The sequence below is a fragment of the Acinonyx jubatus genome, chromosome A1, assembly GCF_027475565.1.
Source record: "Acinonyx jubatus isolate Ajub_Pintada_27869175 chromosome A1, VMU_Ajub_asm_v1.0, whole genome shotgun sequence".
Lineage (NCBI taxonomy): Eukaryota > Metazoa > Chordata > Mammalia > Carnivora > Felidae > Acinonyx > Acinonyx jubatus.
Genome location: NC_069380.1, coordinates 87,613,997 through 87,686,085, shown reverse-complemented (window position 1 = coordinate 87,686,085; position 72,089 = coordinate 87,613,997). Strand labels below are relative to the sequence as shown.

At 39.2% G+C, this 72,089-nt stretch overlaps 1 long non-coding RNA gene across 1 annotated transcript; it reads right to left on the bottom strand.

Annotated features, from left to right (window-relative positions):
* Positions 1-31,389: 31,389 nt before the first annotated feature.
* On the bottom strand, positions 31,390-67,611 carry LOC128314865 (uncharacterized). Its single transcript, XR_008297011.1, has 3 exons — positions 67,468-67,611; positions 42,256-42,976; positions 31,390-32,578 (listed from the first exon to the last, which is right to left on the bottom strand). It is a non-coding gene; the product is annotated as an uncharacterized LOC128314865 (long non-coding RNA).
* Between the last annotated feature and the right edge of the window lie 4,478 nt (positions 67,612-72,089).

Sequence of the window (72,089 nt, the reverse complement as noted above, 5' to 3'; positions counted from 1 at the left end):
AAATGCATGGTATAAAGATGTAAAAATTCATTTATGATCAGTGCAATTGATGTTTATTGTTTCCACTTATACCTTTAAAAACTCCATTAGGATAGTTAGGGTGTCAGTTGAGTGAGGAGAACTTTACCTTAGTCAAGGAATAGCCAAGGTATTAATGCAGTAATAACTTATAATGTACTCACTATGGAATAGAATGTCACTATTGGAAATAAAGGGCCATGCAGGTAAGAAAAAAAGATCAACTTTGGATGCTTAGATAAGCTGGATAAATTAGATGACTCTATTTTAAGAACTTTGGCAGTGTTTGGATACCTTCGAACAAAGGAAGGAAATACAATTTTATCAAGAATATGCTACGTGTCAATCCCTAAGCTATGTTTATACGTCACCTTATTTAATAGTGTCTTATGACCATAAGACAGTGAACATAAGAGGTAGCTGGTTTCGACACTAGAGGTTAAGAAAACAATTAGCTCATATTCATGAGAAGTTTGAAGTCAGAGGAAAGGAATATGGCAGAAATGAGTGATAAATGCCCAGTGCCATGAAACATACTTCAGAACTCTTAGTAACTACATGAGAGATGAAGACACCAGAATTCTTGAATTTTTTAAGGGGCATAATGACACAAATAAAAGCAGAAGGCTAAAAACCGATTCTCGCAAAGTGACAAATGTTAGGCCATTAAACAGTGAAGTATTATGAGAAATTATATGCTTGTCCCAACCCTGAAATACCCTAGGTTCTCTATCAGCATTTCTCAAACTGGCCTTTCACAAAATATAGTTCCATTAAGCTGACTGGGGGTTTGCTCTGAAAAAAGGGTTCAGTTGTCAAGTAACTTTGACTAAGACAGAATTAAACAAGTTAATTAAATTAATTCTTTCCTTCAAAACTTCTCAGAGTCTATAGTGCAACAATGTGTAAGTTGAATATCATGAGGGGATGTGGTACACTTTTTTTTCCCCCAGATGCTGTTGCCTCAGAACTACATTAATATCATTTAAAACCAGTGTTCTGCAGGACAAAGATTGTGAAATGCTTCTCTTGGGTCGCCTGGGTGGCTCAGTTGGTTAAACATCCAACTTGGGAGATTGTCTCAGGTCATGATCTCACGATTCATGAGATCAAGCCCCGTGTCAGGCTGTGTGCTGACAGCGCCAAGCCTGCTTGGGATTCTTTCTCTCCCTCTCTCTCTCTGCTCCTCCCTCACTTGTTCTCTCTTTCTCTCTCTTCTCTCAAAGTAAATACATGTTAAAATAAAAATAAGATTTTAAAAAAGAAGAAATTCTTCTCTCCCCATGTAAAAATCACATGCCGTTCTCAAAAGCCATTCTTCCCTCTGCCTTTGCTCACATTGTCCCTGCCACATGAAACACCCCACATAAGGTCCACATGCCAAAATCCTACCTATCTCTTAAAGTTCAAGATATTAGGAAAGACTTTTATTACTAAAAAGGCAGAGAAAGAAATCCATTGATCTACAGTCCCTAAGAAAAAAGAAAACCTAAAACCATGCCATAGTGACCTTAATTATGTGTGAAGGTATTGTGTTACTTTGTACTGTGAAAGTCAGTGTGCTGCAATATATATGGATATGAGTGTTTGACCTTTGACAGGACCAGATTAATTATTAAACAAGCCATTGTGTTTGGCTTAGCTCTCAACTCCAGGGAATATTAAGGTTGGAACAGTCCCACATGTTAGCCAGGCTATCCACATCATATCCCAGATGAGGAAACTGAGACCATCATAGATTGGATAATTTATATTGACAAAAGGAAATAAGATATTGGCAGATTTATCTTCTAGATTAAGAATTCTGAGAATTCTGAGAATTCCACTGACACTGGAAAAACGTGTTGTTTATTCATCCTTTACTATTGTACCTACTAAGAGAGGTGGTAGTCAGGAGTTATTCCAAGAAAAACAACTCCTTTAGACACTCCCAATTTATATACAAAGGGAAATCCATAATTCATATTATTTAAGTTAATTGAATGCAATTTATCAGCTACATTGGGAAATGGTGAAGCTAGGTTTCTATAGGATTAACATGTCAGTTTGTTCCAAGGGCTCCCCTTCATTCATGTTCAAGTGAGTTGATGGTTACTGAGCACCCAACCCAACTAAAGTTGGACTAAATCTCTATCTGTCGCATCTCTATTCTTTGGTGACCTTGGCCAGAATTATTTCTCTTACATTTTGACAAATACAAATATTTAAAAAGGACTAAGTTTTTGCAAGTTCTTTTGCCTGGATATGGGGGTAAGAAGGATTAGTGGATTAGAGCACTTCTAGATTTAAGCATGGTCAGACTGAAGAAGAAACGTCTTATGCCTGCAGTGAAAGTAAACTAACTAAATTATATTTAAAAAATTACCTCTCAAATGTTCTGAAATGATGATAGGAAAAGATAGGATTCAGTAGGCAAAGAGGGAAAGGTTAGGACCTGAGGTCCCTGTGTGTGGGGAAAAACACATATTTTGGAACAATGCTGGGAGTGTCTGAGGACAGCAAAAGTCCCTCCAGCGTAAGGTTCCTCTTAAGAATGTGATAGACATCACCTATTCTTCCTCAGGTTTCCCTCAGGAATTTGACAAAAGACCTAACTAAAAATAAAACGTATTTTATTATAAGAAGTGATATGGCCACGGGCGCCTGGGTGGCTCAGTCATTTAGGTGTCTGACTTCAACTCAGGTCACGATCTCACGGTTTGTGGGTCCAAGCCCCATTTTGGGCTCTGTGCTGACAGCTCACAGCCTGGAGCCTGCTTCGGATTCCGTGTTTCCCTCTCTCTGCCCCTCCTCTACTCATGCTCTGTCTCTCTCTGTCTCTAGAAAATAAATAAATGTAAAAAATAAAGAAGTGAGAGGGCCATAGGCCACCCTTCATACAATGCAAGTGAGACAATCAGGATGGACAACCCAGCACCTAAAGCTATCAAGCCAATAATGGTAGGACCTGAGAGGGAAACAGTGGAGAGGGGAGGGGAGGGCTGATGAAAACTTTATAAAACAAGGACCCTTGGCTATAGCCCCAGATAGTCACCTTCAAATGCCCCCTCTCTGTAAAGAGAGCCTTCATACTATTCTTCCTTTCTGATCTTCTACTCTAGTCAACTCTTGCCTGCTGCTCATTTTGTGCCCACCTCTTCATTCTTCAAAACAGTGAGACAATGAACTCCTCCTTTTGAGGTAAAGAATCCTGCAACAAAATGATCACAAAGTAAATGGGTATGCCAGAAAGTGTGGAAAACAACTAGAAATATTTTCTAAGAACTTGTGGATAGCAGTGAAAAGGACAAGGAAAGTGGAGACCACAGGAGTACTGAAGATCTTTTTGCTTGGCCATAATAATGGAGTCAGAAAGAGAATAAAACAAGACTGACAGATCCAATGGGAAAGAGAAAGCAAGGATACGAAAACAAAAAGGAAAGTAGAAAAATGAGACAATGTAGGTAGAGGGAAGGAAAGAAGAGGAGAGGGGGGAAGATAGGCTAGATGACACTCAAGAATTAACATGACACACTTTTAAGATCTGCCAACAATGGCCATGGTCATTACCCTCAATTAGTTTGCAGTGTGTGTTTCAAAGACATGTATAAATAGAAATTTTCATTAAAATGAGATAAGTGCCAAGATAAAGGTATTTACAGAACAGTATGGTAGAATAAAGTGGGGCATTCAGATTAAATCTTGCCTATAGAATCAAGAAAGTCTTCACAGAGGAGATCTTCAAAGTAGATGACTCAGGGCAGGGGTTGGGGAAAGAAAAAAATGGTACAATTAAAGATAGGAAGAGAGAGGTAAAGAATAGAGAAAGGAGTTTAAAGAAGAAAAGTGGGAAGCACAGAGAAAATACCACAGGATTGTCCTGAGTTCACTGAATGATTGCGGAACACTCATATTTTGAGCATTGCAAAATTTGTGGTTAAAGACAATAGCTATCTTTCTTATGATATGCCAGTATGTCACATGTATTATTAAATATTTACTATTCTATATTTCAAATAGAAATGTTGAATAACTGCTGGCCAGTGGCAGGGCAAGGATTTGAATGAATCCATTCTGGTATCTAAACCCACACTTTATTTAGCAAGCTCTAGAGAATAAAAAACAAAACAGAACAAAACAAAACAAAACAAAAACCCAAAAATGAAAGAGGCCAACCATTAAAAAAAGAGAGAATAAAGAGAAGAAAAATAAAAAAAATAAAGGTAAGCAGAGTTATACATTTAAAATAGGTTAATTAAGGGGTGGGTGCCTTGATGGCTCAGTCGGTTATGTGTTCGACTCTAGGTTTCAGCTCAGGTCATGATCTCATGGTTTGTGGGTTCAAGCCTCCTGTTGGGCTCTGCGCTGACAGTGCAGAGCTTGCTTGGGATTCTCTCTCTCCTTCTCTCTCTCTGCCTCTCCCCCACTTGGACTGTCTCTGTCTCTCTCAAAATAAATAAACTTAAAAAAAATAAAATAGGTTAATTAATGCTAGCTGGAGATAAGGCATCCACATCAGAGTTCCACCAGCATTGCAAGACTCTCAATCCACATCCTCCCAATGCACAACAAATTCCATCCAAGGCAAATGGTTCTGGAGGACAACTTTCTTGTGGCTCAGCTCTGCTTCCTTCCAAATTTTCTTCCTCTTATCCCAAAGCAGAATTATGGAAAAAATAAGAGTTAATCAGCTGAAAATTGATTTTGTTTGTTATCTAAGGACCCTATCATTCCACAGAGGTGTCAGTTTGCTTGATTATACATTTTTAAGACCATACTAAAGGACCAAGAACAAGATGCTATTTCCATTATTAAATGCTTACGAGAGTCATTGCACTTACACCTCACCTAATTCTTATAGTAGTATTATACACATTGGTACTAACTTCCTGACTTTGCAGATGAGGAAGCTAAGGCTGGGAGAAGTTTCACCACTTACTCAAGGTCACACAGTTGATAAGTGATAGAATAGCTTTAAATATCCAGAACCATATGACATTCGGTAGCCCAACACTTTGGAGTTTCCAGGAGCTGAAAGCCCAGGAAGACATAGTACATAGGACAAGCTTTCAAAGAGCTACAATTCCAAGTTTAAACTACAATTATTTTCAGGTATTTTAAATAAGAGAGGTCAGTAAGATCAAAGAGTTTTGAAATAAATTGAAATAATTGGAAAAATTTTGTAAGAGCTACATCTTGACCTCCAGTTTAGAGAAAACACTAGCAACTGTTTTGCCAAATGAGATAAGTAAAGCTATCTTAGGCAACTTCCAGAAAAAAAAAAAAAAAAAAAACATAAATCAGAGTGTCATCCAGAGTGTTTAGGAACAAAGGTCTTCTCTGGCCATCCATCCAAATTTCTAAGGTCCCTTCCAAATGCGTGCATCTAGGATTCTGAAATTAAAGCTCCGAATCATGACCGAAAATTCCTGTGGCTATTGTCCTTCGCCCTCAGGAACATTCCAGGAGCAATGCATTGTCTTATTATTTACTATATGGAGTCCTGGCCCCTAGGTTTCAGATATTTCATGGATTTTCTAAACATGACATCGTATGCAATGAGAAAAAGAAGCATAATTTGATCCTTTCTGTAACACTGAACCACAAAACCTGAGGCTACTAATGCAGAAACTCAAACACCATAATTGTTCTGCCATTCAGACTCATTCCAAATTATTGCAAATGGATACCTGGAGACTAAAAATATTGTCTTACAGGTTTTTAAATTTGTAGAGCAGGACATATGGTTAATTAAAACCATTTAGTCCAATATTCTTATTTTAGAAAGTGAAAAACTTCTAATGTGAAGGGTGATGGTGCTGGTTGTGTAATTCTCTTGATTCTTAGGCCTCTTTCCCTTAAATGTAAAGGGATTTATCTTACTGCTTAGTCAAGGAACTCTCTGTAGGATATTGGCTTTCGTCTGTGAAGAAGATGATTAGTACCTGGGTTAGTACATGTCAGTGACAATGAGATATCGCCCCAGGACCTGAAAAAGAGAGATAATTAAGAGTGAAACTATGGGACCAAAACATTTTTTAAGATGGAGTCGAGAAAGACAAAGTCACCTAAGTGTGAAAGATTGACTCTCAGGGCTGTACATTTTGCCTGTAATCTGATTAATCAGTGGAGTTATTTTAGTAATATATATGAAAAAAAAGATGTCATTAAAAAATTAAGAATTAGTCCCCTATAAAAAGTAGAAAAAGTAGAGTACCAGAGGTAAAATTTGGCAGTGCACATCAAAGTGCTAGCCAAGTGAGAGTTAAATTAGTGGATTCAAAATTTCTCCTGTCTTTGGCCACATCATTTTGACTATCATAGCATAAAAGATGTGTTGGCAATCCTGAATAATACAGTCTTTGGGAACAATACTAAGTGTAAGATTATTCTGTGATTATCTGGTTTAATAAGGACAATGGATCTAGACCACATCTCTGTAGAACAGACACTTCTGCTATTAACTATCCTGATACGAAATTAATCCTATGATAGAGAATTAAGACTTATGGAATTCAGCCTGAGGTTATGACTGGGGACACCATTTGTTCCCTCTGGAGCTTGGAGTGAATTTGGCTTGAACCTCAAAGACTTTGGAAGGTTCTATTGCGGATCTGGTATGGAGTGGTAAACTGTCCCTTGACAAACATTGATAGGCTGGGATCCAGGCCAATCATTGTCTGATAAGAGGCCCTGGGGTGATCTAAAGTTACGCGATAGTTTGGAATCTCTTCCATTATCCCTGAACTTCAGGAAAGCCACATTCAAATGGATTAATCTGGTCTCAGCTGCACTGAGGTGGAACCAAGGCACGGAGCCAAGCAGGGCAGGGGAGAACCAAGGCACCGAGCCAAGCAGGGCAGGCCTGGTGGCCATGACCTGAAGTTACAACTGTTGTCACTGGAGAGAGCTAGCCAACCCCAGTGGAGAGATCTCGCAAGTTTTTCTCTGACCCGTGGCTGTGGTGTAGTGGCAATGCTAAGCAGCTGGGTGAAAGGAAGTCAGCAGAATTGTTCCTTGGCACATGTAAGGAGGTATTGGAGACTGTCATGGAAAGAAGTGGGGGACATTTGAATGGGCTCATTTCTGTGATTGGGAGGTAGGATGGAGGGGCCATATATTTATAAAAAGGATGTGAAATTCACTTTAAATCACAGACCACACTCTTGCTTACACAAACATATTCCAGCCACACAGAATCTCTTCAGGTTTGCTTCCTGGCCTGGAATGATTATATTTTCCTTTTCACATGGCTTGCTGCTTTACATCCTTTTTGCCCTCACCGGGTGCTATCTCCTCACTGAAAATTTCACTGAGCCCATGAGCACATGCCCAAATGGACACTGCCTTCCATCTTATCACCCAATTTGTTTTGCTTTAATTCTTTCAAAATACATATTTTCATTGTCGATTTTGCTTCTACTTTGTCTTCCTGAAAGATGATGTCCATTTAGGTTCTATAGATTACTCTGGGGCCCAGCACAGAGCCTGTCACCTAATATCTATATGCAAGAAAAATATTCATTGAGTGAATGAATGACTAGGTTACAGTTTATATGAGTGTGATATCATTAAACATCAGATTTACTATTTTATTTTTTTAATTTTTTTGTAATGTTTATTTTTTAGAGAGAGACAGAGCATGAGCAGGTGAGCGGCAGAGAGAGAGGGAGACACAGTATCCAAAGCAGGCTCCAGGCTCTGAGCTGTCAGCACAGAGCCCAACACGGGGCTTGAACCCACCAAACGTGAGATCATGACCTGAGCCAAAGTCAGAGGCTTAACCAACTAAGCCACCCAGGCGCCCCAGATTTGCTATTTTCTGATTTCATGCTCATCTTTTTACTTTGCTTTTGTAAATTTTATTGAGGTATAATATACATACAGAAAATTTCATGAATCCTGATTACTTTTGACATCCAGATCAGCTCAGCCTAAAGGGAAAGGAAGTACAGTTTAAAGAGATACAGAATGTTGTAAATTTTTTTAATGTTTTTTACTTATTTTTGAGAGAGAGCATGTGAGACTCAGGGAGGGACTGATAGAGAGAGGAGAGAGGGAGACAGAGGATCTTAAGTGGGCTCTATGTTGACAGCAGTGAGCCCAATGTGGGGCTCGAACTCATGAACCGTGAGATCATGACCTGAGCCAAAGTCAGACACTCAACTGACTGAGCCACCAGGTGCCTAGAATATTGTAATTTCTTTATTTTTAATTTATCTTTACATTCATAACTTGACATTCTATTTTCATACATTATTCGTGTATGCTAGCTTAATGCGAGTCTTTCTCTGAGAATAGAAGTTGTATTCAACATCCTAAAAAATTCATGTTTCCAAGTCTCAGAACTGAAGGAAAGACCCTGAGGTTTGGTAAATTCATCCTGATGACAGAATACAGCCTCAGATGTGAGAAGGCCTTCTTTTATTCATATGTTTCTACACAACTCATCTTGCACTGATTTCTTATTTTTAACTTCTAAAGAAAAGACCAATTATTTATCACAATTAACATGGGACAATTCTGTAACAAATATATATTTCATCCACATTAAATATATTACATATTCAATTAATAGAAATGTATGATGAATAGGGCTGCAATCTTTATTCCATCTGAAAACTATCTTTAAAAAAGTTTGAGGTGCACCTGAGTGGCTTAGACCGTGAAGCATCCGACTTGGGCTCAGGTCATGATCTTGCAGTTCATGCATTTGAGCCCCATGTTGGACTCTGTGCTGACAGCTCAGAGCCTGGAGCCTGCTTCAGATTCATTCTCTCTCTCTCTCTCTCTCTCTCTCTCTCTTTCCATCTGCCCCTCCCCCACTCGTGCTCTGTCTCTCTCTCTCTCTCTCTCTCTCTCTCTCTCTCTCAAAAATAAATAAACATTAAAAAAAATGGGAGGGAGAGAGAGAATACCAAGCAGGCTCCACACTGTCAGCACAGAACCTGATTTTGACCTGAGCCAAAGTCAAGAGTCTGGAGCTTAACCAACTGAGCCAATGAGGCACCCTTTAACCAACTCCTTATTTTAGGCCAAAGCTATTTTTTTTTAATTCTTATATTAATAAACATGTGTATATATTTATATATCATAATACATATTATTTTTCCCATATTACATAATATTGAAATCAACACCATCATAAATCTTTGTCCACCTCTGATTATTTGCTAAGGTTAATTCCTAGAAGTAGAGTACTAGTTCAAAGGTTATATATATTTTTAATATATTTGATACAAGTTTTTCCTTCAAAAATTCTTTCTCAATTTACATGTTGTCAAGCAGGGAATTAGACTATCTATATTTGCCAACCATTCTAATTATTTTCATCTCAATATGTCATTTTGAAAGGAAAAAATGGTTTATTACTTCTATTATTTTTTAAGTTTTTTTTCTAGAGAGGTTGAACATTTCTTTCATCATTATTGATAGTTTGTACTTTTTCATGTGTGAATTTCCATTCATAACCTATGCCTGTTTTACCATTGAGATATTTTTTATTATTTTGTAAGAGTGCTTTAGATAATTATAATACTAATAATTTTATCCAGTATATGTTATATTATTTACGATATAATCTCCCTTTTTTTAATTTACCATGACTTTGAATGTATGCTCTTTGCTTTTACAGTCTAAAACCATAATGTAAGGAAAATGTTTATATATATATATATATATATAATTTTAAATCATGGCTTTTCTTTAACATTAAGCTCTTAAAACCATTGAAAACTATGAGGAATTGTTCTCTTTTCATTTAATTATCTCCTTTCTAAAAGAAAATGGTGACATCTTTCTCTTCTTTTCCCTGCCCTGGTTTTTTTTTTAAGTTTATTTATTTTGAGAGAAAGAGGCAGAGAATCTCAAGCAAGATCCATTTGGTCAGCTCAGAGCCATACATGGGGATCAATCTCAAACTGTGAGATAATGACCTGAGCTGAAATCAAGAGTCAGACACTCAACCAGCTGAGCCACCCAGGCGCCCCGTACCCCCGCCCTTTTTGGACAATGCAATTTTAGAGATACTGATGGACTCAAGAAAGGCAGGCATCTACATGAGGTGGAAGCACCAGCGGCCCAAGCAGGGAAGTTATCCAAGCCCAAGAAGAATGAGAAGGGCAAATGTGTAAAAGGGCTCTCCAGAGCAGTGTGGCAGAATGTAAGAAGGGTAAGGAAGCTGTTAAGGGCAGCCTGCTATAATCAAGCAGACTGCCACTGGGATGAGGAGGAGAAGAGAAATCATGTAGGTTGCCTGCCATGAGGTGTTGAAACCCAGGCTTGGTAAAGAAGGATCTTGCAGGGTAGCATATCCCTGTGTGGGGCATCAGAGTACAGGTGGGTTGAGAATGGTGCTGACCAGGTGTAGAGAGTTAGAGCGCTAGTGGGATGAAGAGGGATCTCCAGGGGAGGGAATGGCAGCAGCAGTGGGAGATTTGTTCCATACTGGGAGATTAATCACATTAGTAAATTAAGGGTGATGGGGGTCAGTTATCTCATTATTGGAGAAGAGGGCTACAAATACAGAAAGGGAGAAACTAGTATGAATTCTTCAGTGGTGGAATGCTAATAGGTGTCAGTATGTGCTCATTGTTTTCAGATAGATTAGATGATAGATAGATGATAGATAGATATGTAGTAATATCTACATACTAGGTTTGTGAATACAAACCTAAAGATCTCTGCAGCCCTTTCCACAGAAAGAAAGAATCTGGGAACAGCAATAGCCTAACAGTAAGGAGGGCACCTAGCACCCAGGTCTTAATTCTACTAACAGGAATCTGGACACCTTAGTTGAGGTAAGCTGAAAAGTGGCCCCCAAATATATCTGTATTCTGTACTGATCCCACAGCTGGAGGAGAGAAATCACAAGATGGGATCAGAATATACTCTGTCAGAATGTACAAGTGCTAAAAGAATGATAGGGACACATCAAAGGGACACTGGAGCCAGATCAAAGGGGCTCCTACCTCTCAATCTGGGATAATTTGAGCTTTAAAATAAATATAGAGGGGCACCTGGGTGGCTCAGTTGGTTAAGTGTCCAACTTCCGTTCAGGTCATGATCTGATGGTTCATGAGTTCCAGCCCGGCGATAGGCTCTCTGCTGTCAGCACAGAACCTTCTTGGAATTCTCTCTTCCTGCCCCTCCCCCATTTGTGCATGCATGTGTGTGAGCACCCGCCCCCTCAAAATAAATACAAAAAACAAATAAATATAGAAACAAATTATAACCATTGAACAAAATAGAGTACCATGAATCTATACCAATATAAATAAATAAATAAATAAATAAATAAATAAATAGAAAGTTTGATGGAGAACAGAATACTTTTATTGTTCCAAAGTACCTTCCTGATAATATTTATAAATTACAAAGGAAAAGTGATAACTTTATTTTTTTTATTATTTTTTTTGAAATTTATTGTCAAATTGGTTTCCATACAACACCCAGTGCTCATCCCAAAAGATGCCCTCTTCAATACCCATCACCTACCCTCCCCTCCCTCCCACCCCCCACCAACCCTCAGTTTGTTCTCAGTTCTTAAGAGTCTCTTATGCTTTGGCTCTCTCCCACTCTAACCTCTTTTTTTTTTTTCCCTTCCCCTCCCCCATGGGTTTCTGTTAAGTTTCTCAGGATCCACATAAGAGTGAAAACATATGGTATCTTTGTATGGCTTATTTCACTTAGCATCACACTGTCCAGTTCCGTCCACGTTGCTACAAAGGGCCATATTTCATTCTTTCTCATTGTCACGTAGTACTCCATTGTGTATATAAACCACAATTTCTTTATCCATTTATCAGTTGATGGACATTTAGGCTCTTTACATAATTTGGCTATTGTTGAGAGTGCCGCTATAAACATCGGGGTATAAGTGCCCCTGTGCATCAGTACTCCTGTATCCCTTGGGTAAATTCCTAGCAGTGCTACTCCTGGGTCATAGGGTAGATCTATTTTTAATTTTTTGAGGAACTTCCACACTGTTTTCCAGAGTGGCTGCACCGATTTGCATTCCCACCAACAATGCAAGAGGGTTCCCATTTCTCCACATCCTCTCCAGCATCTATAGTCTCCTGATGTGTTCATTTTGGCCACTCTGACTGGCGTGAGGTGATATCTGAGTGTGGTTTTGATTTGTATTTCCCTGACGAGGAGCAATGTTGAGCATCTCTTCATGTGCCTGTTGGCCATCCGGATGTCTTCTTTAGAGAAGTGTCTATTCATGTTTTCTGCCCATTTCTTCACTGGATTATTTGTTTTTCAGGTGTGGAGTTTGGTGAGCTCTTTATAGATTTTGGATACTAGCCCTTTGTCCGATATGTCATTTGCAAATATCTTTTCCCATTCCATTGGTTGCCTTTTAGTTTTGTTGGTTGTTTCAAAAGTGATAACTTGAGAATGGAATAACCCGACCAACACCACTTTAATCAACTTTTTAAAGGTATATATTATTAGTAAGGCAAAGGAAAAATGTGAGTATCTGATATGATGAGATAAAATGAGAACACGTTATTTCTAAAATAGTCTATCCAGAGATGTGAAACTTGACTCTAATATGAGGAAACACCAGACACATCCAAATTAAGAGTTATTCTACAAAATAAGTAATATATAATTTTCAAAAGTGTCAAGATATAAAATACAAATAAAAAATGAGGTACTGGGATGCCTGGGTGGCTCAGCTGGTTGAGCGTCCATCTTTGGCTCAGGTCATGATCTTGTGGTTCATGAGTTCCAACCCCGCATGGGGCTAGTTGCTGTCAGTGTGGAGTCTAAATCAGACCCTCTGTCCCCCTCTCCCCCACTTGCACTCTCTCTATCTCTCTCAAAACAAACAAACAAACAAACAAACAAACATAAAAAAAAAGAATGAGGTACTATTCCAGATTGAAGAAAAATGAAGAGACGTGATAAGTAAATGCAACATGTAACACTGAATTGGAGCCCTTTGCTGACTGAAGAAATTTGACTGGGGTCCAAAGATCAGATCATAATATATTAAAGGTAATTTCCTGATTTAGTTTGTTTTCAACATTATACTCATGTAATCTGAAAATAATAATTTTATATTTTCCTTTTAAAATTTTTCATGTCCTATTCCATTGACTAGAGCTTTTACAAACTTTTCTCTTTAAATATTCATTACAATAATAGGCATTTTTACATTACTTATGACTTTCATGAAATTATCTCTGATGTTTTCAGCTGTGAAAAAATACTGGATGTTGGCATCATACTTAGAATTTCCCTTCCTATTTCTTCCTATTTTTCTATCATAAAAAAGACCAACTGTTTTTCTGTATCTATTGAGATTAATATATTCTTTCTTGTTTTGACTTGTATGATGTGATTGGGTATAATAACATATTTACTTATGATAAATAATTTATATATCCCTGGAGTATATCTTAACTTGCTGAAGCTTATTAATAGTTAAGTATACTGCTGAGTTAGATTTACTAGTGTTTTCTTAGAATTTTTCACCTGTATGCTGGGCTGCCTGGGTGGCTTAGTCAGTTAAACATCTGACTCTTTATTTCACCTCAGGTCATGATCTCACGGTTGTGAGATCCATGCTGGACATGGAGCCTGCTTAAGATTCTCTCTCCCACTCCCTCTATCCCTCCCTTGTTTGCACTATCTCTCTCTCTTTTTTTTTTTTTAATTTTTTTTCAACGTTTATTTATTTTTTTTGGGACAGAGAGAGACAGAGCATGAACGGGGGAGGGGCAGAGAGAGAGGGAGACACAGAATAGGAAACAGGCTCCAGGCTCTGAGCCATCAGCCCAGAGCCTGACGCGGGGCTCGAACTCACGGACCACAAGATCGTGACCTGGCTGAAGTCGGACGCTTAACCGACTGCGCCACCCAGGCGCCCCAATCTCTCTCTCTTAAAAAAAAAAAAAGAGAGAATTTTCCACCCATACGTAAAAAAAATTATCTGTATATATTTTTTAATTTATGTTTATTTATTTTTGAGACAGAGAGAAACAGAGCATGAGTTGGGGAGGGACAGAAAGAGGGGGAGACACAGAATCTGAAGCAGGCTCCAGGCTCCTAGCTGTCAGCACAGAACCTGACACGGGGTTCAAACCCATGAACTGTGAGATCATGACCTGAGCCAAATTTGGATGCTTAACCTACTAAGCCACCCAGGTGCCCCTCTATATTTTTTAAATTATGCTTTTTACCCAATGTTTTTTTTTTTGAGAAAATGCTAACAAAATAAGATTTATAACATTGCTCAGTTTTCTATGTGCTTAAACAACAATTGATATATCTCTCAATTTTATAGTCTTTTCTGCTATGCACATTATTAGTTTTTCATTTTATTTTTAATAATCCCTTTCTCTGCATACTTTAGATTAAGAACCAGCAAACTTTTTCTGTAAAGGGCATATAGTAAACGGCTGTGTGACTTTGCAAGCCAAATGGTCTCTGTCACAGCTACTCAGCTCTGCCCTTGAAGCACAAAAAGAAACATAGACAACTCAGAAATGAATGAGCATGACTATGTTCCAGTAACCAGCTCATTTACCAAAACAGATGGTGGGCTGAAATTGGCCACTAGACTGAAGTTTGCCAATCCCCACTTTATTTTAGATATTCTTTTTGTAACTTCTTAAATGAAATTTATAATTTAAAATGTTTACTCTTTTTCTGTAATCTTTAAAACATACAGAGACATTTATTTTCCTCTGAGTATAGTCTTGGAAATCTCTCATAAATTTTGATATGTAAAGTTCATACTGCTGACATTTTCCTGCATATTATATAATTTACATTTATATTTTCTTGTGGTCTAAGAATTATTTAGAAAAGTTGTCCGTTTAACTTTTAAATGCTACAAAATGAAAAAGGCTTTGAAAATAGGGTCACGCATAAAAATAAATAAGCACAACTAAGTGGCATTTTAGGATGAGCAATGGCACATGTCATTCAGGGCAAATATGACAAGCTCGGGGATTTAACTCATTGTCTTCAGCTGCCGGAGCTAGAGCTATTTGGATACATGTGGTCAAAAAGAATTCTGGTGTAGATGCTATTAACTACCTAAAAAAGTACTGCATGATGCCAGTGGGGTAGCCACAGAGAATGGTTTTAGATTAAGAAATTCTCTGCAAGAATATGCAAAGAAATGCTCTTGGAATTAGAGTCATAACATAATCCTACAAAACTCAGAAGACAGGCTATTGTGTCTTGTTCATTTTATTTTGCTATTATTTTCTTGTATTATGGTCAGAGAATGTATCCACTACAATGGCAGCATTTTGCAAGGTTTTGGACTCTCCAAAACCCTTAGCTTAATACACAACCAGTTCTTGGCAAGTGTTTTATGAGTGTTGTGAAAGAAATGCTAAATCTATGTAGGACACTGATGTATTAATTAATTTATTTATGTGTTACGGATACCTCCAGGATGATACAAAATGTATTTGTCTTCCATTATATTCTCTTCAACTTCTTTTGGATTTCTACCATCTGCACATTTTGACTATTTTACCTGTTTTGATATCGGTTACTTCTATGCAAAGAACACAGCTTTTAAAATTTTCTTTGAATATTGTCCCTTTCATCAATAATACAGTATTGCGGGTGCATTTGTTTGGCATTGAATTTTATCTTGTTTGGCATTAATGTTGCCACCTTTACTTTCTTTTCATTTCAATGAGTGTTGTATATCTTTGCCCATCTTTTAACTTTTGTGAAGATTTTTTAAGTGTATAATCTTACTTTTCTTTTAGATGGTGCAGTTTTATAATCTTTTCTTTCAGTAAAAAAAAAAATGTTGATGTGAGTTTTTCCCTTTAATTAAACTAATTTCCTACTGTTAAACTTATTTGGTCATTTTCATCAAGAATTGAGGAGAGAAATAGACACCAGCACTCATGTGAACATGTTACCTTTAATTTAACTGATAATCTCTTTTTCTACCATAAACTCATGCAGGTTTTATGGACTCAATCTTTTATTTTAACTTCTGATTGGAAATTCTCAGACAAAAATCTCATCATTGGTTTTTGATGAATTACTCACAGCAAGATTTACATACAGAAGCCTAATAATGGCTGGTTGTCAGTGAATCAGGTTTATGCATTGTGTGGTCTTTAACATCTCTGAGTAGGTTATTAATAAGCAGTTATGGGGGTGGAAATAAAAGCACTGGGTATCTTACAATTTTTCCCCAAATCTTGAAAATGCTGGCCTCCATCAAATATACTCCATCAAGTTACATCTTTTTGTACCGAGAGTGTACAATGGGACAAGAGAGCAAACCAGAGGTGTGAAGGAAAGCAATGTTTTCTTTAAAAACATGAAATATCAAGATCCCCAGGAAACACTAGGATAGACAAGAGAAAATAAATCCAGCCTTTTTTTTTCTTCTCATTCAAATCAAACGTAAAGGAAATTGTTGGCTTCTCCCTCCTCCATGGTATATATTTCCACGTAATTATTTTCTATAACAGTGATCCAGACTCAGCCACCCTCTGGGAACTGTCCATCTGCTTGGAAATTCACAAAGCAAGCCCCATGAAGGTTAGTTGTTAAAAGCTTTCTGGATAAGAACTGAGATGGTTTCTGGTTGTAAACTCTATGGCCACATCATCGATTTAGTGGCTCTATTCTCGAATTTTATGCTAGTTGAATTATGGAGACTGAACTTGTTCTGCCTCTGCCAGACCATATTCCTCTAACCTTTCTGAACATGATGATGTCTAGCTCCCACATTATAATCTCAGGAGACTGTGTTTTTTCCTAAGTGTGTACCTAATTCTTATAGGAGCTCAAAAGATTAAAAAAAATGTGAGCAGAAAGAGTAATTCAGAGCTATAGCCACAATTCAAAATAGAGAAAATTTGTAGATTTACTGTGTTCTTTTATGAATTTCTTCTATCAGGCTATTTCCATCATGAAAAGAAAGAAAAGAAAAGAAAAAAAAAGAAAAGAAAAGAAAAGAAGGGAAAGAAAAAAAAGAAAAAAAGAAAAGAAAAGAAAAGAAAAGAAAGCTCCCAGATGCATAAAGTGAATGTCACTAAGGCACACTATCTCAAGATACTATAGTGCGCTGAAGAGCTCTGGAATTCCTGAAGGGGTAGGCATTCCACAAAGGAATTGCCTTAGGGGAGGCAGCAAGCTATAAAACCCTGTTTTCCCTTTTGGAAAGGTCATTATGGCAAACTTTTCCTCCTTTATGATAGGAAGATGCAATCAAAGGGCAGATTCCGAGACACTAACACTGCGATCCTATTGCCATCATTAGCCCTCCCCGTCTGAGGGTCTAGTGGCGGGGGGAGGGGATGATGACCCACAGTCCAATATATGTTGTACATAAACAGTAATGCAATAATAGTATCAAATTTTTTTGTCAGGCAATTAAACTTTATGCCAAACTAATTCAATTTCACTCCTGTTTTAGTAAGTCTTGCTGAAAAAAAAAAAGAAAAGGGATCTGTTCTCTCTGGTAAATCACAAGTTTCACAACACATTTCTTAATACAAGCTCCTTGTTCTGCTATTCTGATATATTAAATATCCAGCAATGAATTTCTGGGGTCATAAATCTACAGTGATAAAATTAATCCTATTGCTGAAGACAAATAAATATTTTATTGCAGTTTTATGAGCTTTTGTTCCCTCTTCACTTGCAAGTAGAAGTTGTTTAGTGATACGAAGACATTTTGCTTTTGTAAAATGTGCTAGAAACAATATAGTAATAATAGAATTCATATCTACAAAACTTGTTGTGCACCCTTAAGACTGAAAGTCAGGCACATTGCTCCCCCTCCAAATTTATAAAGAATAGTTTGCCAATGGAAAATATCCCATCACTATGTTCAACTCGATTTATATTCTGAAATCTTTTCATCTCAAGTGTGGGCACTAATTCTTTTACATGACACTTTTTTATTGTTGTTATTAGCAAAAAAAAATTGAGTTGTAGAAGGGGAGAAAGTGCAACAAACCAAATACTCACCAAGATGTAATTCTAATAATTTTGCAGATGTGCACACCTTGGAGGTTACAACGAAAGTTTTATATGCAGAACTGAGTGAAGCAAAAATTGTAAGGATTAGGAAAGGGGAAAGCTCCAGGATAAACTGGCCCTCTGACATCTGTAGAAACTTTAATAGGGTTACCTACTTTCAGAAAACCTTCCACAAAAACATAGAAACTTAGTATGGAAAAAATCAAGTAGTTTATTCCTTTCCATATACAATCTTTAAAAGGAAACAGGTTTAGAAATGGTAGATTACCTACCCTGAAAATATTTTATGGCAGAACTGGGACCAGACTTCAGTAATCTGCCTGCCAATCCCTTAAATTTAGTAGTTTTTTTTTAAATAATGCATTAATTACTAAACATTTTGTAAGACATTTTGCAAATTTTGATTAGGCAAAAAAATCCACAAGAGTGTTATCCCATGAGTACTCCAATCTAACCTGTTCATCATGCACTTTGGCCTTTCTCAAACGACCTTTGCTGTTTCTTTTCTATTTTTCTTTTTTTTTTCTTTTTTAATATGAAACTTATTGTTAAAATGGTTTCCATGCAACACCCAGTGCTCATCCCAACAGGTGCCCTCCTGAATACCCATCACCTTTGCTGTCTCTATAACACAGTCTTGCTTGAGATATTGCTTACCGCTTCCCTAGGTTCATAATCTTTCACTTCAGATACATTTTCTTCCTTTATATTAAAAATTTTTTAATGTTTTATGTATTTTTGACAGAGGATCAGAGCGTGAGTGGGGGAGGGGCAGGGAGAGGGAGACACAGAATCGAAAGCAGACTTCAGGCTCTGAGCTGTCAGCACAGAGCCCTGACATGGGGCTCGAACCCTCGAACCATGAGATCATGATCTGAGCTGAAGTCAGCCACTTAATAGACTGAGCCACCCAGGTGCCCCCAGATACATCCTCTTCTTGAACCAATCCCCATCTCTCCAGGCTCAAATTGTGCAGGCAGAGAGACATAGTTAGAAGTGACACTATTCAAAAGCACTTTTATCTCTGGCAAGAAGTAATGTGTATATGCCAACTTCACTTTATATTCTAGCAAACTGCAAAGAATACCAAAATAATTTGCAAAGCACCGTATAGATGAAAGAGATGGGATATAATAATAAATAGTGGGGGTGAGGGGAGTGAATAGGGTAGGGAACTTTCACTTCTAGCCAAGACAAAATACCAGAGACCTGATTAACCTTTCCCATCAGAAACACACAAACAATAAAAGGAAATAAAACATATGAAACAAACGGTTTTGAGATCCTGGATATCAGGCAATGAAGGAAAGTGATCCTTTAAAATGAGAAACAAAAAAGGTGAGCCCTAAAATTTCCCCAGCCCACTGACTTGAGAAAGAGTCCAGGTTGTAATGCATGAGGGCAAACCCAGGTTGCACCCAGGAAATTCTTTGAGTTGAAAAGTTGGTGTTGAGGGGCGCCTGGGTGACTCAGTCGGTTGAGCGGCAGACTTCGGCTCAGGTCATGATCTCGCAGTCCGTGAGTTCGAGCCCCACGTCGGGCTCTGTGCTGACAGCTCAGAGCCTGGAGCCTGCTTCGGATTCTGTGTCTCCCTCTCTCTCTGACCCTCCCCCATTCATGCTCTGTCTCTCTCTGTCTCAAAAATAAATAAACGTTAAAAAAAATTAAAAAAAAAAAACTTGGTGTTGAGAGTCTGGAGGAAGATCGCTAGAGGTCCCAGCAAAGAGTAGCAGAAAAAAGAGAGGTGCACAGAAAGAGAACTCTTTAATAAGAACCAGCCAAACACTGCATTCCCTAGTCTCTTTTTTTCAGCTTCTTTGGCCAATGAGATATAAGGAAATGCTATATGTAGAACTTAACAGATAAAGAAGACCTTTTCCTACTGGCTAGAAATTTAGTGTGATAGTTCGTTAGAGCAATCTTCTTGGACAATGAAGCCAATGTGCAAAACCACAAACATCTAAACCTTTGTGTCTTTAATCCATAGTGATAATCTGCAGAGACATCCACCATCCTATTTGGGGTTGGGCTGTTTGTCCACACAGGTTCCCAAGGTCACATAAGTCAATTTCACATACATCATCTGTTCATATCTGAGAGCTCTCTTTCCTGCTACTCACCTTCCTTACCTGCACATTGGGCACATTGGAGAGAGAGTATTCTGTTGCTTCTACAACATAACGTTAAGGTATGGGAAACCCAGTGGAAAGGTAGAAGACCTTTATACAACAGAACATTTGTATTCTTGTAGCATGCTGTCTCTGTAAGATCTACCTGAGAATTGAGACATAAGCCTACTTGGGGATTTTCTACCCTTCCCTCAACCTTTCTAGTAAACAACCCATGCAGGGTGGCACAGCAATCTTACCTAGGGGACCCTCTACTGTTGATTTCTTTTCTGTCTCTCGTTTTTCTTAGTGGGCAGCAAGAATGTTTTGCTCTTACTAAAGTATTATCCAAAAATACTTTGTCTATGCCTGTAGCCATTTCTATTTCAACAAGGATTTAGGTTTTTGAAAATCAGAAGTCAGGAGGAGACAATCCATTTGACCCTGATTTCTATTGTTAAATCCTTTCCTTGATTCACTGAGCAGAGAAAAAAATGGCTAAGATAAAAAAAAGAAAGTTGGAAATTTCAGGAGAAATGAATCAGGGAAGATATGAAAATATTATCCTCCCACACTAGATTTCATGATCCTCAAGCTTTTCCCCTGGTTTTTGAACTCTTGGGTGCTCTGATCTGGAGAAGGGATGATTAACAATTTTGGCAGCTTTATCATTTTATTTTATCTTCTTAGAAAATTTTCTCTTTTGTTTTCTAATAAATAAAAATAGTTTATAATGAGTGCTTAGCTTCCCGTACAGTGAAATGTTGCCCTTTCTGCTCTGGTGGTGCAGACTTTCAGACATACTAAAAAATGAGGCATGAAACAATCAAGTGGAACTCACTTAGAAAAGCAGGGAATGACAATGCTCAACAAAAGCCCATGCAGACGGGATGAAGAAACCACAGCAGCTACAAATGCACAGAAGATGAACATGGCGTGGCAGAGACATTTAGGGAACTCTGGACCAGTCATCCAGGAATGGAAACTCCGAAAAGAGCTAAGGAAAAACAGGTTGCACAAATCACTACTTTAAAAGAAAATATATGAAAACAAAGTAACTCATTCCTTTATTCTTCTTTCTCTTCTCAATTACATTTGGCTTTTACAGAAAAAAGGAACCAAGCAAGCTTTCACCAGCAGCCACCCTCTCCCCACCCTACCATCCCACAGTCGCCCTCGCCAACAAAAAGATCATGTGATTTGCTGAGCAATTCTAAAGTCATAGCAGGGTAATATTTTGAAATGTTACTTGACATGTCTTTGTCCAAGTTTTGTTGTGCTCATTGACTGCCCTACTGTCAATGGTTGGGCCATTCTGGCAGCTTTCGTTATGCCTTGCCCTTCAGGGTAGGCAGGAATAAGCAGCCACATTCTTTGTTATTGAAAACTTACTGAAAAGGCAAATTATTGAAAATAAAAAACTTTTGTGATTTCTAACATGTGATTTTTGAGAGAGCAAGTCATTGTGGGTTTAAGAGGTTTAAGCAAGGGTTTGTGGATTTAACACAGCTTTTATTTAAAAACAGAACAAAACCAAAACAGAGTATGGAAGATATGGGTTGATGAAATGAGAGCTGTTTTCCCACCATACAGCAAAGAGAGAGATAGAAACATTTCCTGGACTAGAGCAATGATCTTGAAGAGGACTAGAAACTAGGGCTAGAAAAATTAAGCGTCTGGCTTGGGTCTCTATTCTCTGTTTATGCCTATGTTTAGTACCTGCCAACTAACCGTCTCTTGGAAAAGAAGGTCTCCCAACATGAATGATGATCATAATAGATTACAAACGATGACACATGCTCTGTTATGATAAAAGCTTTTTGAACAATAATCAGAGATAGAAAAAGTATTTAAATGTAAGGACGTATAAATAGTGATAACATCTATACAAAATAATACCAGGTCAGAAGCACTTCTAGAATAGTGATGTGAGGAGCTCTGTAGATCCTCTCTCCCCAGTAAACTAAAATAACATGAAAAGCTAAAAACACCTTTTAAATCCTCCAAAGCCATTCAGTAAGTGGAGAAATATTTATTCAACAAAAGCTAAACCTTGGCAGCAATAACAGAAAGTAAATTTGAGCCATGACTTGCTCCCTTTATCTCCCCAGGTCAGAATGATGGAAGCTCTAAGCATGTGAAGCTAAGAGGATGGGTTGCTCTTTCACTACAGCTCCAAGTCTAGTGTTAGGGTATCTCCCCAAGAGGGGCAGGCTACCAGTATTTCTCATCCCTGTCTCTCCCAGCTCCATGTTGCAGAAGCTCTATTCCAGCCAAAAATGGCACAGAAGTTAAGGGTCCTCTTTCTCCCCCAGTCCTTTGTCATAGGAAGTTCTTTACTAGGCATGAGAGGCTGCAAATACTGGGTCCTAATCATTCTTGACCCATTTCATGTGTATAGCAAAGGTTACATGATAAGAGAAGAAAGCCAAGAAGACCAGAGGCTTTCTTTGCCTAGACCTCTGTTCATAAAACATGGATGCCCCTGTAAGTGAAATGGGTTGCTGTCCTCACCCCACCTCTGGAACACTAGCATCCATGTTCTTCCCAGGGGAAGAAGAAGGTCATACGTACAAACTCTCCATAGTTCTCCCTAAAAGACACACTTCATATGGAACAGAGTGTAGAGAAGTTCAAGTTTAAGGGCATGATAGAAAACAATGGAGATTTTGACAGTGAGCAATTAGCAGGGGGCTTGTGACTCTGTAACAGCAGTAAGAGAAAAGACAAAACAGCTAGACAGTTAACAGAAATGACTGAAGAAAGAAGTAGCAAAGAAGGGCTCTCCTGGGACTGAAGGAAGCCTTAAGGTTTAGCCTCAAAGACTCTTCTACAAACAGGAGTCAGACGATTTTTTGTTCAGACAGGATTGGGTCAGACTTCAGAGTCATTTATTTATCAGCGGGTTGCCAAAAACAATAGAGCAATCAGCTAGAAATGAGCGCAGACTAACTGCTGGGTCTGATATCAATATAGGCAGACAGAGCCAGTAGCTTAAGAGGGAACTCACGGAAAGAGACGGTCAAAGTAAAACCATTGTCAAGCCAGTGGAGTAGAAGTTAGGGTACCTGTGTACATGGCCACAGTTGCACTCTCTGAGAAGCAACATCAGAGGTGGCACATTTGGGGAAAAATAGTTTTCACTCAACTAGTTCAGTCATGTACCCCCAAAGTAAACAAGTAAGCAAACGACAATGACAGCCCTGCAGGTGGGGTGACCGTATCAGAGTTTCTACAATATATTACCAAAATATCCAGTTTTGAACAAAAAAAAAAACGGTGAATTATGAGACAAGCAAATAAACAAGAAGGTGTAACCTACACTCAGGATTTAAAAGAGTAAGCAACAGAAACCACCTTTAGTGGAGCCTGAATGTTGTACTTAGCAGACAGTAGCTATTATAAATATGTTCAGAGAACTAAAGGAATCCATGCTTAAAGAATTAGAGGAAGGTATGATGCTAACGTCTCATCTATTAGAGATTAATGAAAAATAAAAGTTATAAAATGAACCAAAAGGAAATTCTGGAGTTCAGAAGTCTAATGACCAAATTACAAAATGAGCTTGAAGGGCTCAAGAGTATACAGGAGTGGAGAGAAGAACAAATCAGTAACCATGAAGCTAGATTAGTAAGGATCATCCAATCTGACAGCAGAAAGAAAAAAAAGAATGAGGAAAAAATAACAAGAGCCCTGGAGAAATGGAGCATCCAATTAAACACACTAACATACAGTTCATCCTCATTATTCATGGATTCTGTATTTGTGAAATTGACTACTCGCTAAAATTTATTTGTAATCCCCCAAATTAACATCCATGGCAATTTTCAGTCATTCACCGACATGTGCCGAGCAATGAAAGATTTGAGGCACCCGATGTACACGTTCTCACACACACTTTTTTTTTGTTTTTAATGTTTATTTAATATTGAGAGGCAGAGAGAGACAGAGCATGAGCAGGGGAGAGGCAGAGAGAGAGGGAGACACAGAACCTGAAGCAGGCTCCAGGCTCTGAGCCATCAGCACAGACCCCAACACAGGGCTCCAACCACAAACCGAGAGATCATGACCTGAGCTGAAGTGGGATGCTTAACTGACTTAGCCACCCAAGCGCCCCTCACACATTTTCTTAAACACATTCCTAGGTCACTGAAGGCAACGTGCTGCCTTATTGTTTAAGTGTTCATACCTTAAACAGTGTCCTTTTTGATGTATATTTAATGCCAAGCCTTTTGCAGTTTTGTGTTTTTGTTGTGATTTTGCCATTTTAAACTCTCTTCAAGTGTAGTTCTAGAGTTCTGTTTAGTATCCCTTAGCACAAGAAGGCTGTGATGTGCCTTATTAGAAAATATGTGTTAGATAGGCTTCATTCAGGCTTGAGTTACAGTGGTGTTTACCATGTGTTCAATGTTAATGATTCAACAATGCATTAGATTCAGGAAAAAGAAGAGGAAATCTGCTATTTTGTACATGGGACTACTCCAGAAAGTGCTAAAGTAATATGTATAGTACATAATGAAGCTATGGAAAAGGTAGAAAAGCAGCTAAATTTGTGGATTCAAGAATTGATGATCAAGAAGAAGATCTTTTAAATTTTTTTAATGTTTATTTTTGAGAGAGAGAGACAGAGAGAGACAGAGAGAGACAGAGAGTGTGTGGGAGAGGGGTAGAGAGACACAGAGGAGACACAGAATCTCAAACAAGCTCCAGGCTCTGAGCTGTCAGCACAGAGCCCAACGCTGGGGCTTGAACCCATGAACTGCGAGATCGTGACCTGAGCTGAAGTCAGACACTCGACACTTAACTGACTGAGCCATCCAGGCCCCCCAAGAAAAAGATCTCTCTTGTGTCTTTAATATTTGAGGAATATCTGCCTTGCATCTAAGAACATTTAAGGAATAAAAGGTTCATAAATGTAGCTAACAACCCCTTGTATGGTTTTGTGGACCATTTGGATGTGGGATTTGATCTATTCTCAAGATTTCATTTGAGGACTCTTTATGGCTGGCCTAGAAGTGGCCTACAGTCCTGATAATAATAATTCAGATTAGTATTTGTGTCACAGCACCCAGATGTGTAATAATCTCCAGAGTCTTAAATGTTGCTTCACAGCCATAGTTCTAGCAAACAATACAATAAAGTATCTTCCAACAAATATAGAAGACAGTCTGAAACTTAAGTTGAAATGATCATTGATAGAAACATTATACACAACCATGACCATAAAAAATATACAGATATATATTTATCCTGTGTTCAGATGATAATGGTTAGCTGTCCTCAGCTAACACTGATGAAAAAAGAAAAGGAAGGGCTGAAACCTGATACCAAAATGATTTTGTGTTCCTGTGTGGTTTTTAAAAAACGTTTATTTATTTTGAAAGAGAGAGAGAGAGAAAGGAAGAGCTGGTGCCCAGGAGTTGGGAGGAGGGCAAAGAGAAAAGGAAAGAGAATCCCAAGCAGGTTCCATGCTGACAACACAGAGCCCCATGTGGCACTTGATCCCATGAATCATGAGATAGTGACCTGAGTCACAATCAAGAGTTGGTCATTTAACCAACTGAACCACCCAGGCATCCCATCTATACCTGTGTTAAACAATACTGGGGCTAGGCATACTTCCTCTGACTCCATTAAATAATATCGAGAATAAGCAAAGTAAACTTAGGTACTTGCTCCAGGAAATACTTGCTCCTGGGAGATAGGACTATAAACAAACAAGAATCGCTTACTTACAGAGACTAACAGCTTACTCATCATACCCACTTCAAGACCCTCACTTCTCTGTGCATGCCAATCGAAAATAGTCATTTCATAAACTCTGCCCAGTCCCAACCAGTTCCCCTCCTGGTAAGACCCAACTTAAAATTCCTCCTTTCATACCCTAAAAGTATACAAATATTACCCACCTCCCAGATTTTCCCCTTCCGAAGTGCCACAAAGACTCTGTCAAAGTTGTAGTTTCCTTTATTGCAGTAGGTCTAATAAACTTAGCTTTGTTGGATTAACAGAATTTTCTCCTGGTCTTTCCGAGAATTGACAGCTGTCATACTGATTTTTATATCCTATTAGACAAAGATAGGCTCTTAAGCTCTATTCTCTCGGTATATGTCAGGAAGTGCCAAAAAATAATTGCCGCGTTTACCAGACAGTCAGAGAAACCTATTGAACTGAAACACTGCCTTCTATTTTTACCAATTAGCTATAGTGCAAAAATAAAAGTGTTATATGCTCATGCTTTTGAGACTACAAATATTTTGTTTCATTGCTTTTTAATTAATGTGGACACTATCTAACATGGAAAAATGAAACAGAGAATCATATCAGCCCAAAGAGAAGAAATAAAAATTGCTAGGTTTTAGGAAGATACAGTTGAAAAAGAAAAAGAGAGACCATGTAGAAGGACTATGAATTAAACCATTCATGATGTGATAAGTAATCTGTTCCTAAGAGGGGCATAAAGATATCTGAAGGCATGGGAATGCATTTATTCGTTCAATAAATATGTTTTAACAGCTACTACAGGCTGAATACAATTTTTGAAATTGTATGGTGGTGTAAGGCGGTGAATAAAACAAACATGTTCCCTAACTACATGGGACTTGTGTTTTAGTGGTGAAAAGGCAATCTTTAAAAAGGAAATATACACATATATATAGAATTACAATTTTTGGTAAGTACTAGGAAGTAAAAGAGACTCAAAATAGACTCAAAGGGTACAGGGAAATTAAGTAAACTTTGTGGAAGGCATGGCATAAGATGAAGTTGGGATGTAGATTTTTTTTTCTTTCTACTTTGACTAGAAGGATTAGGGCTTAATTTCCTAGCAGTTGGAAATGTGTAAGTCTCCCAAAAACTGAGAACGGAAATGAAAGCAAAAGCAGATTTTTCAATTGTCTTACATAATGGGAAGTAACAGATAACAGGAATGAGATCTATTTTATCAGTCTTGAATCCAATGATGCAATAGGTTTGGAGAGAAAGGATTGAGAGTGTGTAAAACTGCCACCACTAGAAATTCTATTCTCATGTACCATTTTCAAACACTTAAGCACAGTTATTGAGAAAGAAGTTGGAACTAGGACCTATTATGAAACCCTAAAGGAAACCAAGTTTACTGGTATAACAATCTAACTTACTGATTTAATTACACATTATCAGTAAATGCATTTCACATTGCTTATCTAAAATGTCCAGGACATAACTTGTTCTGTATTAATGAATTTAGATATCTTACTTCCAAAAGAATGCACAAATAGGATAAAAAGCATTTTAGCATGAAATGACACACAAATACAGACACACATTCACCCACTCACAATTTAATGCTTTTAAAAGCATTTAAATTTTTAAAAATTGGACCTTATATGCATGATAAATGACAGGGGCTTTATAAGATTTTCAGTAAATCCCACAATTCAATAATGCCACTTACAAAGGAGGAAATTATAACTGAAAAATGAAATAAATTCCTAAAGGTCAACAGCTAAATAATTGGGTAAATGAATTTTGATGTCAGGCTTATTCGGATACAAGAGCACATGCTTTCTTTTCTTGGCTACTTGTTCTCACGGAGTAATGCTGAACTTAACATTTGTCAAAAATTCCTAGGTATGATCCACCAGGATATAAAAGTGGGAGAAAGTAAGACACAACCTATGATACCTTTAGGCAGACAAACAGCCTCCCACAACAGAGTTTTCACTGCCACATCAGCAAAACTCAAAAAGTTTGAGAACACACCTTTGATTTGCAAATTGTTGATAGAACTGTGAATTTGTGAAATTCCTAAGGAGGTAAAGTTGGCAGAATCTATTAAAATGACAAATACAGAAACCTTGGAACCAAGGATTGTAAATTTGAGCTTGTCATGTCCCTTGCCTTCTGGGAAACGAATCCTTTTCTGATCCTCTGTCCTGCTCTTTCTTACAAGCCTGTTGTTTTTTCACCAGCTTCTCAGTAACTGGATTGGTTCTCTTCTGAATGCACTTTTCACCTAGAACCATATTCCTAGTAATCTTGACCTTGATTATTTCCTAGAATCTCTGGCCACCCTGCCCAATTCACTTTATAAGACTCCTTAGAGACACTGCCCGAAAAAAGTGTGAACCCATAATAACCTTTTCATGATATGCAGTGGCTGTGGGTTACTGCTCCCCAGTAGCCAGATTTATAACCCTCCCTCCATCTCTGTTCCCTTTGTGAAGAGCGATGGACAGATTGGAACATACTCTGCAACTGGGTTTGCTCAGTAAAAATACTGACCCTACTGCACCTCATCAGGCACAACACTAACTCACTGAAGTCAAAGAAAGGAATATTTTTGAAATATTTTCTATAAGGTTAAGTCCTCTGCTAGCAAACTTCTACATATATTATCTGATTCAATACCCATTGCAGACCTGTAGTGTAGCTATTATTATCTTCATTTTCTGTTGAATAAACCAAGACCTAGAGACAGTACCTTTTTAAGGTCATATGTTAAAGACTGAGCTGGGATTAGAGCCATGATCTTCACTTTCAATCCAGTGCCATTTTTTAATTAAACCTCATGGACTCTAAACCACCTCCCTTTTAATCAGAAAGGGATATTCAATCAAAAGTCAAGTTTCCATTTCAGCAGCTTTAATGAATATAGAAGATGTTTTCTCTATACAACTTCATGACTCCTCAGATACTATATAAATTCATTGTCCAATGGCTTTTAATATCTTTTGTATATTCCTTTGTGTTGTGTTACATTGGCCTTTTGTTTTTGTTTTTTGTTTTCCACCACATCAAATCTAGGTCTAAGTCAAAACATGATTAATTTCTTCATTTATTAAATATTCTAGAGTATTTTTCTCTGCAAATCAGTTATACGCTATGCCTTTTCTAGGTCTGAAACACAGCCAATCTCTGTGCAAAATCTATTTTGGCAGTAGGTGACTTACGAAGCCCTACAAATGGAACTTGCCATCTGTTTGATAGCTAAGGATTTCAGGCTTGATTTGTCAAAAAGATATTTAATCTGTATTGATAAGTATAGGTTTATATAGTCATTTTTAACTTTTATGAGTTTAGAGGATATCTCTGTACATGACTTTGCTCTTCATCTTGGTTTTTTGAATTTAGATTGCTCCTGGCTCTTAATACAAGTCCAGTTGGTGTGGTCTACTCCATCTAGTCTATCTACCTTGTTTGAGACACTTCTATTTGAACTGCTCCATTTCCACTTTAGATTTTCTCATTAGTGTTAAAGTTACCTTTCAGATAACTGAACTTCTTTTATTTTATTCTTCAGTCTTTCATTCAATAGAAATGTGGGCAGAAATGTTCCATTCACAGTGTTAGGGGATTTAGCTTCATCTTATGTATTCCTTTTCACAATGAGATGTTTTAAATATTTTATTCCCATTTTAGATATGCAAACACTAAAGCTTAACCTATTGATGGCATTTTCATGGAATACATGTTGTTGCAAACTTCCTGGACTTTATTCCAATGTTGTATCTTCTGTATTGGACACACAGTGACATGATGTGCTATCAGAAGGCAGAGGATAAATGCCACATTACCTGGGTCATCAATTTAAAATAAAAATTTTTTAACATTTATTCATTTTTGAGAGACAGAATGTGAGTGGTGGAGGGGCAGAGAGAGAGGGAGGTATAGAATCCAAAGCAGATGCCAGACTTTGAGATGTCAACACAGAGCCTGACATGGGGCTCACACTTGAGGACCACAAGATCATGACCTGAGCTGAAGTCAGATGCTTAACTGACTGAGCCACTCAGGCGCCACCCCCCGCCCCCCAGTTCATCAATTTTACTTTAGGCACATTATGGTATAAAAAATAAAATGTTTGAGTTTTTCAAAATAAAATAAGAAACTGAAGAAATTTAAAGTTTGATGTTCATTATGTAAATTGCTCATATATATATATATATTTTTTTTCTTTTTTGCTATAGGGTGTATGTACCAGATAAGAACTTAGGTCAGCCATATTAAAGAGAAATCTGAAATATCAGTGGCTTGTATGAGGTAGAGGTGTTATTTATCAGATAACGAGAAGTCAAGAGTGAGTTAGGGAGTCCAGTGTTGGCACAGGCTGTCGGGAAGCACCTTCTGCCATGGTGCTCAGCCAGCCCACATGGGTCACAAGATGGTTCCTACTCTGTATCATCATTGAATCTATATTCCAGAAATAAAGAAGCGTGGAAAAGATGAAAGGATAACAGACAAGCCAGCCAAGTTTGTCCCATTTTAAATGTGTCATTGGAAGCACCCAACAAAATTTTCTTTCAAATTCGTTGGTCAGAACTGTTTCACATGGGAAATGTTAGCTACAAGGAAGGTTGGGAAAAGTAAGGTTTTTTAGCTGGACAATCGCCACACCCAATAAAATTGGTATTGTGTTAGTAAGGAAGTAAATGAGAAATAGGTATTGAGTAGGTAACAGTTGCCCACCTAAATAATTGAATGTGATGGCTAGAGAAGTTTCCATTATACCTTGGAGACATGTCTGCTGGTCACCACAGAAAGCCCACCCGAAGAATTGGGCCTCCTAGAAATGAAATGAGTTTTAGTTTCAAGTTTTGGGAAGGATTGATTTACAATATATGCCATCTGGGTGGCCCTTTGCCTTGCAAAATCTATTGACTGCTACTTGAACTCGCAAGCAAATGATTGATTTAACTGCCTATAAATTAAGCTTAGACTACTTATGTCTGAAATCGCTAGAGATGTTCAAGGTACGAATTCTCCATTTTCTGCTGACCTTGTGAGTGTTCTGTGTCTGCTTCTTCTTGGAGCATTTACACTAAAATCGTTCTCTTAATTTCTGAGAATTTGAATGAAAGAATTCAACTGTTGAGTGGCTTTACCTGGACCATAAAAACACCAAATGCATTTTAGTTAGAAGAACTCTGCTGTGGACAAATGGACTCAGAAGAGCCCAAACTGGCTCAGTTATGGTGCTTTGAGGTCAGGGCAGCAGTGCCTCAGAAACTATTTTTGTTTCCCTTAGAAAATTAAAATCTCCAAACCAAGAGTCCCCAGGTGCTTTTGAATATTCTTATTATTTAATTGCATTGTGGTTGGTGAACCCAGGCCCTGCTGATGATAGAGAGGACAGCATCTTGTTTTCAAAAATCTATTATGTTTATGTCAGAATAGAAGGAATACTTTTCAGTATACAAGTCCCAAGATTTGGATGTTCAACACCAAACTCTGTGATATGTTTAGACCTGGCGACTTTAGGGGAAAACAAATGTCACTTTTCTTTTTTCTTTTCTTTTTTTTTAATGTTTATTTATTTTTGAGAACGAGAAAGAGAGAGAGAAACAGAGCATGAGCAGGGGAGGGGCAGAGAGAGAGGGAGGCACAGAATCTGAAGCAGCCTCCAGGCTCTAAGCTGTCAGCACAGAACCCAACGTGGGGCTCGAACCCACCAACCATGAGAACATAACCTGAGCTGAAGTTGGACACTTAACCTACTGAGCCACTCAGGCACCCCTGAATGTCTCTCTTCATAGTGGAGGTGGGATTCAGTTACATTTCCCAGATGAAGCCCCCACTATAATCTAATGTTTTCAATTTACCCAAATCCCACCAGAAAACATAGAAATTTGAAGGGCACAGGAAATACGTGGAGTCAAAGTAGTTAGACAAAAACCATTATGAGGCTGAAAACTCCATAATTAACAGTGTAATACTTCATGTCTCACAGAAACACAGATAATTAAAATGGACCAACCACTAACAACTCAAAGGAACAAACAAGGCAAAGATGGCCTCACAATGCCCCCTAGCAAACATCGCAAAATTCTTCTTTGTTGTCATAAATCTGGGATAAGCTATTTTGAAGCCACAGTCCAGACATTTGTTGTTCCTAATCACTAGTGAAACAGTTTGAAAATTATTAAGATATATGCTGATGGGCACTTAATACTAAACAAACATAATATTCTCTGATCGTAATCTGCAACTACATACTTATATGACTGCTGTCTTTCTTCCTTTCATCTGTCCTTTCCATTCTTCCTTCCTTTCTTCAATTTAAAAAAAATTTTTCCTTAGCCTGTAATCTTGAATGTGAAGCACAATAAAAGTAAAAGCAAAGGTAATAAGATTACAAAGCTGTTTTTCTCTCTTCCAGAAATTCACATGTGTTAACTTGGATCATCATTCAATTCTGCTAAACCAACTCTTTTTATATGGGACTAGCTGAATTTTACAGCCTATTCATCTTACACCTTTTAATTAAATGGCCTCTACCCGGTGCCCAGTCCTTAGTCCACTGTCTTACATAATGTATCTGCTTGCATTTTTCCTTCTGATTAAGAAATGGTTATAGGGAATGGAGTAGAAATATGTGAGGATTGCAACAAGGCAAAGCAATTTCATTTTTCACCTGGATGTGTCCTGAGCTTTCATTCAGGTCAGCTGAGCTTCTAAATGCTGTGAGTGATTGCCAATTCCACTTGGTTTTCCCAGCAAAGCTGAAGGTAATGAGAGGAAGAGATTTTGTGACAACCACAAGGTGGATAGAAGCATAAAACAATAGTGTTCAATTTTGAGAAAGTCAACAGAAATGTTAAAAATTAGCTAACTCTTCGGGGTGTTATGGAAAATTGGAGAGTGGAAATAATAGGTAGATGACATGTGATTAAATATTTAATTAAGCTAAATACATACACGCCTCTTAATTCTGAATATGTTCTGTAGAATCATATTCCACCAAAGTGAAGTAGAGAAACATTTTTAAACAACTCTCTCTTCTGATTATATTTAATTGCTGACTTTATCAGGCTATAACACATCATCCAACATTACTCTCAAATCAAGTCATGTTTCATATTCCTTTTCCACTTATCAGACCCAGTTTTGCAGACGGGATGACGCTCAGGGTACGAATTTCCCCTGCTTAGTCACCATATTGACTTATTAACATTTCACCTTCTTGATTAATTTAAATGGCTTTGGAGAGGTTTAACCCTTTGGCACTCAGGGACCAACATAATTGCATCATAGGCCACTCCTGTCAATGCTGATGTTCAAGAAGACAGAAATGCGATGATGCTTTTCTGGACAAGGACAACTCTGGAAGAATGGCGGAACATCCTGGCTTAGGTTTTGAAGCTCAGTGCTTTTTAAAGGAAACTCCTGAGTGGAGATCTAGCACCTTGTCCCATCAAGTTTTACTCCAGAAGATATTCACACAAATGTACCAATACTCCTGTTTCCAGAAGAGTATTCAACATCACTGGAGGAATTCAAAATCACTAGAAAGTGGTTAAAGAGAGATGTATGAGTAGAAAAGGTATTTAAAAATGTTTCAAAATTAAGAAGTGCTTTAAACGTTTGCGTATACATATGTGAGCGCATTAACTCCAGATACAGAAAGTTGCCCCTATGGTCGTCGTGGTGTTTTCTTTCCTACTGGTATGCTTAATTAATCATGTTTATTTCTCCTACTAGACTGTGACTCTTCTAGGACAGGAACTGAGTCGTAAGCAAACTGTATTGCAAGTAGTGTACTTGCACAATGTAATTGGTACACGATTACTGATTGAATTGGATGGAATTGAATTAACTTAATACTGGCAAATGTCACTGTCCAATCAGTCAGCAAGCACTGGAGGCTTGCACCAGGGAAACAGGCTGGCCCTGGGACTAGGTATTCTCTAAAAAGAAGGTTGGTTATATGATTTTGATTAAAGCTAATATTGGATTTTTCTAAGCATAGTAAGGAGTAGTTACCTGATTCTGCATTTCCCCTCAATCCCAAAGGAAACTGGGTACCAATTATGCAATCTTCAACATCTTAGTACCTTCCCTTTTCCATAGCATAAAATAAGCTATCCCTACAGAGATCATTTATGAGTGTACTTTGTTTTAAAAGCACATCTGTCTTGCTAATCAGTATTACAGGTGCTGTATTTTAGAGGGCCATTGACCTCTAAATAGTTCCAGAACACTTGACACTCAGCAACCATTTTCTTCATGCCATAGCATGTGGTGCACTAAAAGAAAAAAAAATCATAATTGCAAGGTTACAGCATAATCAAACAAACAGGAATGCTAACACAATCAAAATAACTAAATAAAGGCATTTAACGAAAGAATTAAGAATAAATCTTGCGAGGCAGATGAAGTGGTCCGTGTTGTGATTAAGAGGTGAGTTCAAAGCTGAACTCTGAATCATGAGAGAGGATTTAAATTAGGCTCTTTGTCTACTGATTTGGGGGGTGGGGGCTCACCCTGTGGCTGCTGCTCTGAGCAACATGCAGAGAAATAACTGGAGGGGAAGTGAGCAAATCATGTACCACTGAGGGTGAGAACAAAGGGAAAGAAACTAGAAACAATGCAGAAATGCTTTCAGTGTAACTGGTAAAACCTCAAAAGACAGAGCCACTGGACCGATTTAATGGCATAAAGAAAGAGTTTCCTCTGATAACACATCACCCAAAAGTAAAGAATGCTGTGGAGTGGAACACAGTTCATCCATAAGCCCTCAGGATCAGAAGCATCAATAGTAATCCTTGGGGTACAGGAAAGTTATGTGATTCTTGTCATCGTGTCTGCCCCTCTTCATTCCTCCAACACACACACACACACACACACACACACACACACGCACACAGAGTTTATCTCAGGGCTGGTTTGATACTATGAATTACAATACATCAATGTTTGGATTTTAATCACCTTAGTTAGGATTATTCACCAATTTAATTAATATCTCTCAAAAATTCATCAAAATCCGAGTAATATGCAACCCCCTGGGCAGATGTCATACATTCAAATCCTGTAAATCCTTTACCCAATTCCTTGTGATAGAACAAACTTCTTCCTTTTTTTTTTTTTTAAGTCATTTACAGGAAATCAAGGTGTAAATCAGGATCATTTTCTTTTTCTTTTTCTTTTTTTAAGTGTTATCTTTTTATTTTTGAGGGAGAGAGAGAGAGAGAGAGAACGCACGCGCGCACGCGCGGGGGCAAGTTGGGGAGGGGCAGAGAGAGAGAGGGACAGAGGATCCAAAGCGGGCTCTGCACTGACAGCAGAAAGCCCAATTCGGGGCTCAAACTCATGAACAGTGAGATCATGACCTGAGCTGAAGTTGAATGCTTAACCAGCTGAGCCACCCAAGTGCCCTGTAGGATCATTTTCTTAAGCCCATGCAGCATATTTTGTCTCACAATCTTGAGTGGTATTGATAGCATAAAAAAAAACAAAACTACATTCATATTAGTAGATTAAAACATTACAACTGGTAGTAGTTTGTTTCTTTTTAAAATTATTTTTATTTTAAAGTAATGAATAAAATGATTTCAAGTCACATATTTTCTTTTTAAAAAATTTTAAAAATGTTTTTATTTATTTTTGAGAGAGAGAGACATAGCACAGTGGCAAAGGGGGAAAGAGGGGGAGACACTGAATCCGAAGCAGGCTCCAGGCTCTGAGCTGCCAGCACAGAGCCCAATGCAGGGCTCGAACCCATGAACCACGAGATCGTGAGCCGAAGTCAAACGCTTAACTGGAGCCATCCAGGCACCCCTCACATCACATATTTTCTAAAAGTTTTTTAATATAAATTGCAGTCCCCTCCACTTTTTCTATGTCCCAACCTTGTCCCCAAAAGGTTTTAATTCTTCTGGCTGTTTCTTCTTCTATTTATCTCAATATTCTAAAATAATTGACTTGCATTACTAGTTCTTCAATCATCAATTTCAGATATTATCACTTTATTTTTGTTATGGCAATTAAGTCCACCCTGCCTCAGTCACACACATAAATAAGCATGTAGACACACACACACACACACACACACACACACACACACACATTCTTCCCTTTCCCTCATTCTCCCAATGTAGTTTAACATTATGTTTTTAGGGGCACCTGGGTGGCTCAGTTGGTTAAGCATCCGACTTCAGCTCAGGTCATGATCTAAATGGTTCGTGAGTTCAAGCCCTGCATGAGGCTTCATGCTGACAGTGGGAAGCCTGCTTGGGATTCTCTCTCTCCCTCTCTTTCTGCCCCTCTCCCACTCACTCTCTCTGTCTCTCTCTCTTAAAAAAAAATAAATAAACATTACTTTTTAAACAGGAAGTCAGGGTTTACATTACTTAGTAGGCCTTGATAGTATATACATGATAGCATTTTTTTCTCTTACATTTTGCCTGTGGAATTAATTAATCATTGCCTTTCCTCCCCCTATTTTCCCAGTTTCATTTGGAACATTACTATGTTTTCCAAATATTCCAATGATCTTTCAAATACCTATTGGTAAATTTTTCAGTTGACTGAACAGAATTCCTTTTTTTATTTGGCCTTGATTGTTTTCTGGAAGACCTTCACTCTGCAGGTGTCTGTCCCCTGCTCTGGCTTCCTTGGGTCTCCTGTGCTGTTCAGATTCTCCCTTAACTAGATTTCATGTCCTTCTCATTTTTCATTTTCTCTCATGTTTTTCTGATACACATCCCACAGTAGCTTACTAAAAGGAGGATCTAAAGAGAGAAATTTTAAGAACTTGTATACCTGAAAATTAATTTATTTTCACTTCCCATTCTATTGATAATTTCCCTGAGTATAGAATTCTGGATTGAAAATACTTTCCTTCAGAGGTTAAAGGCATTACTTCCCTATTTTATAACATCCCACATTTTTATTAAGAAATCTGATGGCAGGTGAATTCTATTTTGTTATGTTTGATAATAATTGTTTTCCTCACACCAAAAGCTTCTAGGACTTCCTCTTTTTCTTTACTGTTTTTAGATTTTCTGATAGGTTTAAGTATTTTTTAGTTTTATTTTATTCATTTGCTTGATACCCCGTGAGCTTTTCTAATATGATGATGTGTACCTTTCGGTTCTGGAAATTTTCTTGTCGAATTTATTTGGAATTATTTTCCCTTTTATATATTCTGTTGGCCTTTCTCTAAGCATTCATGGTGAAACTCCCGGGATCATCCTTTTTCTTTTCTCATGTATTCTATTCTTTTCATGTCTTTTTTTTTCAATTTTCTGGGCAATTCCTCTGGCTTTATTTTTTAAGAAATTAATATACATACATTAGTTTGTCTGTCTTGTGTCTATTTATTGTAAGCCCTTTTACTGGTGTTTGTTTGTTTCCCTCATTGATATTGCTTCTTCTCTCAGAGGACCTGCACCATGGCACATTTATATTTAGATATAAATATACATTTGTTACTCTTCTCACCTTTGTGTTTGAATGACATCAATGTCAGAGCTGATAGAAGGAGGGAAAAATAAAACACAAATGTGAAGTGCTAAAAAAGAGCAAGTTAGAGCAGTGTACATGTTGCTGAGTTATGAGTGTTCAAACTTCCCTCTTTTATGTAGTTATCACTTCTGCACATTCATAAAAATGGATTTTACTGACAGTTTAAAAGTCAAAACATAGGAACTCATACATAATTCAAAATACATAGGAGTTTGTTACAGAATTCAGTTGCTGAAATAAGAAAAATAAAAAGAACCTAGCTGTCCCACTAATTCTATGACTAAATCATACTAAAACAAATCAAAACAAAAACATCTCCCAATGGCGGGGAAGCCTATTTTCCACGATTTTCTTGGGGACTTGAAAACATTTACACCCTTGCCATTTCATTCCAATTCTGAGTCTTCCCCCCGAATACTAACCAACAAGCAGACACAGAACACTAAAACAAGAAGGATGAGGTATGATACGGGAACATCAAACTTAGACTGGAAATCGAAGTGATGGCCATGTCTTTCTACATGTGTTGGTTTCAAGGTTCATAGCAAAGGGTTGCCCCTGAGGTAAAGCCCAGCCGTTGACTCCACCTGGTACTCAAGGAGCCACCTAGCCATAAATGCAGAGACTCCAAATGCCACACATTTATTTACTGCAGAGTGAGACCCGTGTTGCAAACCCTGTTTGAAGTCAGCCAAACCCTGTTGTGAAATTGCCCCGGCACCAGACGCACAGATCCGAAAACTCTGCCATTTCTGATGGCCGCCGCAGGGACTCCACTCGGAGTGAGGTCTCACACATACTCCTGGTGAAGAGCAGTGAAGGAAGTGGGTTCAGTAATCACTTTTCCAAAGACAGAGGTAGTATTTTAAACTACTCTAAAGTGCATAACCAGATTGAAATTGAGGGGAGGCAAAACAAAACAAACCAATACAAAAAAAACCCATTACTCTAATAACTCAGAACAACTAGGCCACTTCCATTGTTCCCTTCTCATTTTGGGATGAATATTCTGTCTCTCATCTCTTGTTCTATTATTTTATACCCCCATCTTTTCTTGTCTCCTTTTTTACACTTTTTTTAATTTAAGCTTTTCCTCCTCTTGTTTTTTCTTTATGTCTCTCCATCTACTCCACCTCTCTCTCCTTGATTGATTTCCTTTGTGTTTCATTCCATAGCTGCCATAACATTGATATAAGGGTCCAATATAAGGATCCTGTATCACTCTTTCCCATCTTGTTTGCTCCTGTCACTAAGGTAACAAAAGAGCTGTGAAAACAAAACACAGCATGATCTGAACCTCATAGTGTTTTCTTTTCTGACCTTGCAGAGCAACCTGCTGGAATGTGAAAGCGGTATGTATTCTGGAATCCCTCACTTGGTGAGGAGAAATCTGGAAGATGAAAAAGGTGGGGCTTTCTTGCAGGTTTCTTGTGCAGAGGCACTCTGATTCCAGCTCCTGCTGGAATAAGAATAAGACATATGGCAGTCCATGGAGGTTTTCCCGGAAAAGACCTATGGTCACATTATAGCACCCCTGGAAGCTGCGGTAGTGCCATCAGGTGGTGGCAGTTTGTGTGCCGGGATATAGGTGTGTCTACATGTGTATTCATGTGCCTGTAACTCTCAGTGCTTGTGTGTATGTGTGTGTTTGTGTGTGTGTGTTTGCATGTGTGTGCACACGCCTGTGTATGTGAGCTTTGTATGCAGTTTCCCTAGATGTATATATAATCCTCTAAACCTTGCAATTAATGGTGTCGACTATCTCAATAAAAAATCCCATCACCATTACATCATGAGTGTTTATGCAGGTAAAAGTGCATCAAACAGTACAATTGAAATGTGTTCATTCTATACCCAACAAATATCCATGTACCAGGAAAATAAATCTCACATAACACAATATCTGTCACAGAGTCAGAGACAATAGGACCTCACCTCCTGGTAGGTCTCACGGCATGACTGGTCACAATATGTCACTCTTGCCATTTTCCTCACACAAAACACTCTTCATCTGAGGCTCTACAATGAGTCCTCCCAAGTCACTCAAGTCACATTGTGTACATTAAGGTGGAGACAGAGAATCTCACCAGTGTGATGGGAGAATCCCCACTCACATTCGTGTCCATCTGCCAGTGGAAAGAGGGGCTTCATGTAGTCTGAAGAATGCTTTTGCAAGTAAACAATTTAAGTTAGTTATCGTAAGACAGTATAAATATAAACAGTGCCAAATTATGATTTGAGTTTCCTTTAGAGGCTAAATCTTGTGAATTGTGAAGTACCCAACCGTTACTTTTCTCAAGGTTCCACTTGCAGTACATCACATTAGCCCCATCACAGAACACAAATGAGCAAGCATGGTCACAGGTTCACATCAGGAAACTGAGGAATGGAGCCCTCTCTGAACTCTCTTAGGTTTGTGTAGATTCTTATTGTGATGTCAACCCTGGCCATCACGTGTGGTGACTCTGCTTTATGGCATTCCTATTAGTGTCCCTGCTGAATAACAGGATTGGCCCACCAAACCTGGCTGTGGACCCCTTTCAATGCAAACCAAAGCTCAACATCTTCCTAAGTCCATTTTGAATACATGAGATTTGTTGGGCAGCTAGTGAGTAGGGAGAGTAGGAGGTTGAATATGGGTAAAGTATGATGAATTGTTCTATGGTCTTCTCCTAGCAAGATGCCAATCTTACTCTCTAATTCTCTGCATTTCCCAGGAAATTGCTATAGCAATGAAGCATAAGATGTGCCACCCAGGACAACCATATCCATAAAGAAAGGAGACCTCTTCTGGTTGCACATTAGGGTGCAACCTCTTCCTGTACCAGGGGAAGGTACCATGGAAATTTACTCACTAAGTTGATTAAGAATAATTTTTTTCCATTCATTGTCCTGTACTACCAGAACCGTATAAAATGTCGAGGCAGGTGTTTCAATGATTTCAAGGCTACAAATTTAAATTCCTTAAGTCAATCACAGTACAATAACTACAGAAATTAAGAAGCATTTCACAGGATCCATGTAAAATAGTACACAAGTGTCTAGTACAGCGTTAGCTACCTTTTGAACAGAGCTCAATATTGGTCTCCCCGTGAAACAGTGTTTCCAGATTTTTTGACAATAGTAGACATGATTGACAAAGATTCGCTTAACATAAGGTTAAGGGAAATGTTGAGGTTGTTTTCGGCTAATGTGTGTCCCTAGGAAAGTCATCTCAGTGACAGAATTGACACTGGATATGTGGATACTGTCAGTACTCTCTCCCTCTAGGTACCCAGCAGCCCAGATGCCTGACAGGTGCTCTCCAAACAGGAGAGATCAGGGATTGATTGAGTGGTGCCAGGAAATCAACTATCTTTCCTCATATTTGAGAACAGTATAATTGTGGAGGTTGTCAGAAGAATGGAAATGGAGTATATCTGGGGAGGGAGGAGGAAGAGGAACACGCAGTGTGAGTTGCAAAGAGGGACCTAGGCAAAGTCCTGCACAGTCATGGGGACAGTGACCACCTGGAGGATGGGCAGGATGACACAGGCTTCATTCCTGGTCATGGAGAAAACCTGAGATCGTACAATTGAGTGTTAGATAGGAGACCCACTCCTCCCCTGAAATTTCAAGGGCTTGAGGTCCGGAGGACTCAGAACTGAAGACCCATCACCCTTTAGCCAGGATCCATCATTCCAAGAGCAGAGGGCCACAGGTTCTCACCTTCACTAACTCTTCCCTGCCCTTTTCAACAGCCACCCAAACATTGTTGACGCCCTGTCCAAAGGAAGGCAACTCCAAGGATGGCAAGGATTCAGAAGAAAGGAGCAATGTGGTGCCTATAATTCATCTCCTCCTCCGTGTTTTGCACAAACTCTCTTCTGCCATCTATATGCAACTCTTTGGAGCCCTCCCCATTGAATCCTTTTATAATTCCCATGCTAATATACCTGGTCTCATACAGGCACTGATGCCTTGCATATGCAGTTTGTATGCAACCTTTCTGCAGAACCCTTCAATCTCTTTCTTAATGTTCCTCTGGACACTTAGTGTCACCATGGTGCTGCAGCATGAAGTCTGGAGAAAATGTCCCAAATGGCCCAGGAGGGAGGGGTCAGGGAGTCAGCAGGGCTGAGCCCAAGTTGTTGGACCTGCCTCAGGAAGTAGGGATCTACCTGGGTGCCATCACTGTGTGTTTCCTGCCTGAATGGATCTTTTCATGCTCAATTCAGCTCTTCCCTCCATCTCTCAAGAAGCACCCCTTTGCTCAACTTATGACTAAAAGCAGGGGAAGCAGGTTTGCAGTCACCATAGGAGCAAATGCAAATGTGGTGAGTTGGTCATGAAAAGGGTTAGGAAACCTGGGCACACATTCTCCATCTCTGCATAGCTTGCATGGCAATTCAGGAAAACCAGCCAAAACCTGGGATGCTGCCAGGGCTTATGACCACAAAGAGGAGACAAGATTAATGCCATAATCCCTGTAGGCACTGAAGGATATCCTGAGCACATTCCCCGAGGAACCTCAATCCAATCTATACAAGGCCGTGAAGTCCTGGGCTATCATTCCACCAGCAGCTGCTGAACTTCAAAAGAGTTCTGTGGCTTCCAGTAAGGGACCCTGGTGGGCAAGAATCCAGGAGACATTTGCACTGTGTTCTATGAGAAGAGAGCCCCAGGAGTTGTTCATCATCTAACTCTGCAGGACCCAGCCCTGTCCTTCCAACCTGCTCAAGTGATCCAAGAGCTTCCTCTGGACATCACTAGTGGGGATGAGACATTGGGCATTTTTTGCTCACCCCCTTCAAACATCCAGGAGTTGAGGCAACATGACAGAGTCCCTGAGGCTCATGTGAGCAGGACAGCTCAACTCGCCTAGCTGTGCATCGCTGGGAGCACTTCGTAGACGCAATTTCAATGGGGAGGGGGCTTGTAGGATCCCTACCTGATTGGGAGATTCCAATGTCCTCAGGTCCTCTGAACCTCCAGTAACACTGTGGGAGATACGGGGTCACCTCAGGGTACCACTTCCAAATATGAGTTTCAGGATCTGTAGATGCTGCCTCATCTGTAGGCAAGTCGATCAGGGAAGTCCACACTGTCTGTTTCCCATACACTCATATCAGAGTGTGTAAAGTCACGTCCATGTGAGGTGAGAGAGGAGCAAATATCACCACCGTGTGTCCCACAACACTCACATGTGCCAGGGTCCTTGACAGAGCAAGGCATGTTGACAACTCTCAAAGAGAGTATGAATAGGACAGCAAAGCAGCAGAGGGACTCAGCAATCAAAAACTTAGGACAATCAGGGAAGGGGCCCGAAGACCCTAGGATGTAGCCTTCATTCAGCCCTGGGACAAACATGGAAGGGTCTCTCCCTTCATTCCAGCCATGGGTTCTTCAGGGAAACTTCTACCCCTTATCTCAAAAGGCATGTTCCAAAATAAACCCTAGACCCTTTGTCAGATTTTCCCGAAATAGCATGCCACACCAGCTCATACAGCTCAACCTGATGTTTCCTGCAGCTGCAAAAGAAAATAGCTGGACCATGTCCACGATGCTCCAGATGCCTCAGAAGATGTCAGAAAAAGTGAACCAGGAGTGCTCTCGGTCCCCAGCAACAGCTTTGGTGGTGGCCCAGAAGAAGAACCAGATGAAGACAATACCTAAAAGAAATTGGAAAAGAAACAATTCTGGAGGAACTCCTCTCCTGCACCTGACACTTCTGGACCATACAAACAAAAGATGTTTGGGGTTGCAATGAGCAGAGAAGACTGTGATTTCAGGGGACAAGTGGACCCAGCAAGATGGCCACCACACCCTGGTTGGGTTTCCAGGCACCGCTGGTGACTGACACTATGAAGAGGAAGCAGCACTCCAGACCATCAATAGAGCACTGTGGGGTGAGTGTGTGCCCATCTTGAAGTGTGGGGCTGAGCAGCTTTCCAGGGTTTGTTTCCCCCTGCCTGCTTCAGGGCTGCTCCTGCTCCTGCTCCAGCCCTGAGAGGGAATGCACACAGGAGAGATGCAGGAAACTCCAAGTCTGCCAGGGTCAATGGCCACCCTGGAATCTGCTTCAGGGGCAGGCTGGCTATATCCTTTGTCTCAAAGGAAGCCAGACTCAACTGGACCCCTCTCCTCCCTGATATATCTGCCTCCAGACATCTCTTCACACTCACTGTCCTCAGCCCCTTACACCCAGAAGGCCCCTGCTGACTTCCACATACAAAGCTAAGCCAGCAAGTCTTGGGCAGCACCACACAGGTAACTTTTGTTGATTCATCACCTATTACTTCTCCCTTGGGCACAGGCACCAGCACCCAGCCAGGATTTGCTGCCACCCAGCTAGATTTCCCTGTGGCACAGCCCCTAGATCGCTCCTTTTGCCTCCATGCAGAAGACTGTGACCAGTGCTGGGCTGAATATTGCCAGCAGCACCACAAAACAGGCCCACTTCAGGCTGGGGGTTTCTGAAGCACCAACAGGTTTAGGGAGGACAGGTTGCCCCACATCTGAACTCTAACTGTGGAGCACTCATCACCAGAACATTACCACGTGTAGCCCCAAGTATCACACTGCAATTTGGGACTTGAACATTTAGGAACCCCTGGCCAGAGACTCCTGAGACTCCAACACTTCCACTCTGAATTATGAATTTATGAAGGCTCAGTGTGCACAAGCTGCAAAGGACAAGTCTCCAGGGGCACAGAGTGTGGAGCCTCCACACTTCCATGATTTACCTCCAGTAGCCCCTCCACATTCTCAAGGTGAAAGTCAAAGAAAAGTCCTTAAAACTTTGGACCACAGAGAAGAGAAGCAACCATTGTGAAACATACCCAGAACCCTCTGTTCTCTTTCAGGAAGCCTTCACTCAAACAAACTGTTTTAGGAGAGTTACCACCTTGGGTGTGACAGGAGCATAAGTGGCCTGGGGAAAGGGAATGCCCAGATCTAGTCACACCAGGTTCTATGCTGAGGAAGGGACTCAACTCCAGCTCGCTCTTGAATTCCTTCACCCCATGGGAGGGACAGTTTTGAGAAGCACTGTCACTGTCAAATCCCAAGGACACAGGCTCACTGAAAGACTGAGATCTCATCATAGAACAATATGCTCCCTCCCCTATACATTTCTGCTGCATGAATAGGGTTCCTGTATTAAAATGGGATTTTGATCAAAGAACTCCAATTCTCAGATCTTACTGAAGATGTATCAAAGGAAACCCAAAGCACACAGGGGAGACAAAATATATAACAGCAAAACACTTTCCAATAAACAAAGGACCCCAAAGGAAATGATAGCTTGGATACCTATCCTAGCAGCGAACTGGGAACATAGTTAAACTCCTAGAATAGAAAAAACTCAATTAGAGACCAAGTTATTTGAGTTGGTTTTGCTCAACACCTTATGTTCAGCTTTTAATAAAAAAAATACAATGCTTATTAGAAGTCAAAGGCAACAGTTTGAAGAGACAGAGCAAGCATCATAATCAGATTCAGATTATGACAGAGAGTAGGGAGTTATTAGGCTATGGATTTAAAATATAATTAAAACCTTAAGGGCTGCAGTGGAAAAGGTATAATTAGCCATGTGAGCAGAGAGATGGAAATTCTCTTGAATGTAAAGGAAATGGTGGGAATAAACAATATATTAGAAACAAAGAATATTTTAGATGAGCTCATGGATAGCTGTGGACAGGAATGAAGGAAGAATCTGTGAGTTGAAGCCATGCCACTGGAATCTTTACAAACTAAAGAAGAAAATAATGACAGAAGAAAATGTAAAGGAACATCCAGGAACTATAGGACATTGTAAAAATTGTAACATCAGTATAAAGAAAACAGGAAAGGAAGGGTGGGAGGAAGTGAGGAATGTGGAAGGAAGGAAGGAAGGAAGGAAGGAAGGAAGGAAGGAAGGAAGGAAGGGGCACAAGATATATTTCAAGCAATTAGTGCTGACAACTTCAACATGTAACAAACCAAAGATCCAGGAATGTCAGAGCAAGAGAAATACCAAGTGATCAATACCTTTGCAAAGCATTTTCAAAGAGCAGTAAATCAAGACAAAAAGAAAAAAAAAAGCTTGAATGGAGCCAGAGGAGAAAAGTCCTATCTGTAGATGAACCAGTATGAGTTATTCTGCATTTATCTTCAACAACCATGCAAGCAGAAAGAGAGTGGGATTAAAGTGTGAAGAGAAAAAATGAATTAGATGAATTCTGAATCAAATACATTTCTCCTTCAATACTGCTGGAGACATAAAGTCTTTCTAATATAAATAGAAACTGAAATTTCCAAAATTAAATGTTCCTTACAAGATATCTTAAAGAGGGTATTCAGAGGGAAGAATAATATATATGTCAGCAACTTGACTCTACACAAAGAAAGGGTTTTGGAGGAGGAAGAAATGAAAGTAAAATTGTCCTTAGGGTCTTATTTTTCTTCTTTTAAAGTGATCTAAAAGATTCATTTCTTAATAATTGTAAAAATAACTTTGATGATTATAGTTCATAAATAATGAAAATATGTAACAAATTATATTCAGTGATGGGATAGAGGAATTGAAAGAATTCTCTTTTAAAAGTACTTCTTGCCCTAACCATGAAGAAATAATGTTGTTGAAGAAGGAGGGAGAGAAGGAGGAAGAATAGGAGAAGAAAAAGAAGCAGCAGCAGCATGAGAAATTTCAAAAGTTTTCCTCTAAATGGAAATGAAAATATACAACTTTCGGAAGTGCGTTGAATGAAGTGAAAGCAGTTTTTAAGAAGAAATTCACTACACTGAAGGCATGTATTAGAAAAAAGACTAATCTGCAACAATAATCTTAGAAAAAGAAGAACAACATAAACCCAAAGCAAACAGAAGAAAGAAGTAACAACTGCTGTAGAAGTACAATGAAGTTGAAAATGCTATGTCTTAGAAATGAAATGGGAGCAAACAAAAATCAGTAATAAATAAAAATTTGGTCCGGGAAATGACATATTCCCTGATGAAATTTGTTGGATCTATACCAAAGCTGAACAAACTCGAATCTTTCCCCCTTTCCCATGTGACCTTTAGTTTCTACAACCACATTGCAGGCACAGGTATGTGATAATGCTTAAATAACTTCGAGTACGACTCCAATATATATACATTAGATCTCACTAAAAGGTAAAACTTTAGTGATTCATAGGGCACCCCACACTCTATAGAAAACTTTGCAGTTCATAGAGCTAATAAGAAACATTGTTAGCATATATTGCAGCTCATGTATAAGAAGATAAGGAACTCCATTTAAAAATGGACAAATCAGTGTCAAGATTATTCTCCACAGAAGATATTCAGATGACCATGAAGCACATGAAAACGTGTCCAACAACCCTCATCATCAATAACCCAGAAACCAAAATCACCATATATCCTTTCATAGCCACAGTATAGCTACAACCAAAAAGACAGATGGTGACTGTCCATGAAACGATGGAGAAATTGAAAGCCTCTCACATGGCTGGCTGAAATGAAAAATGGTAGTCACACTGGAACACAGTCTTGCAGGTATTCAAATAGTGACATAGGGACTTAACTTTGGACCCAGAAATTGCATTTCTCTAAACAAATGAAAGATATGTCCACACAAAAACTTGTATATGAATGTTCACAACAGCATTATTCACAATAACCCCAAAGTGCTAACAGCAGCAAATGTTCATCAACTGAGGCATGAATAAACTGTCCTGTATCTACACAATGAAATATTACTCAGCAATCAAAGAAGAAATGAAGTGCTGACCTATGTTACAACACAGGCAGACCTTTTCAAAGGTTCAGAATTTTATAAAATATTTTTAATAACAGTCTTTGTGAAAATATAGAGTCTCTCAAACTTTTAGAATCAACTTTATCTCATACAGTGCATATTTTTCATTGTAGACTACCAGCAGATTACTTATGCAATGCAGAAACACATGACTTGTTGGTTTTCATGTCAGAATTTTTTTCTTGCCTGCACCAGGATTTGGAGTTCTATGAAGAAAAAATTGTATATTTGACACTGTCATCCGCATAAACAGTCCGATTTCTGAAGTACTGGAAGGTACCATGAAACAGTCATTAATCAACGTAAATTTGATAAATGAGTGAATAACATGATTTAGGTGCTCCTACTCCCGCATGGCACATTCATGCCATTGATTCCTCAGTCCGATTTTCCCTTGAGGATCAGAAAGATGTTGTAGACTTTCTCCCTCTTTCTCCCAGGTGTATATGTGCGTATATAACCCAAAATGTTCCAGGCAACATTCTGTGCTTTACAAACGCCTTGAATACCATGTCTCCACCCATTCGACTTAAACAGACCTTGGGGATATAATAAATGTTTTGACCAACAAGGAAAAAGTAATTAATCTGAAAATAGGCCAGAACTCTTAAGAATTCCTACCTCTTCCCTACATTAGCATTCTTGCAGATGTAACTTACAAAATAGAAATTCTCTCTATGTTGATCATTGTCCTAGCACTTTCTTTTTTAAGACCATTCATATAGAGCAAAGAGTAGATGTCTGCAGGTTTCCAATTCCAAATGGATCTCTGAGTGGAAGTGCTTTGTCTTTGCAGGAATGACCATATGTACCCATTGCTGTTCTAAGATGGAACTGGAAATTGGACCCTTTCCAGTTCTGCAACTGTCTTTCACTTTCTCAGTCCTCAAGATATCTATCTTGGTGGGATGGGGTAGGATTTGCTAACACAGTCCAATATAGAGAATGAACCACTGCTTGAGTCACAGAAATGTTAGTAATTTCCCACCCAGGTACCCAAAATTCTCCAGGACCAGCACAATTATTGAAGATGACATTAACTTATAACTCTCTTTGAAGTTATGGTGAAAATACTAAATGAAAATTTCACAATCATAGAATTAATGAAACACTGGAGTTTCATCACAGAGCATGTGTTCATTTTCATTCATGGTACCATTCATTCTTTTCATGTATTGAGGTATCCGAACACTAATATCATAGTTAACACACATCATATGGTGTTTTACATTTTCAGTTAACATTCAAAGTTATCTCCTAATGGGGTGCCTGGGTGGCTAGGTTGGTTAAGTGGCTGACTTCAGCACAGCTTGTGAGTTTGTGCCCCACATGAGGCTCTGTGTTGACAGCTCAGGGCCTGGATGGAGCCTGCTTCAGATTCTGTGTCTCCCTCTCTCTCTGACCCTCTCCCTGGTCATACTCTGTCTCTTAGAAATATATAAATGTCAAAATGTTTTTTGAAAAGATGACAATCTATAGTCTTCTGACTTTTATCATCCCTATTGAAAGATCGTATCTATTGTACCTTTGAAGATTATTGGTCTTTGGTCTATAGTTGTATTTAAAAATTTCTCTGCCTTACGTCTCAGTACTCCAAGGATAGATATGAATAGGGAGCCTAAAGTTTAGAGAAGAGCCATCTTTGGGAATCATTAGCATAAAGGGGGAAAGTAGGAGTTATGAGGGGTGAATGTTAGGGACAGCATGAAAAGGAGTAAAGAAAAGGGAAGCAAGGAGATGGAAAGGAAAGAGAATTATATTTAGAAGGCAATAAATAAAAGATGGAACCCATAGTTGACAAAATGATCAGAGAAGGAGGAAGAGGTTAAGGGCGTCTACTATTGAGATGCAAGGGAAGAGAGTCACAAAGAAGCAAGGGGTCAACAGTTTCAAGCAAGATAGGGTTCAGTTACATGTCTATAGAATGCATTCTTTACACGTGGAAAAACAGAAATCACTGGCAAAATTAGCTGCTGTTAAATTTAATGTATCAGTTTCCTTTGCTTTTGTAACAAATTACCACAGACTTAGTGGCTTAAAACAATGCCAATTTGTTATCTTACAATTTTAGAGGTAAGAAGCTCTAATTTCAGGGGTACCTGGAAGTCTCAGATGGTTAAGCATCCAGCTTTGGCTCAGGTCATGATCTCATGGCTCCTGGGTTCAAGCCTTGCACTGGGATTTGTGCTGACAGTTCAGAGCCCGGAGCCTGCATCGGGTTCTCTGTCTCCCTCTCTCTCTGCCCCTCCCCCTCATATTCTCTCTCCTCTCTCTCTCTCTCTCTCTCTCTCTCTCTCTCTCTCTCTCCCCCTCTGTCCCTCCCTTCCTCTCAGAAATAAACAAACAAACAAACAAACAAACAAATTAGGGGCGCCTGGGTGACTCAGTAGTTTAAGCTTCCATGTTCGGCTCAGGTCATGATCTCATAGTTCCTGAGTTCCACCCCCACATTGGGCTCTATGTGGACAGCTCAGAGCCAGGAGCCTGCTTCAGATTCTGTGTCTCCCTCTCTCTCTGCCTCTCTCCCACTCACACTCTGTCTCTCTCTCTCAAAAATAAACATTAAAAAAATGTTAAAAATTTTTTTAAGTTCTAATTTCAAAGTGTGGTCAGTGTGACATTCCTTCTGGTGGCTCTGGGGAGAATCTCTTCCCTTATATTTTCCAGTTTCTAGAGGTCATCTGCATTCTTTGGCTTGTGGCTTCTTCCTCCATCTTCAAGGCCAGGAGCATGGCATCTTCAAGTCTGTGTCTCTCTAACCTCTGCTTCCATCACCATGTCTCATCTGACTCTAACCCTTCAGACTTCCTCTTAAGGACCTCTGTGATTATGTTGGGCCCACTTAAATAATCCAGCATAATCTTTTCATCTCAAAATCCTTAACTACATATGTAAAGTCACTTTTGCCATGTAAGGTAACATATTCACAGGTTCTAGGAAGTAAGGCATGAAAATCTTTGAAGGAACCTTATTCTGTCTACCATAATCACATCACACAACCTGTTATCTGTGTCTCAATTTCCTTATTTATAAGACAGGTAAAATTATACCGATCACACTTGGCTACTGAAATAATTCATTTCAATTAAATGGAACCCTGATTCATGGTAGACAGACATTAATAAACAGTGGTGAAAAGTGAATTTTAATTTCTTTGTCACTGGTTGGAGAAGGTTGAAGGAGGCAGAGTATGAATTAGGAAGCATGTCAAGGTAAATCTCCTGGCAGAGGAAGTGGTGAGTACATTAGGGACAGGGTTCCCCAGCAGCTGAGGAAAAGGGGAAATTCCTGTTTTTGCCTGTTTTGAAAGATGAGCCATATGTTCCCTAGCAATATTTTTTTTTAATTTTTTTTTAAGTTTATTTATTTTTGAGACAGAGAGAGACAGAGCATGAACGGGGGAGGGTCAGAGAGAGAGGGAGACACAGAATTGGAAGCAGGCTCCAGGCTCTGAGCCATCATCCCAGAGCCCGACGCGGGGCTCGAACCCACAGACCGCGAGATCGTGACCTGAGCCAAAGTCAGACGCTTAACCGACTGAGCCACCCAGGCGCCCCAACCTAGCAATATTTCAAATGTCTTTCAGCAAACCGTGTTCCAAGAAAGAAAATTAACAAAACATAAACAAAACAAAACAACACACACACACGCACATGCACACGAACAAAAATACACACATACACGAAACAAATCTTAAGGGGAAAAAATTAAAAAAATGAGAGAGAAATAAACTCATGTATAATCACCAGGGAATGTGTAGTCCCCTGATCCCCAGAGGCCATGCCTTCTAATATGAACCTAAGAATTGCTGGGCAAAAGTGAGTAAAAATAATCTACATGATTTTGGTTTCCATTTCAAGTGTCAATTTCACTTGAGCAGCTCTAATCTTCTGTTACAGAACACCTGAATTGGTTGAAATAAATATTAGTGGAAGAAAGGGGGCTATGGGCTGGGAGTGAAGAGACATGGACTCTGGTTCCACTGAATTAGTGAATAATTTTAAGCAAGGTTTTTCTTCTTTCTGGGCCTCAGTTTTTCTCATGTATACATCAAGAACTAGACTGAGCTAACAATGCCATAAATTCTTTCATTAGTGGATCTTGATTTTTTGCTCTTGTCCTCTCCATCCCTCAGAGATCTCCCTTTCATGACTTTGATATTAATTCCTTACTAATGGCTCCCAAATCAATCTACCTTCTCATTAGCAATCAGATTACAGTTTCAACTATCCACTAGTCATTTCTACTTGGTCATTTTGCCACACGTCACACTCAAAATGACAAAACTTTCATTATACCCATCTTAAAATTTTAATTCTAGTATAGTTAACATACAGTGTTATATTAGTTTCAGGTGTACAATATAGTGATTCAACAATTCTATCTATACATTACTCAGTGCTTATCATGATAAGTGTACCCTTTGATTTTTTGAATTAATTTTGAGGGAGGGGAAGAGAGAGAGAAGGAGACACAGAATATGAAGCAGGCCTCGAACCCACAAGCCATGAGATCCTGACCTGAGCCAAAGTCAGACTGAGACACAAAGGTGCCCCTTGATAAGATTGGCACCCCTTGATAGGCATTCACTTAATCCCCTTCATATATTTCACCCATCCCCCCACCCACCTTCCTCTGGTAACCATTAGTTTATTATGTACAGTTAAAAGTCTGCTTTTTGGTTCATGACTTTATATCTAGGCTTTCTATCCACTCCATTGATCTTTGTATCTATTTTTGTGCCAGTACCACAACTATTTTGATTACTATAGCTTTGTACTACTATACCTTAATATTGGCGACTGTGGCACCTCCAGTTTTCCTTTTTCAAGACTGCTTTGGCTATTCAGAGTCTTATCTGGTTCCATACAAATTTTGGATTGTTGGTTCTAGTTCTGTGAATAATGCTATGGGTCTTTTCATAGAGGTTGCATTAAATCTATAAATTGCCCTGGGTAGTATAGACATTTTAACAATATTTGTTCTTCTAATCCATGAGCAGGAAATATCTTTCCATTAGTGTCATCTACAAATTCTTTCATCAGTGTTCTATACTTTTCAGAGCATAGGTCTTTCCCTCTTTTGTTTATTCCTAAGGATTTTATTATTTTTAGTGCAACTGTAAAAAGCATTTCTTTCTTAATTTCTCTTTCTGCTACTTCATTATTAGTGTATAGGAATGCAACATATTTCTGTACATTGATGTTTTATCCTGTGAACTTAACTAAATCTATTGGTCAGTTCTCATGTTTTTGTTTGTTTTTTTGTTTGTTTTCTTCCCCCCCCCCCAGTCGTTAGGGTTTTCTATATATAGTATCATGTCATCTGCAAACAATGCAAGTTTTACTTCCTCCTTACCAATCTGGATGATTTTTATTTCTTTCTCTTGTCTGACTGCTGAGTGTGGGACTTCCAGCACTATGTTGAATAAAAATGGTGAGAGTAGATATCCTTGTCTTGTTCCTGACCCTGAGAGGAAAGCTCTCCATTTCCCCCCACTGAGTATGATGTTAGCTGAGTTTTTCATATAAGGCCTTATTATATTATGTTCCCTTTAAACCTACTTCGTTGAGGGTTTTTATCATAAATGAATGTTGTACTTTGTGAAATGCTTTTTCTACATCTATTGAAACTATCATATGATTTTTATCCTTTCTCCTACTGATGTATCACATTGACTGATTTATGAATAATGACCCACCCTTGCATCCCAGAAATAAAGGCCACTTGATCGTGGTGAATGAGTTTTTAGTGTATTGTTGGATTCAATTTGCTAATCTTTTGTTCTGGATTTTTGCATCTATGTTCATAGGAGATATTGGCCTCTAGTTATCTTTTTTTGTACTGTCTTTTCTGGTTTTGATATCAGACTAATGCTGGCCTCATAGAAGGAATTTGGAAGATTTCCCTCCTCTTCTATTTCTCGGAATAGTTTGAGAAGAATAGGTATTAAGTCATCTTTGAATGTTTAGCAAAATCACCTGTGAAGGCTACTGGTCCTGGACTTTTGTTTGTTGGGAATTTTTTGATTAATGATTCCATTTTATAGCTGGTAATCGGTCTGTTCAAATTTTCTATTTCTTCCTGATTCAGTTTGGGGAGGATATACATTTCTGGGATTTTCTCCATTTTCTAGGCTGCCCAACTTGTTGGCATATAGTTTTTCAGAATATTCTCTTATAATCTGTATTTCTGTGGTGTCAGTTATTTCTCTTTCATTTCCTGTTTTGTTTATTTTTTTAATATAATGTTTTATTTATCTTTGAGAGACAGAGAGAGACACAGTGCAAGCAGGGGAGGGGCTGAGAGAGAGGGAGACACAGAATCTGAAGCAGGCTCTGGGTTCTGAGCTGTCCACACAGAGCCCGATGCAGGGCTCGAACTCACGAAGTGAGGGATCACCACCTGTGATCTGGCACTTACCCAACTGAGACACCCAGGCATCCCTCCTGTTTTGTTTATTGAGTCCTCATTTTTCAGGGATGGGGATAAGTCCAGCTAAAGGCTTATCAATTTTGTTCTTTCCCAAGAAGCAGTTTCTGGTTTCATTGATGTTCTACTATTTTTTTGTTTTTGTTTTGTTTTTTGTTTTTTAGTTTCTATATCATTTATTTCTGCTCTAATCATTATTATTTCCTTCCTTCTGCTGGATTTGGGTTTTGTTTGGTCTTCTTCTAGATGCTTTTGGTATAAGGTTGGGTTATTTATTTGGGATTTTTCCTGTTTCTTGAGGTAGGCCTGTATATGTATAAAATTCCCTTAGAACCACATTTGCTGCATTCCAAAGATTTTGGAGCACTGTCTTTTCATTTTCATTTGTCTCCATGTATTTTTTTGTTTCTTCTTGGATTTTTTGGTTTACCCATTTATTATTTAGCAGCCTGCTATTTAACTCCATGTATTTGTGTTCTTTCCAGACTTTTTTCTTGTGATTGATTTCTAGTGTCACAGTGTTGTGGTTAGAAAAGATGCACTGTATGATTTTGATCTTTTTGAATTTGTTGAGACTTGTTTTGTGGCCTAATATGTGACCTATTCTGGAGAATGTTCCATGTGCACATGAAAACAATGTGTATTCTTCTGTTTTCAGATGGCATGTTCTGAATATATCTGTTAGATTCATGTGGTCCAATGTGTCATTCAAAGTCACTGTTTCCTTTTTGATTTTCTATTTGGATGATCTATCCATTGATGTAAGTGGTGTATGAAAGTCTCTACTATTATTGATTACTTCTTTTATGTTTTTTTTTTATTACCTGCCTTATGTATTTGTCTGCTGCCATGATGGGTGCATACATATTTACAATTGTTCTATCTTCTTAGATTGTTCCCTTGATGATTATGTAGTGTCCTTCTTTGTCTCTTGTTACTGTCTTTGCTCTGATAGAAGTATTGCTACCTCAACTTTCTTTTCACTTTCATTTGTATGATCAATGCTTCTCCATTCCTTCACTTTCAATCTACATGTGTCTTTAGATCTACAGTGAGTCTCTTATGGGCAGCATATGATGGGCCTTGCTTTTTTCTCCATTTCATCACCCTATGTCTTTCGACTGGAGCATTTAGTCCATTTACATTAAAAGGAATTATAGATAGGTATGTAACTTATTACCATTTTGTTATTTGTTCTGCATTTGTGTTTGTAGTCTTCTGTTTCTTTCTTCTCTTGTTCTTTCATCCCAGTTTCATGGTTTTCTTTAGTGATACACTTGGATTCCTTTCTCTTCATTTTTTGCATATCTATTACTGGACTTTGATTTGTGGTTACCATTATATTTGTATATAACATCTCCTGCATATAGCAATCTACATTAAGTTGATAGTCGCTTACATATGAACACATTCTTTACTCTTTTTCCCCCTCATATTTTAGGTATATGGTGACAGATACTTTATCTCCTTTTATTTTGTGAATCCCTCAATTGATTTTTATAGCTAAACTTTTTATGCCTTTGAGCTTCCTACTTTTCTTACTCCTACATTCCATTCTTTTCCTTTCCTTACCCCTGGTCTTTCTTTCCTTTCCACTCAAAAAGTCCTCTTTAATTTTTTTTTTTTTGTAGAGCTGGTTTAGTGGTGATGAATTTCTTTTCAATTTTGTTTGTCTAGGAAATTCTTTATCTCTCCTATTCAGAATTATAGCCTTGGTGGCTTCAGGTTTTTCTTTTTGTACTTGAATGTCATGCCACTCCCTCCTGGCCTGCAAAGTTTCTGCCAAAAAGGCTATCAGGTGATAGCCTTATAAGATTTTCTTGTATGTAACACTTTTCTTTTCTCTTAGTGCTTTTAAAATTATCTCTTTATCAATACTTTTTGCCATTTTAATTACTAATGTGTCTCAACATGGACATCCTTGGGCTGATTCTATTGGTAGTCCTCTGTGCCTCCTGCACCTGAATTTCTGTTTCCTTACCCAGATTTGGGACATCTTCAGTTACTATTTCTTCAAATAAATGTTCTGCCCCATATCTCTCTTCTCATTTTGGGATTCCTATAATGCAAGTATTATTATGTTTGATGGTGTTACTGAGTTTCCAGAGTCTATTTTCGTTTGTATTATTTTTTCTCTCTCTTGTGGAACTTGACTGCTTTCTGATTCCTTGACCTCCAGGTTGTTGACCCATTCTTCTACCTTCTCTAGTCTACTATTTACTCCATCTAGTGTTACTTTTCATTTCAGTTATTGAGCTCTGCATCTCTAATTGGTTCTTTTTTATGTTTTCTAAGCTCTATGTTAAGCTCTTTGTTAGCTCCTCCACTCTTTTCTCAAATCCAGTATCTTTATGACCATTAGATTAAATTCTCTATCAGGCATATTACATATTTCCATTTGGCTTAGGTCTCTTGCTGTGATTTTGTCCTATTCTTTCATTTGGGATATACTGCTCTGCCTCTTCATTTTGTCAAACTCTCTGTGTCTGTTTCTATGTGTTAGAAAAGTTAAGTCATGTCTCCTGTTCTTGAAAGTAATGGTTTTATGAAGGACATTACAGTGCCCTGCAATGCAATATCCCTTGTTCACTAGAATCTCGTGCTCAAGGTTGTCTCCTAGGTCTACTGCATGTGCCCAGCTGTTGTGGCTGAGCTGCATTTGCCTTCAGTCCACTCATCTGCATGGCTTTCTTTGCCCATTGTAGGCAGTGTTTGGTCCTTGTGTTGTTAGTGAGCCAATCTGGGGCAATCTTAGGCTTGAGTTGAATCAGACCAGGCATTTGCCAGAGATGCAATAGAACCAAACTTTAGGTCATTTTCCCTGTGTTGTCCCCTGAGGAGCTTTCACTGATGACTGGGATCTGCACTCAGACAAAACATCTGTCCAAGCCCACTGCCGGGACCATAGTCAGACTGGTGTGTGTGGTTATCTTGTCCTCTATTCAAGAAAAGAGTCACTGTCAAAGCTCTTATACACTGCCAGGCTTGTGGCACCACTCTGGATGGGCTCCAGCCAAGAGTGATTTGGAGGGAGCAGGTCTGCAGGAGAATAAAGCAGTGGGGCACCCTGTGCCAGCAAGGTCTCTAACACAGTCCTCTGTGAGAGGAAAACTCCAGCAACCAGGGACCAAGGCAAGGTTGGAGGTGGTGGTGTATATGGTGTTTGCAAGATTTGCATGGGTTTTCTATGGGGAGGAGACCAGGAACCAAGGCCTTGCTTGAGGAGGCATGACCACAGGAGAATTCCAAGGGAAGGCATGCCATTAGCAAGATAGGTAATGAGTAATCATATCATGCTGGTTCCTGCAGATGTTTCTGTGTCTAGTCTGGGAGGCAAAGATGGAAAAGGCACCCACCAGCTCCTTTGTTCCTGGAGATGTCTCCCAGGAATCCCTGCCCTTTCAGCACACATTCAGAGATTATTAAACAAATCTCTCTCCTATATACCCTAGGCATTTTTTTTTCAAAATTCTGCTTCCATGGTATGTCTGTAAGGAGCTGTTTATTGTGCTCTTTTTTTAAGGGGAAGGGATTCAGTTTCCTCTAGCCCTCCTGGCTCTCCCAAAGCTGAGCACACTGATTTTTAAAGTTCCAGGTGTTAAGAGCCCCACTGATTGTAAGAACTCATAAATTCAGACTCTCTGGTTTTCAAAGCCAAATGCTAAGAGGATTCGCTTTCTCGTGTAGATTCTCCACCCCTGGGATATGGGAGGAGAATCTGTTTCTTTCTCCTTTCTGTACCTGCAGCATCCTTCCCTTCCTTCCTCCTGTAGATCCATTTGGCTCCCATTCATGTCTCTGCTTTTCCTACCTTCTTTCATATAGCCTCTTCTCTACACTTAGCTCCAGGGAGTCTGTTCTGCCAGACTTCAGGTTGTTTTCTGGGTTATATACAGCTATGTGCATGTTATCTAGTTGTATCAATGGGGCATTGTAAGCTTAAGATCCTCCTACTCTTCCACCTTCCCCAGAAGTTTCCCAAACGAGGTTGTAATGAGCTTCTTCCATCCCCAGTATATTGTGTTTAAGCCCTATTCAACTAGGACATCTTATTTGTGAAATGTCAAGAGTTTCTTCATGTTCCCCTTCATTTCTGTTAACATCCTCAGCTTACATTAGCCTAAGTTCTAATATCTAAACCTAAAATTTATGGATAAAAAATGTTTCAATTCATTTGGTCTACAAATATTAATTGAATGCCTCCTAGGTAGCAAGCATATACTAATTGCTATTTTAGTCCCTACTCTTCAACACTAATTTACTCAATGAGTAATACAGATGCCCAAGATGAGAAACTTCATTAACCCCATATTTCTACAGCAATTAGAAATAAATGTGTACTTTTGTTCCATACATTTGTTTGAAAATTAAAATATGCATTACCTCTTCCTCAATAACTCAATAACAAAAGAAAGTTTGAGTTATTTTAACTTACTAGGAGGCAGAGTGGAGTAGTCCCATTGGTATGGACACAGAGCCAGATAGACTTGGATTGCAGTTCCAGTTCTACTACTTATGGGTTGTGGAACCTTAGCATTACCACTTAATATTTCTGAACCCCAATTTTCTCATATATAAAACTGAGATAACTATACCCCCTTGCAGGAACTTTGTGAGAATTAAACAACATATACATAAAGTGCCTAAAAGAAAGGAGGTACTCTGCAAATGACAAAAGAATGGCTTGCTGAAATAACTGACTTTGTTTCCAAGGCCATTACTGCAATACCTGGTTATTTATCTCTCTTCATTTTAGGGCAGTATATTCTTATTTATCAAATGGAAATCAGGAAATTTAAGTTATAGGTCTGACTCCTCTTCTTGCTGGCTGTGGGACCCTGGTTAAGTCACCTAACCTCTAACATTCAATATAAAGATAAAAACACACACTTCCCTTACTGTACGCTCTAATCTTATACATCTCTTTTTTACTTAGGAGTGCAAAAATGGAGAGAGTCTTCGCTTTGGAATCAGACCTGCTTTCTAACCACATAAGTCTGAACTTATCACTTAATCTCTCCAGAATATATCTATGTAACTCTGGAGTCTTTCTTCAGGTCTACTGTGAGGCAAAATGAGGAAGTAATTATAAAGAAGCTAAAAACAGGAGATAAACTGATGACTAAATAATTTAGGAACCAGCATTTGCTTTGCTTAGCACAGATGTTATTAGATCAACCCCTTTCACCAAAGTATTCCTACTTTGAAGATTTCAGATTCTTAACTGCAATCTCTATTACTAGCTGAAATGTAATTCTCTATTACTAACAAATAGAAGATTTCTTAACCTGGGCTTTTAGGATAGACATTATCTCTTGAAATTCTTTTCAAATTCTCATGTGTCTGCACACACCATGCATTTTCATGGGAAAGAATTAATTATCTTTTCATAACATATCAACCTCAAGGGATCTATCACCCGAGAAATATTTAATGGACAATAGAAGAAAAAAAAAAGGAAATGCAGTATTTAGCTCTGTTAATAGATGAGCAATACCAGCAGTGTTATGAATAAGCTTCATTCTCCCACATAACTTTCCTGGGCATATGTTGCTCTCTTTGCCCTCCTCTCCTCTTTACTTCCAGTCCCTCTGCCTACAACCTACACTGGGCTAATTCCTCCTTGTCATTCAGACACAATTCATGTGTTCTTCCTCCAGCAAGCTTTACTGAACTACTCTTACCACCATCCCCAAGGTTTCAGAGATAGATTATCTAGCCTCATAATTCTGTGCACAAACTTCTACCATTGCCTGGATGCTACTTTTCTAGCTCTATTATTCTTCTACTGTTATGGGAGCTCCTTGAAAGCAGGGACTATGTATAAATACATCACTGAAATTCCAAGGTTTGCCACAATGCTTGACACACAGTAGGTATTCAATACATATTTTTACAAGAATAATTCAAAAAATGAATTACACAGTCCACAACACACCGATTTCTTCCAAAAATCCATGACACAGAGATTAGTATACTCCAATTAGTGACTTCTAAAGCCCCTGAAAAAATGCAGCAAGCTATAAATGATGGCAGATTGTTTTTCCCATTTCTTCCACCAAAACTCAGAGATTTTTTTCCCCATAACATTGTTGAAAGTATTTATTTAGGAATTTACAGTCCCATATACAAGTTTTTTATCCTATATTAATTCTAGGAGTCTTTCTGTGTTTGCTTGTTTTGTTTTCCTTCAGTTGAGATGTAAGTACATTGTATTGAAAGCCTGGTCAGAGACTCAAATGTTGACAATCAACAGTTCTCAAATATATATGACAAATAAAAAGTATTTTTTTCAGAGTTTGAAAAAAAAGAAATTTCTTTTAGGAGTCCCATTAAATAAATTTGAAGTACATAAGCAAAAACGATCATATTCCCATATGGTGAATAACATCAATGAATAATTGCAAGCTTACACTTACAATAAATTTTATAATCAGAAAAATCAATTCCAGCTAAGGATGAAACATTTTCTTAATACTAAAATTAACACCTTTGGGGCGCCTGGGTGGCTCAGTCGGTTAAGCGTCCAACTTCGGCTCAGGTCATGATGTCGCAGTCCATGAGTTCGAGCCCCGCGTTGGGCTCTGTGCTGACTGCTCAGAGCCTGGAGCTTGTTTCGTATTCTGTGTCTCCCTTTCTCTCTGACCCTCCCCCATTCATGCTCTGTCTCTCTCTGTCTCAAAAATAAATAAACATTAAAAAAATTAAAATTAACACCTACTCTATTGCTGAAATTTAACAATTAATAAAAATATTCTGAAACTCAATTAAGATTGTACTATTCCTTGAAGCAAAGAAAAGCTATGACTTTATTGAAAATATGTATGCAAAATATTGACATCCTTCTGTCCTTCTTAACATATATAGGTTTCTAGTATCTCTAATTGAAAGTGACAATGATGGAACAGAATAGAGAACCCAGAAATGGACCCACAAACGTATGGCCAACTAATCTTTGGCAAAGCAGGAAAGAATATCCAATGGAATAAAGACAGTCTCTTCAGCAAGTGGTACTGGGAAAACTGGACAGCGACATGCAGAAGAATGAACCTGGACCACTTTTTTACACCAGACACAAAAATAAACTCAAAATGGATGAAAGACCTCAATGTAAGACAGGAAGCCATCAAAATCCTCAAGGAAAAAGCAGGCAAAAACCTCTTTGAACTTAGCCGCAGCAACTTCTTACTCAACACGTCTCTGGGGGCAAGGGAAACAAAAGCAAAAATGAACTACTGGGACCTCATCAAAATAAAAAGCTTCTGCACAGCAAAGGAAACAATCAACAACACTAAAAGGCAACCTACAGAATGGGAGAAGATGTTTGCAAATGACATATCAGATAAAGGGTTAGTATCCAAAATCTATAAAGAAGTTATCAAACTCAACACCCAAAAAACAAACAGTCCAGTGAAGAAACGGGCAAAAGACATGAATAGACACTTCTCCAAAGAAGACATCCAGATGGCCAACCAACACATAAAAAATGCTCAACATCACTCATCACCAGAGAAATACAAATCAAAACCACCATGAGATACCACCTTACATGTGTCAGAATGGCTGACATTAACAACTCAGGCAACAAGAGATGTTGGTGAGGATGCGGAGAAAGAAGATCTCTTTTGCATTGTTGGTGGGAATGCAAGCTGGTGCAGCCATTCTGGAAAACAGTATGGAGGTACCTCAAACATCTAAAAATAGAACTACCCTCTGACCCAGCAATTACACTACTGGGCATTTATCCAAGGGATACAAGTGTGCAGTTTCGAAGGGACACATGCACCCCCATGTTTATAGCAGCACTATCAAGAATAGCCAAAGTACAGAAAGAGCCCAAATGTCCATCGATGGATGAATGGATAAAGAAGATGTGGTGTGTATATATATATATATATATATATATATACACACACACACACACACACACACACAACGGAGTATTACTTGGCAATCAAAAGAATGGAATCTTGCCATTTGCAACTGCGTGGATGGAACTGGAGGGTATTATGCTAAGTGAAATTAGTCAGAGAAAGACAAAAATCCTATGACTTCACTCATATGAGGACTTTAAGAGACAAAACAGATGAACATATGGGAAGGGAAACAAAAATAATAGAAAAACAGGGTGGGGGACAAAACAGAAGACACTCATGGAGAACAAACTGAGGGTTACTGGAGGTGTTGTGGGAGGGGGGATGGGCTAAATAGGTAAGGGGCACTAAGGCATCTTCTCCTGAAATCATTGTTGCACTATATGCTAACTAATTTAGATGTAAATTAAAAACAAAAAAACATAATTAAAAAAAAGATTAAAAACAAGTGACACTGAGCAATGATACTGAAACTGAAGCCAAATGCAATATTAAAAGGTCTCCAACATAATCAGTTTCTTGGAAGAAATAAGCTCATAAGCATCATGGAAACCAAATGAGTTTTCTGATCATTAATAAAACTGTATACCTGGTAATGTTACAGGAAAATATATAGGTGACAACAAATACTTTAAAGCTTTAGAAAATATTTCTTCTAAAAAGGTATAAAGCTATGTAAATCCACATTCCCTTTTCCACAATTCCAAAATTCATAATTCTCTCAAAACAGCAATTTTTTTCATAAATTTGGTGCCAAAACTATTTTGTCAACAAAATGTAACCTAAGTTGACATGAAGCTATTTATAACTTATTCATTTAGTGTGAATGTGATATTAATGTGTTTGATTACAAGGTACTCTCACATACCCCATGGGGATATTATGTAATCAACAGTACATTTGCTGTATTACCTTTACAAAAAAAAAAACCTCTGAATTCTGAAATATATTTGCATCCAAAGCTCCAAATAAGGGGCTACAGATCTAGATTTCCTCTTCTTTAAAAGACAATTTTACTAGTGAGCTTTAGGAAAAGATACACACACATGCGCACACACACACACACACACACACACACACACACACATGCAGATACCAAATAAGCTACCATTTCTTTGAGGGTAGGGTGTAACACATTGTGCACTTTCCAAATCTATCTCTAAGTCTCACCTGAGAAGTTAATGTTACTGTTCCCAATTACAAACAAACTTAGGTATTTCACCCAAGTACTAACAAAAGATGAAAACACTATTCTCATTTTTAAGGCTTTTAAAATTTCAAGATTCCATCTATAGATGATTTCAGGTACCATAAAATTACTTTAAAAAATATGCATTTATTTCACAAAGTGATCAAGGTATAGGCCTTTTTTTTAAGAGAAAGAGAGACACAGAGTAAGCAGGGGAGGGACAGAGAGAGAGAGAGAGAGAGAGAGAGAGAGAGAGAGAGAATCCCAACCAGGCTCTGTGCTGCCAGGACAGAGGCAGACATGGGGCTCGAACTCATGAAACCATGAGATCATGACCTGAGCCGGAACCGAGAGTCAGACGCTTAACCAAGTTACGCAGGCCCCCCAAGGTACAGGCCATTTGTAACAGAGTGTATCATTCTAAAATTTCTGGTTGGTATGGGCCTCCACAAAAGTAACACACTTGGCAATACAGGAAGAAAATGTGACCAGGTAATTCACACAAAGCTTTCCTTTATATAGTTGGCAAGGAAGAAGAATCTGAGAAATTGAAGCAAGTGCAATCTAGCCTGAGACTAATACTCCTAGATTTAGTTGGCTATAAGGTTTCTTTTTTATTATTATTAATAGTCGAATTGTTCGAGAAGAAGAAAAATTCAAACATTCTTGTCCTCATTTTAAAGCACAATATTTTAGTGGCACCAGGGTGGCTCAGTCAGTTAAGCTTCCCACTTCAGCTCAGGTCATGGTCTTGTGGTTTGTGAGTTCAAGCCCCACATCTGGCTGGCTGTTGTTACTACAGAGCCTGCTTCAGATCTTCTGTCTCTCTGTCTCTCTCTCTCTCTCTCTCTGCCCCTTTCCCGCTTGTTCTTTTTTTTTCCTCTCTCTCTCTCTCTCCTTCTCTCAAGAAGAAATAAACAGTAATACATACATACATACATACATAAATTTTAAAAATGTAATATTTTAAAGAAACTTCCTTTTGCAAATCTGACCTTCTAACAGAGCTATCTGCATGCTTTGAAAAAATTTTAACTATCCCTTCATTCCAAGAAATTCCTCAAAATCCATCTCATATACAGACCTATTCCATGACATTTAGTTCACATAACAATTCCACATTCTCCTAAACTTGGTGTCTGCCTTTCTTCTAACAGTAAATACGTTATACCAATGGGAAAAAAAATGGAGGAAAAAAAGGATGTCTTAAATTCATCACTGTATGGTTAAAACTTGCTTTTATATGTATAGGTAATACATCTTAATTTTTTTACATTGAAGCTTCAGGGGGAACTAAGAAATTATCACTTATCGTGCACTTCAGATATATTATTTCTAGAATTCAAAACTATCCTGCAGATATCATCCCCGTTTTATAGATGAGGAAACTATAGACCAGAAAATTTGAGTCCATGGTCCTCATCTAATAGGTTACAGAAACAGATTTTAAACAAAGATCTGAGTTCCAGTTGTTTCCACATTACCTTGCTAACATATGCCTACCTTAGAATAACATTTCCTGCAGGACAGGAATTTCATCATGGCTATTATTGCTTCATTACACAGAATATTGCAATACATAGAGAAAGCCAAATAATGAATCTGGATAATGTTAAAATAAGCCCCAAACAGGGGTGCCTGGTTGGCTTAGTTGGTTAAGTGTCTGACTTTGGCTCAGGCCATGGTCCCCTGGTTCTTGGGTTCACCTACCACAGAGATAGGCACTGGTGGTGTGGAGCCTGCTTGGGATTTTCTCTCTCTCTCTGCTCTTTCCCCACATGTATGCTCCCTCTCTAAAAATAAACAAACTTAAAAAAAAATAAGCCCAAGCACATAAATCTTACACTTATTTGCAGATCTTAAGCAAGTTGCTTAACATCTCTGTGCCAAAACTACTTCAAACAGTAGAGATAATACCTTAGAAAGTGTTATGATGCTGACAGATTAAAATATATAAAGCTCTTAGCGTATTATCTGGCACACAATAAACACTCCAGAAATGTTAGCTATTGCTACTGACATGAAAAATCACCAGATGGACGTTTTAAACCGGGTGACTCCAGTCAGCAATATCTGCACACCTAATCCAAAAACAGTCAATCCTACACTGGCTTGATATGATACGGTGAAAATATGATGTATGTCAATTAGTTTCTCTCTCTTGGGAATCTGAATTAAGAAACAAAGACTAAGCCCATTAATAGTAATTCAGAATTTACGTGGTTTGGCTCCAACCTTCATCAAGTTTTCACTCATCAATGTAACCAACAATGCTAAGTCCATTGCTAAATCTAGTTTTTCAGTCTTCATTTTTATATCATTTGGCAGCATTTCATCTGTTCAAGACCATTCTCATTCTCTTTGAAAAGCACTGAAATATTGCAGCTATTCAACACTTAATCCCAAGCCTCTACTCCCCACACCCCACTGTCCCTCTATGCAATTTCATCCACACTTTGACTTCACTAATTATCTTCATGTTAGCTCAGACTTGTCTTACACATTCAACTGCATTGTCAGTCTCTCACTTCTCTGGATGGCTCAACAATAAACGATACCTCCCACTCCATATGTCCCAAACCAAACTCATGATCTTGCCTCTCAAACATAACCAAGATCCTTTCCGGTGCTCCTTATCTCAATAGTGGTCCCAACAACTATCCAGATTCAAGAATTAGAAAATTAGAAGCATGCCCTGATTCCTCCTTTTCCTTTATCCCCATCTTTCACTAAACCCTATTAATTTTATCTTTTAAATATTTCTCAATTCCTTCTCTCCATCTCCACTGCTACCTTCTAACAGGTGTACCTGTATCCATTCTTGTACATTCTGTACTTTCCATACTGTAGCCAGTTATATTTTTCATGATTCTAATCATGTCATGCTCCTCCTTAAAAGCCCCCAATGGCTTCCTACTATTCTGAAGATATTTGGTGAAAATACATATCATAGTAGTCAAGACCTGCAAGATCTGTTTCAGCTTATGTCCCCCTCCTGTTGCCCTACATGCAGCCACATTTGTCTTTTTTCAGTTCCTTAAACACAATAGATTATATTTCCTGCTACCTTAGGATCTTTGCACATGGTTTCCCTCTGCGTGGACTAGTCCTCGTCCTTCTCTTCACTTAATTAATCCTTATTATATCTCATCTCAAAATATCACTTCCTCAGAGAAAAGTTTCTTGAATCACTAGGCTTTATCAGATCATTCAGTTATTTATTCAACAAATATTTAATAATAAACTACTATACACCATGTATAGCTCTAGACATGTGGGATTGTTAAACAAAACAAAACCCTTGCCCTCATGGAGCCTACATTCTAGCGGAAGCAAACAGGCAATAACCAAGGAAAATAATGTATAGACTGTATAATATATCTAAAGCCAGTAAGTCGGGGAGAGGGGGTGAGGGGGCAGGGAAGAAAAAAAAAAGAACAAGGTAAGAGAATCACAAGCAGAGAGTTTCCAGCGCCTGAGTTGGTATCTGACATATAGTTGGCACTCAATAAATATTTGTTGAGCAGATGAATGAATAAAGGAATGAGCATGTTCAAGTTATGAGGAAGCTTAAACTGCAAAAAGACTAGAGGAATTACTTAATGGATGAAACAAAGAGAAACCAGGCAGGTCTTGAGAGATAACAGTCCCTTGAACCATTCATTCTCAATGGCTTCATTAAGCTCCAGTTCCAGTCACTATATAATCTTAATATAACCAGTATCCACACACTTTCCCAGTGCCAAGGGTTGGATAATTCAAGTGGGTCACTCTTGAAACCAAAATATCTACTCAGGACACGGATACAAAATTGTGTATACCACTTGTGTCACTCACCACCACGCATAACCCTAAAGCCACTTCTTTACTACACACACACACACACACACACACACACACACACACAGATATCATTTGTGTTGAAGCTTCAGTTCTCCACTCCACAGCCCCTTTCAGGTACAAACTCCCTCCCATATACACAAGACTGTGAACACCCTTGCTCTTTTCCCTGACCCTGTGAGACACTTAGGTCACTACTCTCCAAGTCCAGTCAAACCCACAACTGGGATCCCCCAGGAATAGGAACTGGGTCTCCCCTTCCCGGCAGTCTCCTGCACCTTAAAAGCTATCTTCTCCCCACAGGTAGATGGACATGCACTCCTTTGTGATTCTGAATGACCTTCAAGATCACTGATCCCACATATACAAAAACTCAGGCTCCAGCATCAGATGGCAAGGTTCTGAAGGACTGGGGCTCTGAGTGCCCCCTCAAGCCTCTTGTCTTTATCAGAACCCACAGAAGGATTTGTATACTTTCTGGGTGGCCAGGGGGGAAACTAAGGCACTGTACTTCCCCAAAACACAAATATTCCGTGTATACCCCCTTTCCATGGCACTGCCTGATATTACAGTAACACTCGCCTCACAGATACCTGCCTCCTCACAATTAGAGACTCTATCAAACCATGTCCCTTTAGGGAGCCCTCCCATGTTGCCACAAGACTGTGTACCCCGGTCCATGACTCAGCCCACTCCTACCATCAGCCCCATCACACGTGCCCCTCAGGATTGGAGACCTGTATCTTCCCTGGAGTCCCAGCCCTTTCTGGGCCCGTTCTCACTCAAGAGTGTGAATGCTCAGGCATACATCCCTGTGTCTGCTCTGGGACTCAGAGGTCCCTGCCTGCCATTCAGAGAGGTGGGAACCTCCCTTGACCCCTGACCCCAGGTCACAGCCCCACCTTGGAAACACACAGGGGCGCATCCTCAGGAGTAGGGCTGTGCCCAAGTCCCCTCTCCCCTCAGACCCAGGACTGCCCTGCTGAATCAGCGCTTCCCCCGGAACGACTGCCACCACAGACCTACCTCGGGTGCCTTCTGTCTCCCCTCTGCCATTTTTTGTTGTTCCTGTGCCTCTAAGCCCACAGGAAAATCACGGGCATGGGTAGCTGGCGACCGGATCATGGGACAGAGCTCCCTCAGGAAGATGAGGCAAGATGGCTGTTAGAGCAAACGGTGGCCAGTGCGCTGGAGGCCCCCGCGTGGCGAGGGGGGTGGTGCTGGGGGGGGGGGAGGGGAGCGAGAGCTGGTTGGGATAGTGCATCCGAGGCCCCGCCCCTGTGGCTCCAGCCCTCTCTGGTCCAGGTGCAAGCTGGGCTGGAAGTTGCCGTGGTGATGCTAGGTTTGCCCCTGAGCCACTGCGTCCTGGCAACTGAGCATGCTCAGCTGTCTCTGGGGAGTCAGGATGGATGTAGCCACAGAAACAAAAAGAGAGAGAGGGTAAGAAAATGGCGTTGGTGGAGGTTAGTGTGTGAAGTGCTACCGAATCACAGAGATAACTCTCAATTAGGAGGTGGCAGGAGTAAAACAATGAAAATCCTAAAGAGGAGTGGATACCTTAGCTGAGTCTTGAAGAATGAACAGCTGTCAGCCAGGCAAAGGAAAGGAAGACTGTGCCAGGCAGAGGGAGCAGCATAAGCAAGGCAGAGTGTAGGGAACAGCAATGACACTCAAAGAAGTCCAGTAGGATGGAGCACAAAACTCCTAGGGCAAAACATCTTCTCTAAAGAAACTCCTGTATAGCTAAGTAATGTCTTCAGTTGGGTTCCCCAAAAGCAGAGTCTGACGCCAGGACTTGGATGCTGGTAATTTGTTTCAGAAGTAAGCTCCAGAAACAGATGGGAGGGAGAGAGAATGAAAGAGGGGTAAGAGGAAAAGCCAAGAAAAGTGTGTGATACTGAGCTGATTGCTTTACTAGACAACTGGGCTTTGAGCTCACTGGAGACCCTCTGAAAACCATGTAGAAGGTGCCTCAGCTTTGCACCACCAAAGAACAAGGAGACTGGGTCATTTACCTCTTAATTTCCATCCCCATTATTTGAGGGTTATCTCAATCCCCAGCTTGAACTCATTAACATTTCCTGGTTATGCTTGCCCAGGGCTAAGCATTCTTCTAGGATTTGAAAGCCTTGAGGCAGAAAAGCAGAGGGACAAGAAAGCATTTGAGCTAGCAACAGGCTTAGAGATACACTGGAACCAGGAATAAGGTTTGGGCACCACAAGAACCTCTACAAAAAGTTACATGAAAATCCTCATCAGAAATATCCCTCCATAGCTGAGTAGTTTAAAAATTCACAAGTCGTGTCAATACAACTCTCAAGATGAAAATACACAAGCTTTCACACATCAATCCTAATGACTGGTAAAGGCTGTGAGGGCTGTAGGAATCTCAGTGTGGGAGGGGTCACTGAGGGCTGATGAGGACAAAGGAGCTTCATGAAATATAAGAAGATGGAAAAAAGGCATTTGAGGACCCAGGTTCTACTCAAACTCTTGGGCAAATCACTTAAAGAGACACTGAGCCTCAGTTTCCTTCCCCAACAAACCCAAACAACAGTGCTGCCTACCACAAAGAGTGCTCTAAGTCACAAAAACTGAGACAGGCTAAAATGCATTTCATAAGTATAATTGTGGTAAATAAAGAACCTGACATGTTTTAAAACAATTAACATAATCGTACCTTGATTCCATTTCTGAGCCAGCCTCTGTGAAGATGCTAGTGTTAACCTTAAAAAATAAAACTGCCAGGGGTGCCTGGGGGGCTCAATCGGTTAAGCCTCTGACTTCAGCTCAGGTCATGATCCCAAGCCCAGCCCTGCATCACTTGGAGCTCTGTGCTGACAGCTCAGAGCCTGGATCCTGCCTCAGATTTTGTGTCTCCATCTCTCTGTCCCTCCCTGTTTGTCCTCTCCCGCTCTGTCTCTCTCTCTCTCTCTCTCTCTCTCTCTCACACACACACACACACACACACTCACACAAATAAACATTAAAAAAATTTCTGAAAAAACAAAACTGCCAGCTGTTTTACAAGTAAAATCAGGTTTCTCTGGGAATAGAGAATTGCAACCTGAGACTGTGGCAAAACCATAGGCAAGGCCCCCAGCAAAAGAGAGATATGCTCTCTCATAGAGAAAAGGGAGAAAGTTGGAAAGGCTGTTATAAAGTCCATTGGAGGAAACTAGGAGTCTAAAGTATACTGGCTTTTCAATGACTGTGTTGGGACTGTTTTTCATTGTTCCTCACTTCCAGTAGGTCTGCAAGTGACAAGGAGTGCTCAATTTGAGAGCTCCCTCTGCCCTCTGCCCACCTACTGACTCCTTTCTAAATGAGGTTTCCTTTTATTACTTTTCACACTGAAGATAAAGAAAGAAATGAATATACCACTGTCCATGGTTTCTAGAAGCTCGCAATCCAAAAGAGAAAGGAGATCTAATCCATAATTATAACCTAGCATGATCGATGTTCTGATAGAGCAACCAGGGAAGGCTATGGGAGCCCAAGGGAGCTATACAACCCAGCCTGAGGTAGAGGGGATAGGCTAAGGGATATTTAGGGGAAACTTCCTGGAGGAGAGTGTCTGATCTAACTCTTCAAGGGCAGGTAAGAATAAGCTTGGCAAAGAAAACAGTGGGACAAAGGGAAAAGGTGGTTGGGGCAATGGGAACAGCATGGACAAAGCAAAGGATAGTGTGTCTGGGGCGGAGAGCAAAGCAGGAGTGGCTGCATCAATAGATAAGGACAGATTCTGGAAAACTCACATGGGGGGAGAGGGGGGACTTGGTCCTGACAATGATTGAAACCCATTGAGGAATTTTTAAGTATTTTCAGCAACCTGGTCAGCTCCTCTGGTCAAGGTGTAGACAGTAAATTAGAGCAAGGAAAAAAAAAAAAGAATTAAGAGTGCAATCTTATACAAATGTGTTTGTTGACATTTCAAATTACCATGTGATGAGAACCTTTTATGTGCTACATACACTTGCCCTGTTCAATTTAAATCTTAAGTGAATTTAAATATCAGTTATTTAGTCAGAGTAGCCACATTTTAAGTGCTCAATAGCTACCCTATATTGGACAGCATATATATAGTACATGCAGAAAGTTTTGTCCCACAGCATTGAAAGGCAAATTACAACTGGGCAGAAGAAGTAAAATGCCTGGAAAAATTCAAGACTTAAAAAGACCAGGTTCAGGATACCTGGATGGTTCAGTCATTGAAGTGTCTGACTCTTGATTTATGCTCAGGTCATGCATGATCTCACGGTTCAAGAGATCAAGCACCAGGTCAAACTCTGAGCTGACAGCATGGAGCCTTCTTGGGATTCTCTCTCTTTCTCTCTCTCTCTCTCCCTCAAAATAAATAATCTTAACAACAACAACAAAAAGTCCAGGTTCAGTTCTGTATGACAGCTCCTCCTCAGGAAACTGGGCAGGAAGGAGGATAGACTTCACACCTGCTGGAGTCCTCAGAGACTTCCTTCTGGTATGAATAGCACAGCATGAGGAGTGAGATAGAAATGTCCCCCTCATGGACTCCTGGGAGTTGGTTTTCCCATGCTATCATTCAGAGTGTACCCAGGAGGTCTGCCTTCCCCAGGGATTTCCTGAGGTTTCTTATCTCCACAGATAGCCACTTCCCACCCACCATAGAGCCAGGGTGCCTTCCTTCTAACAAAATATTCCCTATAGGATTGGCCCACTTCCTCTGTAAACATTTATTAAAATGATGCCTTCCATGTGCCTGCCACTGAGTTAGATACAGTATGGAAAGAGAGATATTCAAGTTATAATCACATTTCTCACATGGGCCAACTCATTTACATCTCAAAGTAACATTGTAAAATTACTCTTAACATCATCATCCTGTACAGAAGCTGAAATTGAGATTCAGAGAGTTTAAGTCACACAGTCAGATGGCAGTAGCACCAGGGAAGACTGAAATGGTGCTATGTTCTCTCAAGTAATTTCATATCAAAAATCCCATGCTTTTGGTGTTTACAAACTCATTGGGAAGAACAGATGAACACACACAAATCCAATTTACAATTTCCAAACAGTGTAGTAAGAGCAGTGATACAAGCATGCTCAGAAAAATGTCAAAGCATCAAAGAGGGATGCCCTTGGTGGACATCATGGAAGGTTTTCTGGAGGAAATGATCCTGGAGCTGAGTATTAAGGATTAAAGGGTCAGCTAAATGAAGTATAGGGTGGGAAGAAGAGAGATGAAAATATTTTTTAATTCAACTTGTCATTTGTATTTCTACTTTTTATTGCTGTTTTGGCCTTTGAGAAATGTTATCATTCTTTTCTCATCTTCTAAGTTTTGTTTAAGAAAACATCAAGTACTCTATGCCAAGGTTACCAAAAAATTATTTGAGGGTTTCTTCTTAACCTGGATAAACTATTTAAATGTTAAAACATGTCTGAACTTTACAGAAAGGAAAAGATTCTGATGTTGAAAGGAAGAGAAAAATCAAAGGTGTGAAGTCATTTGTACTTGCAGTTTCTTGGCCCAGAATGCTCTTTTTTCAGATAATCTGCCTGACTGACTCTCATTTCATTCAGATCTCATCTCAAATGTTACATTATTGGAAAAGTCTTCCCTGACAATACTATTTAAAATGCACTTCTTAGGGGCGGCTGGGTGGCTC